Genomic DNA, 70,084 nt, shown 5'->3' on the forward strand with positions numbered 1-70,084 from the left:
AAAATTAGAAATGTCATCCAAGCAACACAGTGGTACTTTTGATTTGGGGGGTGGGGATTCTGTCTATATAGCTGTAATATGACTTGTTCTGGAGGGAACTACATTCCCATTGAAACATTACACACACAGCTAGGAGGTCCTCTTGGGCCCATGATTGTCATAGAAGACAAAGGAAGCTTAGGTAATTACTATTGTGCTTAATCAGGGAGAAGTCGATGTAATAGTTATAACTGTATATACAGAAGGTTAGCTAGGCATTATTATACAAGTTCCAGCATCCTCTTGGTTAGATACTGCAAGAATAAGCAATCTGATTTGATGCCATATGATGGCTCATCATCATACTTATTCTTCCCTGGGCATATTTTACTACCAATTTTGTTTTACTTTTGACCCTCTAATTACTTCTTACATTGATTTTTTTTCCTTGCAGTTTTTTTTTTCATTCCCTATATTTTTTTCCCTACAGTCCCTGCAGTTTTCTTGGCAAGATTTTGGAAGTGGTTTGCCCTTGCCTCCTTTCTAGGGCTGAAAGAGAGTGACTGGCCAAGGTCCCCAAACTGGCTTCATGCCTAAGGCAGACTAGAACTCACAGTCTCCCAGTTTCTAGCTTGATGCCTTAATCACTACACCAAACTGGCTCTCCTTACACTGATTAGCCATATTAAAGGGAAAAAGACCCATACAATAGCATTTGAATATTAAAGTGCTAATTAAAATATTTAAAAACTCAACTTAGCTGTTCCCTAATCGCTGCCTAATAGCATTTTTCTCATCTGCAAATTTGCAGTAAAACACCTCTTATATTTTAAATTCACAGAAGTATATAATCTTATCCTTGTGTGTTAGCCAAAATTTAATTGAATACAGGAAGATGGGAAAGATATACGTGCTTTTTCCAATGACACAGCTATGTAATTGCAATTAACATGGATGGTACAAAGAATACAGAACAAAAGTTCTATACCACCCAAGGTGTAGAAAATTAGTTGCAATTTCACTTGTAGCCTGCAAGAGAAGAGCCAATAAGATATTACTAGAGATGCTTGCCTGGAAGCACACTAAACACTGTAAAGCTTAAGGGCTCTCATTCCTCCAACACAGTACAAACAAACAAACAAACAAAAAAGAGAGAGAAAGTGTGGGCAGTATCCCCACTGTGCCCTATTATGCACCTCAGTTGCTCATTCCCATCCACAAGCTAAGGGTCTAACAAGATGCTTAAATGAAACAGAAAACCTATGTATCCTGGAGGAGAAGGCGTTCAAGAGCTCATTGTCTATATGTCAGCTAATGTAGGAATAAGTCAGTGGGTGGGCCCAACATTGCTTACCCATTGCTTAACCACTGAAAATATGGCTTTTCTTAAAAGCGGGTGTCCTGGTAGAGGCATAGTGAATTGTCTGCAGCTGCATTTCTAGTCAGATTATAGTCTGTAATCCAGAATCAGGTTATTGCATTTGAGAATCTGAGCACTTTTATCAAGAAAGAAAGGGAATGTAATTTTTTTAAAAAAATCATAAATGTAAACATAAATCAGTTAGAAACTACAGAATTCAATTTCCAAAAAACAAGAATTAGACCTTCCTAACTAACCACTACATAATCTTTTGACAATCTCAACCCAGATTCCTCCCATGGACCAATGATTTTAAATATTTATTGTTTGTAGCATTCTGAGGCACAGTCTTCCTTCTCTGGCTTACAACCATTTCCAAATGCTAAGGTTTTTTAAAATGCAAGTAGTATGTTCATAGAATTCAGAACTCCTTGGTTAAATTCCATCTCACTAATCAGACTGAAAGATTCAGAATCCATTCACATAACTAACACTCATGGGGGAAAGTCAGGAAGAGCTCCTTTTTTTTTGTTTTTGTGATTTTAGATTTTTCACCATTCTGGTTTAACCTAAATTTTGAAGAACTTTCAAAAAGTGGCCCAACTCTAGTCTGCTTCATACATAAAACTATTCAAATGAGAGGCTGCAGGTATGATATAGCACAAAATGAGCAGGTCTAGCCAAATAGAACATTACTATTTGGATTCAACTTAAGACATATCTAGATCGTAAATTTCACTTCAAACAAATTATTAGAGGAGTTGGTATCCTGGGGAAAGAATCCCTGAAGGGAGAGGAGAGCACACAGAGATCATTCCAGAAGTCCATTCAGCTGTCTTTTTTTTTCCACCAAGGCCCTTATTGCCAACTATCCTGTCCAAAGGATCTTTGAAAAGAGGTGGAAAAAGGCACATGGCAATCACCACATAAGACTCTCCCTAGTAGTGCAGGGTCATTACCACCAATTGATTTTCAAGGGCCTACTGAGATCATGACATTTACTCCAGAAGAAAAACTTTCATCTGATGGTCCAAAATTCATGTTTTCAAAAGTCTGTATGGCATCCTGACATAGAATTCTTCATGCTGTTTTTATATGTCAAGTTTGTGCTGCTTGCTGGTAGAGAAACATATTCAGGTTTCTCATCCATTCTCGTTATGTTGTATTTGGCTAAAGCAACTATTGCCCAACTAAAGCAAACATAAGGGGCTCAGTAAACCAAATAAAATGTCAAATGTCCTAGGAAGATACCATCAGGAAAATGGACTGAACAGAAAAATCTACAGTGCAGCAAACAACTCCAGCAGGTTTTGGCAGTCTGATTCAGTTTTGGGATGAAGGAAAACCTTTACTAATATCAGTAAAACAAAAATGTCCCCTGAACTGAGGTTATACAGTGAAACACTTCCTCTTGGGACAACAGCATCTTGACTTGTAAATTTCAAGACTAAAAAAATGTCTTGCCTTCTCAAAAATTCTTATGAATGTGTTTCCACCATTCTGCTGCAAGGCACATATAGTTCTTAATCCATAGAAATTTATGTACAGAATTCACTCCCTTCTTAAGGTGCCAGCTAGGATCCCTCAATATGAACACCAGCTGGTGCAATACAGGTAGTCCTCTCTTAACAACCACTTGTTCAGCAACCATTCAAAGTTACAATAGCGCTGAACAAGGAGACTTACAACCAGTCTCGTAGTTGCAGCCATCGCAGCATCCCTGCAGTCATGTGATTGAGATTCAGGCACTTGGCAACTGGCTTGCAATTATGACAGTTGCAGTGTCCCGCAGTCATGTGATTGCCATTTGCAACCTTCACTGGCAGCTTCTGACAAGCAAAGTCAACAGGGAAGCTGGCAGGAGGTTGCAAATGGCAATCACATGACATTGCACTTAATGACCACACAGGATTCACTTAATGATGGCAACCGGAACTGCCATCATAAGTTGGCGTAGTCATGTGATGTCACATTTTACGACCATGTTGCTTGATGGAGCTGCTGGTCCCAATTACTGTTGTTAAGCGAGGACTATCTGTACTAAATTCTTCATGTTCCAAGGGCAGGAAATACCCCTTTGCTGAAAAGACTATGAAATAATATGTTCTCTGTGTGAGAGCCTTTGCCTCATATTAGCACCATGTAAGCATTTGTTTCTCAATAATCTCACTTCTTTCACTTCAGGATATAAACACTGTTCTTAGTTATACAAAATAATATGCAATGAACAGGACAGAATAAAGTTGCTTCCACTTTGAAAGGAATAGGAAACACTTTTGAAGACTGGTGGTTAAATACAGCACTCTTCCTGCAAAACCAGATATTTCCTAGCCTCCTTTATCCAAAGCTATACAGATTTGAACAAAGATGCTTAATATCCTTTCAGGGGTATGCGACATCAGAACCAGGGATATTTAAATGCAACAAACAAGGCCAGGGTGAGCTGGTTAGCTGAAGAACATGACATTATTTGTGACTTAATTTGCAACTAGCCCAGGACCAACAGAAAATAGTGATTAGGCAGACCACTCCAAATATTATCACTACAGTAACTGGAAAAAGTAAACAAATTCATCTCCTTCTGAGAAAGGCCATTCTCTCCTTCCTAGGTCAGAAGAGGCTGATTACTGGGCACAGCAAAGAATACAGAGGTAGATTACTAAGTGGCCTCCATTGAAAGAATGCAACTAGAATGCAAGATAAGTTCGGACAACAGAATGTCAAAATGACTAACCAGTTTTATTTACAACACCCCTTAAAGACAGACACAGTTCAAAGGGGGACATAACAAAGGGAAGAAACAGCCACCATGCCCTTGCCTACCAACTTTGGGTAGGGTCCCCAACACCAATGCCCGGGCTAGACACAAGCATGGGCACTTCTGCCACTTGCTAGTGAACAGCACACACTAAGGCTGTCCCCAGCCCTGCTGAGGCACGGGGGCTGGGCTCTGGGGCTAGCTCAGAAATGCCACCTCCCCCCTGGCTGGGGCTGCTAGTCAGCAGGGTATAAAAACAACAGAATCTGGTGCATCTTTTCAGCACATGGTAAGGGAGACCAGTCAGATTTATCCAGGTACAGCTGACTCGCAAAAGAGTCTGCCCTTGAGAAATTGTCCTGGGCTTGCAGTTTCTATTTTCTGTTCTTCTTCATCACTGTACCAATGGGCTGAGAAACACTGTTTCATTCTTCAGACCAAAAGCTCAAGTATTAGCAGTCTAAAATCTCCTGGTTTGTACTGACAGAATAGACTACATAACCACTGCTGCTTCTCTCCCATCAACCTCTCAGCTTTTCTCTAACAAGGGCTGGGTTCTGAGAGGGCTTTGGGGAGAGTCTAGGTCTGGTTGTTCCCAATGCTTCTGTCCTATTTCACACTTAGACAGACAGGACACATGCCAGCCATGTGGCTATCATGAGATTAAAATGTCGTTTACTAAGGAAAAAGAATTCCTGGGCCCAATTCTAGAATGAAGGCAGGCAGCCCAGGCCAGGGAATGCTGAGAAGAAGAGGCAGAAAGCCAATCCTTCCCAGGAAATTCAGAGCCAGCCCCAGGCACAATCCAGACCTAAGGAGGAAACCAACACAAAGTTATCAAATTCATGTACCAGTGGCCACATGCCAGCACTGGAGCTGGGCTGGCCCAAGCCACTTTAGGATTTCTTAGCATCCTGTGTGTTCCGTCGCTTTAGGTCACTCAAGTCAACGGGTTTGAATGCTGTCAAAAAAAAAAAGAAAGAAAGAAAGAAAGAAAGAAAATTTAGGATAAGACTTCTGATTCCCCACTTTATTTTCTTCAACTTTCCTAACACTCTCTCTCTCTCTCTCTTTCCCTCTCTCTCTTAAATTTATATGCTGCCCATCTCCCACACAGGGTAGCAAGAAGAAAATTGCTAGATTCCCCACCATCACCTAATTATTAATACTTTAAATTTTAACTCAGGCCATAAATAACTGAGATATCTAATTAAAAGATCTGTGATGCTCCCCTATAAGCTTTATTCAATATAATAAACCATCACTGTTTTCACAACAATGCTACCAACTATATACCTAAAGAGTCTAAAATTCTACCTAGGAACCATAATCTAAACTGTTCAACTAGAAAACCCCTAACGTAAAATCGAACAAGGTTAAATGCATTGTCTATATTTGCATTTATGCAATTGTCCAATTTATGGAAGTTAGAATTACAAATGGCTATTAGTCATAAGCAAGAACAAATAACATTCAGAGCCAGTAAAACTTCAGATAGAAAAATGCCATTCTTTATGCTTTTCCTCTGAACTTTCTAGGTGCATTCATCTGATCATCACTTTAAATAAAAAGTTGGACTAGAATCACAATACTGGGAGGGACTATTTAAGCCATCAAGTCTAACTTTCTGCTCTGTACAGGAATTTAAACTAAAACCTTCATGACCGGTATCTGGATAGAATCTGCCTTAACAAGAGTCACTATGCTATTATGGTCTATATTTTTAAACAGAGTTCTCCCCATTCCCCTGGAAACTTTGTACAGGATTTTGCTGATGGTGAAAAATACATGAATACATTTCGATGGAAGATAGCAGGATCCTATGAGGAAGAAAGGTAAACTGGCAATCTCCAAGTTCTGTCAAGAATATATTTTGTCTAGGGACTCATACATTTACATATAGCAGCCTATTTATTTATAGAACAAGAAATATCAAAATCTTGTATTCAGTAAATTGATTTCTTAAGAGCTTAAAGAATCTCCAATTTTTGCAATCTGAAGCATAAATATATTTGCACAGAACTGTAGTTCCCCACAAACCATAATTTATTTTTTAAAAACACTTCTACCCCACCATTCTATTACTAAGACATCCAAGCCAGCTAATAGTGAGACCAGATACTAGACTATATAATATGAAACTATGACAAAACAATGATCAGCAACAGGCAAATTAATTTTCAAATATCATCCTGAAGAAGAGTTTTCACCGTGTGCCAAAAAATGAAGTAAAGACAGGATGAAATTTCAAAATCTGGGACTAATTATTTAAAAGTTTGTGTTTTATGTAGCCATTTGCCTCATTACTGATGCTAATGTTAATAATGCTAATCACTAGAAGAACTTGGAGCTGGATATATTTTCCTCAGTGTTGAAGGAATACAGAGCATACAATTTATGGAAGAAAAGGGGCAATCTGAAACTGAAAAAGGTGCATGTCAAAGTGTCATGACTCTGGACTACCTAGGTCTTTGATGGACAACTGGAACACACAGAGTTAAACCCAGTTAATAGAAACCAATTAATATGATAAAATATTGAAATTATATGCTGGATGTCACTAAGGTTATCACTGAGAAAGAAAGTATCTGACAGCATGAAACTTACCTTTCAGACTGGGATTTGGTACCTTCTCCACGTACTCCTCTACAAGTCCCCGTTCACCACCCGCCATCTGCCTGCGGAGATCCCGCTCCACACATTGCCATGCTGCAGAAAAGGAGAATGTTAAGATAGGAGAAAATTTCACATGCAGACTAAGGAAGCCCATTCTCTCTGAATCAGCCACCTAAACACTAGCAATAGTTCTATGCTATAAGAAATGTTTAAAAAACAAAGAAGCAAAAAAAAAGTGTACTGTTTGCAATTAGAGGAGGACATGATATACAGAACTTGGAATGTTGATCTGTCAGTCCCAAGCACTAGATTTATGTCTAAATGTTTTGACTTTTAAAGACTCTCATTTTCAGTATTTTTTCTCCATTTACTCATGCCTACATTAAAAAAAAGCATAGATATGGGGGGGGGGGGAATGACACCAGTACTTGTCAATGGTATGTGGTAGATAAGTAATATACAGGTGGCATAATATGCCATGATCTGGCGGAAATGCAGCAAATGCTTCCCACTCTGCACCTTCATAGATGAAGCGCACATTCTCCTCATGTGCAGGAGTGAAGATCTCACTGCTGTTGCTTGGGGAGCGAGGACTGCTGTTTCTCTTGCCATTGTAAACTACTCTGGAAACAGGGGAGCTAGAAAAGAAGGAGATAGGCGACAAAATTCTGATCTTTGGCAAAAATAAAAAAACAGAAGGACATTGTAGCTTTAGCCACTTTTCCCCAAATTTGATTACTATTCCTATCAGTCCCAGCCAGCATGGCCAATAGTCAGGATTGACAAGAGTTGTAATTCAAACTTTAGGTTCCAAAAGTTAAGACCATCAAGCATGATTGTTCAGGTCTTTTCAAAGAAAAAAAATACCAGTGTAAGCAACATATTATTTTTTGTCTGTGTCAGTTACATGACACTTTATCATTTTCAAAGTGCTTTGGGAATACAGGATTACTGAATTCAAGTTAATAATCAATCCAAGATTCAAACAATTACCCATCATCACCAGATAACTACACAGAGCAACTCTGCTAAACAATTCTCATGCCTTCACCAACAAAAAATAGCAGGCTGAAAGTCCTAAAGAAGTAATAATATATTCTAGCAATCTATTTGGTACCAACACAAATTCAGTTTTCACAATACCGTCATTTTCTCACCTTGTCATGGCTGCCTCTTGCCCAGCCCTGGCCCAGGTATTGGAAGGATAGGTTGGTGACACTAAAAAAAAGACAAACTGCTAGAACAAAAGCTGAGCTGACTGTGGATGATGTCCCATTAGCCACACGTGAGGGAGCAAATTACTTTAGTAACTGAGCAGGGACAAAATCCATGCTCAGCCCTGTCATTCTAAGGCACACTGGATTTCAGGAGTTGCTTTATCTTACAGACCCAGAAGACCATTTCAGCCATTGCTTAATCACGTTAATATTCTTATACTATCACTGAAGCCCCTAATCGTGCCACAAGCTCTGAAGCCTTCCAGCTCCCCCACAATAATCTTCCCACTCCCTTTGGAATATTCCCACAAACACCTGTGTTCTGCTGCTCTCTTATCCCTGCACGACTATCCTTGGCCTCGCCCACCCGACCCCAGAAAAGCCCTAACCTCGGAAATGGGATGTCAACGCTACACGGAAGGGAAGGGAAGGGAAGGGAAGGGAAGGGAGGAAGCTCGGGAGCCCGACTTTCTTCCTCTCCCCGCCGTCCCCGAACTGCCAGCTCGACCTGGAGCTGGCCCGGCGCTGGGCCCGCTGGCCCAGAAGCGAATACCTGTGCGGGATCAGTTCAGCAGCGCTGCGGGGCCAGCACCGAGGACGGGGCGATCAGAGCGCCTCCCTCGCTCTTTCCTCCCACCCTCCCAGCTCCTTCACCTGGGCCCGGGAAGAACCCGGCCCTGACTTCGCTCGCTGCTGCCAGGCCCGGGCGGAAGAGAGCGCCTAGGCCGGGCTGCGCGTGCGCACTGAGGGCGAGTGGGTCCGGAGAGCCCCTGCCCCGCGTAGCCGCGGGAGAGGGTTTCCATGGAAACGGAGCGGCGGGGCAGGGCGCGGGGAGGGGTAGCCATGGAAACGGGAGTCCGGGGCAAGCTCTGGAGGAAGGAGAGCGGATCTTGAAATGAGGAGTCAGAGGGGGAGACAGGGGCTCACAGGGAGGGGCGCTTTGGCCTAAGTAGCAGCCCGGGTGCCCAGAGGCAAACCGTGGGGCGGGATGTCACCAGGCGGAGAGCCAGAGCGCAGTCCCCACCCAGGTTCAGGGCGGCGCTGCACACACACACCCACACACACCCCCACACGCACACTCAACTTTCTTGCTTTTCACTTCGTGTCCGTTTTGGGACCAAAGCGAGGTTCTTTTAGTCATCTTGATTTCCTATTTGTTAAAGACTTATGCCTTCAAGGGGTATCTATTCACTAGGGCCAGTCGGAATAAGGAAGCCTTCCACACGTTAACATGTCCCATCTTTTCAGTTTGTCTCTAGAGGAGTTTGTGGATGCAGGTAACATATCTAAACATAGCTTACTGCTTGCTTCCCCTGGTTTCTGGGTAGATGACCTAGCTGACCAAGGCATCAGGAGGATGAGAGGTGTGTGTCCACATGTACACACTCTCTCTCAGCCCAATCCACCTCACAGGGTTGTTGTGGGGAAAATAGGAAGCAAGAATATAAGTATGTTTGTTGCCTTGAGTTATATATAAAAGCCAGCAGCTGCAGGACAACTGGAAGAAAAGTTGTTTACCCATAGCAAATATACAGAGTGAAAACAAAGAAATAATGATCTGCTACTACAAATCAAGTCCAACGAGAAGAGGATATCTAAAAAGAATGCACCAATTCTGGAAAGAACAACATCCAGAATCAGAAATAACAGAACAGAGGCTAGCAGGTCAACGTTGATTTATAATACAAAATAAAGTATTGACAGAAGTGGAATTGGAAGAACTGCAAAGGTTTACCCAGGGCAAAGAAATCAAAGCCTTGCCAGAAGTAGCTCAGGCTGTAGAGGCAAACCAGGACCACCTGGCAGTAGAGGAAGCCAGCATAGCTATTGAATCACTTTCATTCCCAAACCAGGCACCCTCTCCTCTGCCTTCTCCTCAGAAAGAACAAAGCCCTCTAACTAAAAAACAAGAGGAATTGAAACGAAGAATCACTGAGTATCTAGAACAGCACTAAACAAACAAAATAAGATTGCCTGGATTGAAGCCTGTTACAAAGAAAAGCTAGCACAAGTATTAAAAGATCCCAATACTGTAATATCAAATATAAACACCAGTTCACTGCAAGAAACAAACCAACTAGGTACAGCATGGTTACAATTATAACTAAAAACTTTGGAGGCAAAATCAACAAACAAGAAAAAAAGCCAAGCAGCACACCACCAAAATGGAAGATTAGGTTGGAAAATAAGATCTGTGTGCTAAGATCAGATGCAAGCAAGCTAGAACAAATGAAAGAAAAGAACCTGAAGAACAGGAAGACCAAAGAATACCTGATCAAGAAATATCACCTAAAAACAAGGAAGATCAAAAAAGCACTGGAAATAATAAAGCAGCAAATAACAGCCGTAGCCAAAAAGATCAGCAGATACAAAGTTTGAATTGCACACTATAGGCAGAATCTCCAATTTCAGTGGAATCAGAAACACTTCTACCAATCCATCAATGGAGAGACTACAATGACCCAGTCAACAACTGACAAGAACAGAGCAGTTCTGGGTGCAGCTATGGGACAATACAAAGAAATACAACAAGAATGCAGCTTGGATAAAGGAGGTAGATAAGAATAAAAAAGCTGAAATGAAGGAACTGTAATAATAGCAAAAATGGTGTAGAAAAGGCAAGGAAGATCAAGAATTGGTCAGCACCAGGTGATGATGAACTGCATGGTTTTTGGTTGAAACATCTGACTGGTCTGCATCCACTCACTCCCAAGCAGTTTAACAACATACTGCAAGGAGATGAAATTGAAGACTGGTTAACATCTGACAAAACGTACCTGTCAGGCCTAGCCCAAAAACAACAGGGAAACAATCCAACCAAGTTCAGTTCTTTTATTGCTTACACCCTATAGACAGAATCTTGCCAGACTAAATCTACTACACTAACCTAATGGATATACCCTGGAAGATTCTAGGGAGAGGCTATCCTAAGTGTCTTCCTCTTCCCATGCTTCTGCTCTCTTGTCTCCCCCACTTTCCTCCTGGAATGCTCTCCTTCCTTCTTGAGAACCTGGTTCTGTACTGCATTCCATCATACCACCTGATAATGAAAGATCCAGCAAAAGGGGCAGCACCAGCCAACTACAGGCCAATTACCTGCTTACCAACAACTTTCAAATTGCTATCTGGTGTGGCAGCTGATGCAATCCAACAGCATCTAGTTGAAAACAACCTCCTTCCATCTGAGCAGAAAGGAAACTGCCCAAACAGCAGAGGAACAAAAGATCAGCTCCTAATTGACAAGATGATTTTGGAAAACTGCAAGAGAATGAAGACCAACTTGAATGTAGCCTGGCTTGATTATAAGAAGACATTTGACTCCCTGCAACATGATTGGATAATCAAGTGCCTAGAAATAACAGGAGTCAGTAGAAACATCAGAAGCTTTGTGCAAAGATCAATGCCACAATGGAAGACACAGCTGCTGGTCAATGGTGATAGACTGGGAGAGGTTAATATCAAGAGAGGAATCTTTCAGGGAGACTATCACCACTACTGTTTGTCATTGCATTGATTCCTCTGTCAATACTACTGAATAAGTCAGGGCATGGCTATCAGACATCAAAAACGTCTGCCAGGTTATCCCACCTCCTTTACATGGATGATCTGAAGCTGTATGGAAAAACACCATCTGAAATAGAATTGCTGCTCAACACTGCCTGAATATGCAGCCAAGATATTGCAATGGAGTTTGGACTGGACAAATGTGCCACCCTTACCATCAACAGGGGAAAAATAATGACAACTGAAGGAATCAAGATGCCCTACGGAAATAACATCAAGAATCTGGATGAATCACTACAGATACCTGGGCTTCCTTCAGGCTGACAACATCAAGCACACTGAAGTCAAGAAGGTTAGTAGTGAATATATCATGAGAGTGAAGAAGATCTTAAAATCCAAACTCAGTGGAGGAAATACCATCAAGGCAATTAACACCTGGGCAATTCCAATCACTAGATACACAGCTGGAATGGTGGACTGGACTCAAGCAAAACTAGAAGCCCTGGATAGGAAGACCAGAAAAATAATGACAATGAATCATGCCCTTCATCCACGCAGCGATGTTGACAGACTCTACTTGCCAAGGAGCATAGGTGGGTGTGGAATGTGGCAAGTACACCAGACAGTTAAAGAAGAAAAAAGGCCATTAGAAGAATATCTGAAGGACAGTGAAGAAGATGCACTGAAACTAGTACACCATGAAGGCTTACGGAATACTGAAGAGACCAAACTGGCCTACAAGAAAGACCAAATGAAGAATAGAAGAGACATGGCAAGTCAAAGTATTACATGGCCAATACACGAAAAAAAAAAACTAGCAGGCAAAGCAGATAACAACAAGACTTGGCAATGGCTAAGAGCAGGAAAATTGAAGAAAGAGACAGAGGGGCTAATTCTGACTGCACAAGACCAAGTCTTAAGAACAAATGCATACAAATCTAGAATTGAGAAGACAGCAACAGACAGCAAATGCCGCCTCTGCAAAGAAGCTGAAGAAACAGTAGGCTACCTAGTCAGCTGCTGCAAAAAGATGGCACAGACTGACTACAAACAACAGCATGACAAAGTAGCAACAATGGTGCATTGGGATATCTGCAAGAAATAATATTTGCCTGCAAGCAAGAACTGGTAGGACAACAAAACAGACAAAGTAATAGAAAATGAAGAAGTTAAAGTGCTCTGGGACTTTAGAATTCAAACAGACAAGCACCTGCCACATAACACCCCAGACTTAACAACTGTTGATAAGACAGACAAAAAAGTCTGAATAGTGGACATTGCAATACCTGGAGACAGCAGAATAGAAGAGAAAGAACTGGAGAAAATCACAAAATACAAAGACCTGCAAATAGAAATAGAATGTGGCAAAAGAAAGCAAAGAGAGTACCAATGGTAATAGGTGCCTTGGGTGCAATCCCAAAACATCTGGCGCACTATTTTGAAGACCATGGGCATTGACAAAATCACCATCAATCAATTGCAAAAGGCAGCTTTACTTGGAACAGCTTACACCCTGCAACAATACCTTTAACACCATCAAACAACATCTGCCTATCCCAGGTCCTTGGGAAGGACTCAATAGGTGGATAAAAATGCCAATTCCAGTCTAAACCTCTGGCTGACTATGCGACCAACAATAATAATATAATAGGAGCCTCCTCCACCAGGGGTTTAGGCTGCAGTGTCGCGCGGAATCCAGTGCTTGAGTTTCTGAGAAACTTACAACAATACCATAATTCTCACTCATGATCCTGCACAATATTTTGTGACTGACTAGGTCTAGATGGGATTCACAGAAAGAATCAAGAATAACCTTGTAACTGAGGGTTCAGTTAATTATTTGGAAGCTCTTCAGATTTGATCACCCTAATATACAGAAAATTTGAGATAACTCCAAGCAACATGCCAGACTATAGTCTAATACGTACTTTCATAAGCAAGGCTAGGCAAGTACTTGCAATAATGTTCAACATTTATATCAGTTACAACTTAGATAAGGTGGGGTGGGGTCTTGTTTTTGCTTAATTTTCTATTTTTCTTAGGAACAACAAATATATGTATGGGACATACAAGCTTCACCTTCTTGGAGAATCCTACTCAGCATTTCCACAAGATCAGCTTATTAGGCCTTGCCATTTATCAACATCATTGTTTAAAACTGCTTCTAAATAAACAGCAATTCTCAAAATTAAAAACTGCACTCATTATGTTTAGATAGTGTGATGAGACTGTTCTGAACTCTAGAGATGCATGTTATGAGTAAGAAAATGTGCCTGAATCAGCGCCATAGTGACAGTTACATTTTGCAAGAAGGTTAGAACAGCAGTTAGCCGAACTGCTCTAAGTTTTGTCAAAACATGCTGACCTACATGGCACAAATGATTCACAACTGATTTTCACAATGAGACAAACTGCCCAATTAAAAAGAAGCAGTTTTTAGCACTCAGTAGGCATGTTCTGAGGGAGGACCAACCTCAAAACATTGTTTTCCAAGGTATGTCATATCTAATTTCTTCTAGGTCTAATTCTGGACCAGGTCATTACCAAGCTAAAACAAGTTATTTGGAATAGAATAATATATAACATGCCCTCTTAATCCACTACCAAGTGTATTTGCAGAACCAACATTTCAGCACCTAAAATCTACCAGAACTAAGAAGCCCAATTGTATCATATTCCTGTGCATTATATATCATAGGAAAAACATAGGAATATTTTGAATTACCACATGAGCCCTATATCTTTCCTCTATCACTAATCTTTATATTAGAATGACATATTCATTCTACCTTCCCTTAAGCTTTCAGAGCAGAGAAATACAGTTATTATATTATGCCATGCCCTCATATATGGGGTTGGGGGGATTTCTGTTTGACAGAGTGTGGCGTTTTCAGTTATGTTAACCACCAAGACAGATACTATATGACCAGTTTTATCCTATTTGGGATTCTTCAGCGGTGGGCAGCCATATATTATTCCATGGAATTCAAACCCTCTATTAGGAATTGAACTCACAGACCTTTACACTTTAGTTGACTACTGTATATCCAACCCATTTGTTTTAGGAGCTATCCAAGCTCTGGCACTCAGTGGTTACAGGAAGGGATATATAGGATCTATCAGAATAATATATGCGGTCCATCTTCTCTTAAGCTGTTACATTATGCCATGCCCCCAAGTACAGAGTTTATGCGACTTCTTGCATTCTTTACCCTCCCCCTCCCCTTGAAAAAGGTAACCTCTTACAGTATCTTACATATTGTTGATGCTATACAAATATCCAAGCAGCATTATTTCACGTGAAAATTTTAGTTAACTGGATGAAATGTAAAAACACTATTTTCAGATATTACAGGCAGTTCCAGAGGTTTAACTATAGTAGGATGCGTATAATTCTAGCTTGGGTGAAGTTTCATTTCCATTTTTTTGTTTTGCTTTTCAGACATTCTGTTTCTTTGGACACTGGAATTAATTGGCCTATTCCAGATCTGAATGCTCTTCTCTCCATATGCATTTTGATTCTATTAAAGAAGAGTTCAATTGCTTCATAAGGTGCAAAACCCAAATGATTCAACAGAAGCCTGGCTATCAATGTGAGAAGAGAAGGAAGAAAAAAACCCCCAGGATTTGAGAATTCCTTTATTGAAAAAATAAAAAGCTGTTTCAGAATCACATAAAAAATACAGTATAAAAGCAAATCTAGAATCGGCAACACATTAAAAATAGGACTTTATACACTATGTTTTAGAATAATCCATATGTACATAAAGATGTCCGTTTGAAGGTAGATATTTTCATGATTATTTTGCAAGGATTCTTCAGGAAAATAACTTGAATGTTGCTGAGGTCACTGTTCAAAATTAGTAATTGTAAAATGAGAATTGGAAGATGCATGATTACAGAAATTGGTGTCCGGTCCAATCCAGATCACAAACATATATGTGAACTGCCTACACAATCACACCATCAGAGCCAGTATATACCACCTATTGTACTGGACAATGGACCACAATAAAGAATGTTCCATTTCTTTTTGGACGGACTATCCCAAGCATATCTCTGAGAAATCTCAAAATAGTCAATCTCATATATATGTATTGCAGCTATAGTACGGCCTCCTTTAGGAGACTTTACACCCCCTTACCAAGTTCATAGGGGCAACTTTGCTAGTTTTTTTCCCTTCATGCAACAGATTTTGCTGCCTGCCATGGAGATTGGACTTCACATGGAAAAGAGTTAAGAGATACAATCTTAGTCTACACGGGCTGCTTTGAAGAGCTCCACAAGATCCTTGTATTCTGGGTCAATAAGGTCAGATGGCTTCTCTCCCTCATTATTGGTGGCATCACACTGGGCCCCAAGAGAGATGAGGTACCTGGAGGATCAGAGAAAGAGAAAATCATGAAATAGAGCAGAGAGTGAAAGGGTCTGGTTTAACCTATATTTGTAAAAAAAACTTCAGTTCATTCAAGTAGTTCACTGTATAATATGGTTTAGATATCCTTTAGTCAGTTCTAATCATTGCAATAGGAATTTGCATTACAATCAACTCTGTTCTCAAATTCCCTTAAGGCAAGTTTACCCCTTTATACCATTCACACATGGAGAATACAGTGGTACACAGAAGCCTAGAGCTATTTCTGCTGCAGCAGAAGAATCAAAGTTGCAGCCCAAATCAAATAAATTGGTTTACCCACGTGCATTGTTCAGTTCATATGTACCAATTTCCCCTATACATTATATTCAAGGTGTTATAGAGGACTTTAAGATGTTACGAAGTGGCCTTTAGACTTGAAGGATTTTCTGTTTCCATAAAGACAACCTTTTAAATATATAGATTCCATTTAATTTTTTTTGCTTGGCATTTCGGCAATACCAGAGTTAGTTAATCTGCCAACAATGTACTATCAGCACTGCTGGTGTCTGAGGATTAGCACTGTTTATAAGAGAGGATTCATCCATCTCCCAGAATGAGCCAGCAGGCCCTTATTTCTTGTCACTTCAAAGCTCACTATCCAGTAATCGCTTTCCTCTTCTTGTTTTCCTTGGCCATGCAGTCAGCAATTCCTGCTTATCAAGAGAGTGGCACAGCTGGCCAAGAGAGAATGAAGTAAACAGTCTAGCATTTCTGACCTTGCAATGTCAGCATAGCCGTCGCTACAGGCCATATGCAGAGGTGTCCAGCCATCATCATCTTTCTGATTGATGTCAGCACCATATTTTATCAAGAGCTTGACACAGTCAAGGTTCCCAGCAAGCACAGCTTCATGGAGGGCAGCCATACCTAATTGGAAAAAGTGATACATCAAACTCTAGCCTGTGAAGCCCTCAGATGGGGGTACCATAAATTGAGAGGGGCCCTATCAGGTTTTTCTTCTCAGTGCAAGAGAAATCCTTGAAGTAAAGAAAGGTAACTAGAATTACTTAGTAACATGCATCCACACAGAACCATTGATGTTTTTAAGTCTGTTCACTTGGGGAAAAAAGGGAGGAGAATTTCAGCTCAAGATTCCTTGGGTATGTTTTGTAAGCCTCTTTGGGAATTATCTGATTTATAAAAAGAGTGAATGAAGGCCAGCATAATGATCCTCAGTGGGACTCCTATAGTCTCCTACAGTGCTGGGCTAGAATGACCTAAATCAGCTTTCTCCAACTTGGCACCTTCCGCATGAATTAGGGCTGCAGCCTTTGGCATTCCCAGCATGACCAAAGCCTACTGGGAAATTCTGGGAGTTACAGTCCCAACATAACCTGAAATGTACCCAACTAGGAAGATTAGACTAAACAATGCCCATCATTAAGATTAAGATCACCCTAACATAATCTGCTTGGATTCTACAAGCTGTAATTGTCATCATTTCTATGCTTATCAAACCCTCTCTTGCTATTTTTTTTCTTGTATTGCTTTCCATGCCCTGATAATAACCAGAGGTAATGCCTCAAAGAGACACTAAATCAACCTTAGAGTTGGGCATAAGCCTCCAAAGTATTTCTGAGAAGCAGATACTATGTTTTATTGCTCATCCTGCCAAGAGCCCATCTTTGAATGTGTTTTTCCTATGCTGAATCAAAATACTGCGCACATTAAGCAAGTGTTAAACTCTAAGTTGGAGAAAGTACTGTACATGCTTATAGAATTTTAGGTTTATATCCCTCTTGAATTAATGATTCTACCAAAATAATGTGGATTGTATGGCAGCTGAGAGACAGGAAGGAAGCTCCCTGTTGTTTCCTTAAATTACACTGAAAACACAGCCTAATTTGCAACCCCTATTTTCCCCTGGGATCAAAGGGTTTCCTACTCAGCCACCCTCCAACTGGGCCTTCCCTATCCTACATACCAGAGGGATAGATGGTATCCAAGGAGACTTTCCTGGCCCGGATGAAACGTCCCACTTGCTCCAAGTCACCTTGTCGAATGTGGTCCTGGAAAACAACATCATTGGGGAAACGCACAGTCTTGAGGTTTCTTGCGTACCGCCTGTACCTAGGGAGTGAGCCTGGGTAGTAGTATTTCATGGTCACAGAAGGCAAAGGAAGCCCAACAGACAGATGAGGCAACGAAAATGAGGAAGAGTCTTGGAGAGCAGAAGAGGCACACAGCTACCCCACAAATGTTGAGGCACCAAACTTCGATAATGTCTTGAGATCCAAAGGAGTATCTCCTCCCAAAAGCTTGCAATGAAAAGGTGAAGAGAAACCCAGCGATGATTTTCAGTTCCTTTCAGGACTTTTCTTGGACAGCACTACATGTGGGTGAAGATCTGCCGAGGACTGATGATTTCCTGCAGAGTTTCTTGTTATATAGCTTCCCTCTGGCTATTTTGAGGGCACTCAGCTCATACTTTTTGCCATGAGATCTTGTAACTGAGATGCTTTGGCCTCCAGCCTCCCCCTTTTGAGCATAAATTAGAATCTCAGCTTACAGCCCACCTGTTGATGAGCAGTAGTCAGCAGGTCCAGCTTGGACTGCAATCGACAACCAGCAGCCTCATACTTTGCAAGCCACCATTTGCAAAACTCTACGTTACTTTCTGGAACTTGTTGGCAGCCACTTATACGTTTCCCAAAACCAAGGGCACAGCTATCATTATGAGGAAAGATTCAAAAACAACTATTTTAGGAGTGAAAAGCTTCTACAGTGAAGAATTTGATTATATGAAGAGCAATCAAGATTTTGCTATCTTTAAGGCAGCTGGGCATTTTCTTCAAGTTCATGGTTTCAGTTTGCTCCTTGTAATTTGGAAATCCAAAAAATATTTGCCAAAGACATGGTCAGAAAGTGGTCAAGGGGGACCATTCAAGGCATCATCCTAGCTCATGTCAGTGATCAATTCTTTCACTGCTGTTAAATGCTGTAGCACATAAATTCTGAAGAGTCTTGTGTATTTAAAAACTCACCTGTGTATGAATGGGAATGAACCTTATCCAATTTAAGCATTTATACAGCTCTTGTATGAAATAAAAAGGAAAATGATACCAAACTTTGGGAATTCCTGGCCTACAACAGGGAGAGAGAGAGTATGAAAGACCATAGCTATTTTATAACCTTTATTCCATTCACCCCACTTCGCATAACTATAGCTGCTTGACTGTGCTATAACTATTGAACTGGAAGAGTAACTGAATCTAAGCTCCACTATATGACTGCAAATTTCGAGAGTTGCAAGGTATTTATTTGGAGGAAGAATTGGAACTGGGAATAATGGGCATCTGGAGTAACAGCTCATCTGCAGCTTCTCTGCCTGTTCCATACATCCAGAGGGAGCCTGGTTGTGTAAGTGATCTGGAGAAGTTGTGTTGCCAAAATAGAGCATCAGGAATAAAAGAAGAGGAAAGCCCTCCAATTTTGATGAGTGGTATGAGAATACATGTGACTTCATGGAAGACTCCACTAAGTGGGTTCTTTTATCAGTTTCCAAAAGATGTAAAGAAAAGTTCTAATGGTACAGTAGTTGCTTTCCCCTCTAGTATTGAATTCTTCTAGTCTACAGCTTGCATCAGTTATACCTAAATTCTCCCTTACCACCTCAGTTATTACATCTACATTTTAAGTTAGGATCCACACCGAAGACTCTGTTGATCTTGCTACACATCTAGGAGTTCCAACCAAGGGCCTATTTGCAACTCTGGAGATATTTAACAACCAAAGTTACGATGGTGCTGAAAAAGGGACATACGACTGGTACTCATGCTTATGACCATCACAGCATCCTGCAGCCACGTGATCAAAATTCGGGTGCTTGGCAACCGGCATGCATTTACAACAGTTGCAGAGTCCCAGGGGGTCACATGATCACCATTTGCAACCCTTTCCAGGGGGCTTCTGACGATCAGTCAATGGGGGAATCTGGATTTAACTACTATGGCGATTCACTTAATGATTGTGGCAAAAAAGGTCGTAATATCAGGTGTGACTAACTTAAAGTTCGCATCGCTTAGCAACAGAAGTTCTAGTCCCAATTGTGGTCATAAGTCGAGGACTACCTGTATTATTTTTAGTACATCCAAGGAGTTAAATTTTTGGATTACTAATTTTACCACTTTGATTCAAAAGAAATCTGTATTTTAAAAAACAAATTCAAAATAAATTGGTCAAAATCAAACTTAGCTAGTCAAAAGGACAGAGGTTTTCAATATACCGAAAATGATACATCCATCTCGTGACCTTAAATGATTAGGTTTTAAAAGCAACTAGTTTTTTTCCCACTGAAACTTTCAAACCTGCATATCTAATTTTAAAATAGCATAACAGTGCCATTCATTTCAGCTTCTTCCTCACATAACATAACTGAACCTCTGTAGGCATCAAATCACATTCAACTCTTGGAGTCTTTGTTGACATTTTTATAGCAGACTGTTAGTTTTAGAAGTAATCAATGGAGAATAGTCCCACAATTCCCATGACATCTCTCCTCACTTTAACTGTTGGAAACCACCCCAACTCATCACCTCTCCAGCAGAAAGACTTGATGAGATGCACATTAGTTTTCATCCTTCTCTTGAAAAAAATAAGAAGCCAAGCTACTTCTGTAAAAGGAACTGTATGTCATCAGCTTTCCTTGGGTATCTCAGCAGCACTAGAGGGTAAACAAGTGCAGCAACAAGAGGCTCTGATACTTCCCACAGCTCTCAGCTGTGAATTCATCTGGGTTTTGCAGGATGAAGGTATCCCCGCTTGCAACCACTGGAGCAAGGAATCTGGCATCTGTTCTAACTTTTGATACCACAAAACGTCAGACTATTAAAATTAGAAAGTGTTGCTGGGCCACAGACTATTGCCTTCCCCACCTTGGACTGATATTGACTATTCTAATGAGTTCTAGTCCTAAACACTGGAGGCTAGGGACGTGTCTCACTTGTTTTGTCAAGTTAAAAACCTGGGCACCAATAACATGCAAGACAGGAAGCTGACTTGTGGGTCTTTAGCTAAAGGTAAACAATCCTCAACCTGTGCTTGGCATAAGCAGTGGGAATGGAAGACTAAAACATTTGGAGGACAGCAAGTTGCTTACTCTTGCTGTCATTGCCACTGAAGTATAACTCTCATCAGCCCCAACCATCACATCCAATTAAAAGGAATGCTTAGTTCAAGTTCAGCAATAGTAGGAGGGCCATAAGCTCCACACCCTAATCTAAGCTCTTTCTCAAAGCCTTCCTCTCAGGCCCCATGCTACCAAAGAGCCAAGAGTTGCAGGTTGTCCAACTGTTGGTATGAGATGTCCCCTGCACATTAGGTACTGTCTGGCCCTTATTGCTAAACAACATGGATCTGCAGGAAAGAGCTACTCTCTCCTATAATCTTCATAGAAGGAAAATGAGCTTGAACAGCCATGCAACCACCACCGTTTCCATCTTACATACTTATACTGTATAAGTAGAAAGTCACAGCGTAGATCCACTTAAAATTACAAAGGTTCCATGATTGCAGAGAGAGGCTTGACACGGCAGTCAAGCACCAAAACAGTAAATATGCGTAATGGAGGGCTATTGCTGGGGGGATTCTGACAGGTTTATGCATACGGGCATGAACAGTTTTGATACTAAAATGCTATTTAAAATAAACTGAGCAACAGGAACTGCTTCAGAAATTACCTGACATCCTCCTCTCCTGCCACAACTGAAAAGAAATTGTCAGCAAGTTCTCCTGTTCTTCAACAACATGGAGCAACTTGTTTACCTGGGGCTGCAAGCAAGAAGGCATGTTCATTCTCATCATATGACAGAATGACATAGTTGCTTACAAAAATATTGTTCAATTGAGGTGGCCAACAGCCCAGGACCTCATCCATAAAGCAGGTAATAGTTGCACATTACATACTTCTCTGGATGTTTCGTTGAATTAGAAGGAATTCAAAGCTTGATGACCTTTAGAAGCAATTTGTACTTTGATAATCCTAAACGTAATAGCTCTGTCCTTTTGGTGCGGCAAGGATTTCTCCCTCTGACACACAAGAGCTATCCTTTGAGTGATACTTAGAACAAATCCAAAATTATATCTGGATCACCTTATCACAAATTTTCTTCAGTAATTCCTTTCCTAAGGAAAGCCCTGCTCTTATTTGAAATAAAGGTGTTGGGATAATTTACAGGAGTAAACAATCTACTCTGATTCAGAAAATACAGACAAAAATAAAGATAGGCTGTAGCCAACTGAGAAAGCTACCAAATACATAGGGGTTAAAATTCTGTCCAAGAAAGATCTAAGTTCAGACCAACTAATTCCAAGAAGCTTCTATTACATTCACGACCACGTGGAGTTATTTCTCCCCCCATTAAGAAAAATCAGTTTCAAATGTATCACAATAAAAGTGGGTCATTAAGAAATACCTTTTCAAGTGAGGGCTCTAAATACATGAAAGCCAGAGGATGCAGAATGGTCCTTCTATAAGACTATATAAGTCTATATAACCCTTCAATAAGACTTCTATAAGACTATATAACCCTGCCATAATTTGATGGATTCCTTCAAGCCACTACCATATACCACTTCTGGAACAGATATACCAAAGTACAACTGAGGAATAACAGCATCCACTTATTTTAAAAAAAGTTATTGCCATTTACATGCTCTTAGAAATACAAACCTCAATGATGGCATTTTTAGGATTACATTTTTTTCAGCGCATAATTTTGAGCTACCCAATTTGGCTTATGTTGACTTCATCAAGTACTGTACTAAAAATTCATCCCTAGCTTCATTCATATAAACAGCTGCTCTGTTGTCCTGTTTTCTATCCAGAAATAAAACCTAGAGGCACAGATTTTTTAAAAGAACTTTTACGCTTTCTCACTGGTTGGCTTTGTCGTCCTTTTCAGAACTAGTAATTCAAATTATTGCCACAGAGGTAACAGGGGCCTGAGTAAATGCATATCTTCCTTTTAATCTTCCCCCAATACCTTCTAAGATGCGAAGATGGTAAATCCCTCCCATTTATTTTCCTTTCAGCTTTTGAAGTAGAGTATTGTAGATCACCCACAATTACAGTGAGCAGAAGAAAAACAGACACAAGAAAACAGGTCTTGCTAGTCCTGGTCCCCCACAGTCACTACACCATCAGATAAGCTATTTCCCCAGATTCTCAGCGCTCCATGCAACAAGCAAACTTCTTGCAAAAATATTCACTAAAACAAAAACCTGAAGGACAATATCTGATGAAATCTCTAAAGTGAGAATAATCTTTCCAGCAGCCAGATTCCCCCTACTCCTACCCCTTCCCAGAATATTAAAGCAGAAATGTTCAACTCACAGGGAGCTAACACACCAGAACATTCCTATCCTGTACGAAATTCAAAATATTGGTCACGACAAAGAGAATCCGCAGTGTCTACATACTAAGCTCCATCCTCAGCTCTATGCTCATTATAAACTACAGTCTCCCATAAAAAAATAATGGAAGTAATTTTGTTTATATCTCCAAGGAGTGCTTTGCCACTAAAGGAATCCTTTACCGCCCAAAATTTGCTAGCAGCATTTTCAGAAGAACACAGGTATTTCTCTTGGCATTTTTAGTGCATTTTTTAAAATTTGAGTTTCCAAACTAAGAGGGGATATAGTTAAAATGGGATTTAGTTTGAACCAGCCTAATTATCCTTTCTTTCGCCTTAAACAGACCGCAAGAACTCTTCGATGCAAGCAGAACAATGAAGCAGCAAGGACAGCAGTAAAGGGAGAATTGAGTATGTTGCCTCTAGAATGCAGAATGTGAATACCCCCCTATACTGTACAGACAATTCTGTAAGCATAAAACACAGTAAAATTTAGCAGCATACTTACATACTGTCTTTGTGTTAAAGTACTCACAATGATTTACATTTTGTAACAGTGGTTTACAGCACAAACAGAAAAAAAACAGGGAGAAGGAAAACAAAACATTCAGAGACTACAACTTCCACCATCAGGGAAAGCACTCACAAGAGAACTAAAATGATACAGCCCACCATACTACTTTATTACTATGATATTATAGACCAAGCTTAGTGATGGAATTATAGCACGCAGTAAGTGGGATGGATAGAAAGTCAGAATTGATGCCCCTTTCATTCTATACTTTTATACGTTAGTTGAAACATAGCATGTAGTTTAATTTTAATCTGGACAACTAGTTTTATAGAATCCATCACAAAACAGAAGATAGTCCAAGCATTCTAGAACACTTTCTCGGCAAAATGTTTAAATGTACAGATCACGCCTAATAGGCACAAACCCAGCTATTTAGGAGGGAGTCCACAAACCATAATTAATTAATCTATGGCTTAGCATGGGCAACTTGTGGCTCCCTAAACCCTTTCAGAGCAACCTAGTTAATTTGGTGGAGTGACAGCGTAAAGCAATCAGCATGGTTTCCTGCTGCTGAGGACACCATCTTTGTATTTCTTCATAAATATTTTCCAAGCATTAATATTTTCCAAGCATTGACACTTTATCAGAGTTTGATTCAGATACCACATTGCTTTAGAGCCCACACTGCTCAGATAACAAGCATTTAAAAAAAAAGTACTTTGAATGTATTTGCTTAAATTTGAGTATTTGTACATAGGAGAGCTCCTTTATGGAAATGACGTTTCTGTACTCCTTATAATCTAGGACTGATTCTGGCTTGGTGGAGACTATGGTGCAAAGTTCTAGCAAAAATTCCTTAATTCAGCCTTTCCAGCCTGCCTCATGTGCAGATAACCCAAAATTTAAAGAAAACAGCAAGATTCAGAAGAGTATTAAAATTAACTTTTATTTGGCCAATGAGTTCCATTCCTTTGAGCATCATGGATGCTTAAACCAAATTCTGTTGAAACACATCATCCTCTTTGCAATGCAGCACTCCATGGCTCTCAAGTATCCCCACAAAACTCCTAGTTATCAAGTGTCCTTTTTGTTGTATTCAGGGAAGTTATTTCCCAACAGCCCCCAGGAAACCCATTTGCAAAAAAAATGTGTAGATAGCAAGGCTTATGTTTCATTGCAGGGGAGGTGGCAACTCAAGTTAGATTTTGCCTTAGGCAAGGAGGCAACTGGACTCTCATTCTACAGCAACAGTTTCCTACCCTTCCGGATCTTTGGGTGAGAGAGATCAATTGTACAGTATAAAGAGGACGTGAGACTATGCAGTGAGTTAAGAGGACCTTTTATACCTCACTCATTACCTTTTCCACTGGCATCAGTGGTCAGCCTAGTGATTTCTTCCACACTGGAATGGTCTGGGGTGAGGAAAAAACAGTAAAGCACAAAGAAAAAATGCTGGGACAATTACCAAGAGCCTGCTGGGTCAACAGCAGCTTATATCATTTAGACACCTTGTGATTAAGGTTTAAGGATGCCTTACTGATGGAATTCTCAAGTTAGTTAGGCAACAGGACTTATTACCATTTCAATCTGCTTCTACCCAGGCCACAATACTCTAAGGAAATGTACATCAAAGTTTGCAAATGAAAGAAAAATGAAGAGAAGAGAAAAGAAGAGAAGAGAAGAGAAAAGAAGAGAAAAGAAGAGAAAAGAAGAGAAAAGAAGAGAAAAGAAGAGAAAAGAAAAGAAAAGAAAAGAAAAGAGAAAAAGACCCAGCAGAGTTTACCAACTAGTCAGATTCCTCCTCAGCACAGAATAAAACTAGATTTGTTTGACAGGTTAGGGGAAAGAGTTAATTTCCCTGGACTCTCAACCAGCTTCAGTCTTCTGGTTAGAGTTTGCTTGCTGACTTGCTTGACTGCTTGAGTTGGCAGCCACAGCAGAGTGTCTGGGGATATGCAGATTGGACTCCTGTTTACAGTTCATCTTTTTGAGCTGCAGTTTCTTCTTCCTCGTCAACATCTGGCTCCTCTTCTGTGTCCTCTAGGTCGTCCAGATCCTGTTTCAATGAAGAAAGGACTAGTTAACTGTTTGTAAATTCTTGTGTCTCACAGCTCGCAGTTAGCCTCTACAGACCAATGCAGAGCTAGGGTGCTGTGAGAGCAGCTGCTATGGCCCTTACCAGGATGGTAACTCAAGAGCTGCCTTTATGTTTAAAATGTAACTAACTGAATGAATCTTCCCCTAACACATGCAAGACCAGGAAAATCCCATGCATTCCAAGAAGCCACACAAGACCAAAAAACGGGTAGAGAAATGCCAAAAGCACATTGTCCACAAGCATTTCCATACAGCAGGTAGAAGGGATTTCCAAGCAGTGGGGCAACATTAGGTTTCCCACATCTTCTATAAAGTTAAAATCTTTTTAATGAATAAAAATAACAAAGGGGTAACTTTATTACATATAGTTTAATTTCTCAATTTTAAAGCACCTGAAGCACCTTAATTTTTCAATTTTAAAGCACTTCAGGTACCTAACATAACCAAATTGCTGTCCCACAGATATTATGTAAGGTTCTGCTAAACCATGCTACTCAAAAGTAATAGAAGTCTTTTATGGAATAATCAATAGTTAAAACTCCTAGATAATATACAAAGAACCAGTCTGGTGTAGTGGTTAAGGCACCAGGCTAGAAACTGGGAGATTACAAGTTCTAGTCCTGCCTTAGGCACAAAGCCAGCTGGGTGACCTTGGGCCAGTCCCTCTCTCTCAGCTCTACGAAGGAGGCAATGGCAAACCACTTTTGCAATCTTGCCAAGAAAACTGCAAGGACCTGTCCAGGCAGTCACCAGGAGTTAACACTGACCCGAAGGAACAAAAGAGAAAACCCAAAACCCTGTTCACAGGATATGTTCAAAGACCTATATTAATTTTAAACTCCTGTTTACTTCTTAAGGGTTTTCTCAAAGAAAATATTTTGCAAAAAACCCAGTACAGGTAGTCCTTGTTTAACAACCACAATTGGGATTGGCAACTTGGTTGTTAAGTGAAGCAGTTGCTAAGTGAAACCATGACTGTGCTTATGATCTTACTTCAGTTTTCTTTTGTTTTACAGACCTGCAAAGGTTGTAAATGCGAGGATTGGTCACAAAGTTACTTTTTCATCACCTTTGTAACTGCGAATGGCCACTAAATGAGGCAGTCACTAAACAAAGAGTACCTGTACACATAATCCTGCCAGGATATACCCAATCCAGCATTTCTGGAAGTCCAATGCTTAGCTCATGGATTACCACTTGAAGGAAGGAAAGCATATGCTGCTCATTACCTCCTCCAATTCAATCATGTTCTCCTCCTTGTAGACATTGTTATCATGAGTTCCAGATTCAAGGTTCAGAACCATGAACAGGCTTCAATTTTTGATTTTTTTCTACAATTCTGGGAGAGTTCCATCAATCAGAATCCAGTACAATGGTAGCTCAGAAAAAGGAGCAAATGCACACTTACATTTAAAGAACAGGTCCTTTGAATATGCCTGAATCACAAAACTGATTCTGTACTAGAAAGAACCAAGATCATGGTCCTTTTACACATGGAATTATTTCTAATTCTGATCCTACTCTAATCCTTTGTTTAGTCATGCAACTCAGAAAAAAACCTGGTAGTCAGTACTTTTTGATCTATTCTAAACCACTGATCATCACCATCTTGGACTTAATAATCCAGTAACACTTCTAATTATTATTTTAGTTCATCCAAGTCTCATAAAACACAGGTTAAGAATGATCTGTCTTCAGAAATGTTGGTATCTATCAGACTGAATGAAACAAAAATGTATAGTTTTCTGAAATTCACTGGGTCAGTTAAGAGTAAGCTAAATTGAAATGAAACAAGCCAGCAGTATTTTGCTTCATCTTAGCTATATGTTAATGCCAGGTATAATGCTCCAAAATCATGCAGCAATCAAAAAAGAGCTGAATTGAGTATCTGAACATCCACTCTTAACACATAATGGATGGTGCAGAGAACACAGCAGCTCAAAAAAGCAGATAACAAACCAAATCAGGAGTTTCTATATGCACAAAGCATGGTGAAGAATGTGCTCTAACACCTGGCATCAACAATAGCTACAGATATATACATCTTCAGCCCTAGTAACCAACTTGAAGTCACCACATAGAATCTACTACATACAGAAATTCTACAAGAACATCAGATAAGCCAAAATTCTTACTGGCTAATATAAATGGCATATCCACAGCAATTTTAATTTTGGCCTTTTCTATTTACCCTTTAAAAAGAAGCTCAAAAGTATAGTAGTATACAGAGCTAGTAGCATCTCTGTCAATGAACAAGCAGAGAATAGTTACACATGCTAAAAGCAGCAACTCTGACTGAAACAAGAGGACGTGCACACCTGCTGATGGGCTTTGGATTGCCCACTGAAGATTCATCTCACGACAACTATGGGTTGTTGGGCCAAGGCTGAGGGGAATGCAAACAATGTTTTTTCAGCATTTTTTTGTGTTTATCTGAGCATGGAAATGTTTTTATAGGCTCCTGCATTTTACATAGCCTGCTCGGTCCACATGGAATTGCAGATATTCTGAACACCCCTACTACCACCCCAGCTCATTCTGGATATTACCAGCTGTGTTTTGTTTAGAGGTTGCTATGTAACTAACATTCTCTGCTGCCACAATAAGCCATAAGTAACTTCACAGGACAAAACTACCACTTCCTCAGGGATCTGACTTATGTCCAGGAGCTAACTATATATCAGAACAGAGTATAACCCAAGATACTCACATTCTCATCTACACCACCATCTTTTCCACCGCTTTCCAGGAACTTCTTAAAACCCTCCAACGTCCTCTCTCCATTGTAATCTACAACCTAGAAACCAAGAAATAAGAGAATTAGTACGTGGAGGCAAATCCACGTCTTGGTAGATGAAGGATTCACTTCTGAACAGCCAAAAAAAGAGAATAGGGGTTTGAAAATTCACCTTCACCCATATGAGTCGAAGAGGAGCCAGCCACTAGACTCCCATGAATGCTGTGAGGAAAAAATAGAGCACCATCCTCTCTTAAACAATTTCCCTACACATCAAGACACAGATATACCCAAGCCATCCAAGCATACCCTAAAAACAGGCTAGGGGAACTATTTTCCCCTCTGTCAAGATTCAGTGTACAACTGCACTCACCGTTCTGTCAGGGCCAGCAGGGAAATACTTGAGGGTAGGGAAACTGTGGACCTTCACAGCCTCAACTTCATTGGCTGTGGAGTCCATCTTAGCAATAATGATGTTTTCATGGTCCTTATAAGTTTCTCCAAGTTTATCCCAAATGGGAGCCAACTGTTTGCAGTGGCCACACCAAGGAGCATCTGCAAGCCAAAAGATGATAAATTATTTTAACAGCTGTCCAGAATGCACAGCTGCCTCCCCGCTTTTTTTATTTGGCCACTGAGAAACTTTCCTCTGATTAATCATATATAATTTAGGACAAGATAAACATGTATGCATGCACATACACTGCTATCATCAAAATACTTACAGAATTCCACGAACACATTCTTATTTTCATCAAAAGCAACCTCCTCAAAGTTCTTTCCAACCAGAACTTTGACAGGCTGCTTGTCCCAGTCATCAGAAATCTCTTGGCTCATCAGATGGGGCTGAAATACACATGTAAAAGCAACAACATGAGAGCAACCGCATGGAATGTGCCGACAGGAAATCCCTACACCCACTGTTACAAGTGCAAAGCAACTGACAGACTATAAAAAGGCAGATTAATATAGATTTGCTCCTTCAAGGTCACACCCCCATCCCATGACCCAGACACATCTGAGTTCTCGCGTGAAGGATGCAAATAATTCTACACAGAGCAGGTCTATGTATATTAAACTGTTACTGCCCAATCAACGCTCTGAAGTTATAAAAGAGGAGGAATACATAGCACATAGATATAAAGGAAAGAAAATGAAGTGATTACGATGCCCTAGTTAGTTTCAACATTTTTACGAGGCTTTTCTACATTACACTTCAAAGAGACTCATACCCCAGCCCTCCTCAGTGTTTGGACCCCAGTTCCCATTTTTCCCGATTTCTGTCCACATTGGCTAGGGCTAATGGAAGATACAGACCAAAGGCAACTATGTTGGAAAGGTTGCTTAAAATGACCATGTCAAAATTCTCAAGCAATATATTTAAAATAGTCTTAAACATGATTTTTAATTGTTCCATGTGTTGCTTGATCTTAACCCTCCCCAATTTTAACTGCCTAATTGTAGATATACCTTCAATTTATCTCCAGTATCTAAACTTATTTCATATAGGTAGAAAACAATTTTATTTTTGCTTTCTACTCCAAAGCTAGCCTTCTAGCCTAATAATTATCCCAGTATCTTAAGATCTCATCTATTTTGAAGCCTACTGCCAGAAGTCTCAATAGCATACCCAAGACAAAAGATGTTTTATATTCTATTAATATAGTCATTTTATAACCCATATCCTGTTCAACATTTCTGTCAAGTTATTTAAATTTCATATTTTAAGCCTTCCTTCCCTATCATAAATTGGGCTTTATCAATTAAGAAAAATGTTCTTAAACTTTTAGCCTTGTTGACAATTCCTAACATTTTTTTCCAAACAATCAGATCCATTAGATCATGAAGAACATGGCTTGATTGGTGGAGGGAACGGAAAATGGAAGTAAAAAGACAGGACAATGAGACACAGCAAAGGAGGGATTCAAGAGAAGCCTTGAATGACAAGTATAAGAAAAAACACTAGCTGGGTCTTGATAACAGGTTTCCTTTCCAGACTGAAATAGAAATCTTCCAAGGATTCATGCAGCGTGAGGCCAAGGCCACGCTTCCTCTTTTGTCATGCCGAAAAGATCAATTCTTGGATCCGCACCACTCATTCTAAAGCAGCTCCCAAATTCATGCAGCTTACTTTACTAGCACAGTAGAGCCATTTAAATCCTGACACCTTGCTCCACTGACTCTGCCCTTTGGATTTCTCAGCATGAAGCTCCACATAGTGTAAGGTCAAACTACACTGCAATGTGAATTAAAAAGACTTTGTGCCATATTACAGTTCTCAAATTCCATGCCATTTGTGCTACGAGGATCTTGCATGGGTACCTGCTCCAAAAACCACATTTAAAATAAACCTATTACCTTAACTTTGCCCTCCAAGAACTTGTGGCAGAAGTCCCTGATATTCTCTGGAGTCAGCTCATCTGATTCTGGTTTGTACTTGGTCATTTCTTCCTCCAGAGTAATAAGACGTACAGCAGGGCATTCCTCCTTTTTGAGGCCAAAGAACTCCAAGATCCTCTGGTTGTCACTATGGTCACTGTCAATGTAAATGAACAAGATCTTGGGGAGGAGGGGGGAAAAACAGGACAATGAATGCATTAGACAAATGTACTTGGGACAGCAGAAAACTCTGAATTAAGATTTCCCCCCACTATCTATCCCATCTCCCTAAGCCCCTTTGCACTTCATGTACAATTCTAAACATTACAATCCTAAACCTGGAATAAGCAACCTTGTAACCTCTAGTCATTTTGGAGTAGAAGTCCCACAAATGGCTTGCCGCTGGCCATGCTAGTGATGAAAACTGTAAAGTAAGTAGCGACACTAGACTGCCTACACCTACACAACACATGGAAGATGGAACTCTCAGATGATCATTAAAGTAATGTTACAACACTTTGCAACAAAGCAGAATGCACTACTTTCTACAGCGGCAAAATTCCTCTGGAATGATTTCCTTGCATGATGTTGGGGCTAACAACTCCTTGTTTTAAGTACTTTTAAAACTCTTTTTTGTTGGCTTTCTCCAGTTACAACTCCTGTTAAAATGGTTCTTTATAATGAATTGCATTTAATTCATTACAATGTATTTATATTACTGTCATAAATTCTTTGAGATTTATATAAACAAGAAGATGTTTTGTGAATCAACATTTAAAGAACAGAAATAAAAATGAGAAGCAATAGTTCACATGCCAATTGTAACTATGATTTTTCAAGTGTCAAGGGACTCAAGGAAACCCCAACAACAAAATATAGACTTTAGGAAAACCATATTCTTTCTTGGTTCTACTTACCTATAACTGAGAGAGTTCTTATGATTTTAATGCTTGGTAATGTGCAACCATATGAGGAATGGAATGTATAATACAATGTACAAATGTTTTCTTATGAGCAAGTAATTTCTTAGTTACTTCCTTTTATTTACCTTTCCTTTGAAGTCTTCAGCTGCTGTTTTGAAGTTATCCAGTTTATTCTGGTATTTCTCAACACTCTTAGGCAAGAATAACAGGATGTGTGTCTTAATCTCTCCTCCAAAAATTTTGGGTGCAGTCTGGGGGGAAAACAGTTGCATTACTGAAGACAATTACATTACAAGGAATCCCAAGATTAATTTTCCTGACCATTTCACCTCCTCCTTCCAGCCTTTTGGATTCACTGCAGTTTGTCCTGCCACAGACCCAAGCTACAGGCCAACTCACAAACATTATATATCACTTAGATCATGTATAACCTGAGATCTACTTCTTTACCTGTTCGGTAAATTCAATCACCAGGGGCAGCTGGTTTGATTTGATGAAATTCAGTAGGTTGTCTTTTGTTATTTCCCCATCAAAATTGTTACGACCTTCATCAAACTGGAAAAATACAGAAGGATACAGCTTACATCCAGAAAATCGACAAAATGCATACTCAGTTACGCAAGCTCTTAGTAAAACAATATAATAAAGCAGGAGCAGGTCTGCCTATCTGTCATAGTGCTACAGGAGTATACACTGTCTTACTTCCTGCAGTATCCACTTCCCAAAGAACCTCAGCATTCACTGAGGTTTCTAGTCTACGTGACAGTGTAATCAAATGCTACCTGTGGAAGGTGGGAGAAGGCCAAAGGCCTGAGGAAGGGACAAGGACAGCAGAATTGCGTGTGATTCCTTGTTCTGTGCCTCAGCCAAATTATGCAGGAAACACAGTTAAATATGAAGGCATCCAATAATTCGTTTTTCACAGGCAGAGGATTATTTTAAAATTGCAAAGATATTGTAAGGCTCCAACCCCCATAACTCATTTACAAATCTACGGGAGCACATTTCACATTGTAAGCAAGGCACAAAATTCTCAGTGCCCAGGATAGAAACTAAACCACAGTTCTCATCTTACCACCCAACTGGATTCAAGCAGCAAGCAAAAGAAAGCTTGGCACGTATTAGGAGATCAGATTCTCAATGTAATATTTCTGCAAAAGGACATCATTATTCCTGAAACTCTTTAGAAAATAACTGAGAAATTGTTTTAAATCTCAGCACCTTAGATGTTCAATACTCCTGTTTTAGAGAGTGAAATTACAGGGCTTGCTCGAATTGGGGAGACGTATCCAATCAACAGAGCTGTTAAAAAAGGCAGAATTGCGCACTATTAAGCCCCTAAACAGAGAGTAGTTTATTTAGAGGCAATGTACCCCTGCAGGGCTATTGTTAGCTACAAAGGAACAGATGCATAGTTCAAGCACCAGGAAGGGTCTTCTTGCAGAGTAACATCCACTATTGCCCTTTTTTTTCATAACCTTTCCTGGCACTACCGAGGGGAAAGGAAGCAAATAGAGGACTATAGCCTTATTCGGGGTTGGATGTTTTCCCTTCAAAGGCTGGAAGATTCTGCTTTTATTTTCCTTCCAGTCACTTTTGTATACCACAATTTATTTATATGAACCACTGGCCACACCTGTGAATTGCAGCCCAACACAATGGAAGAGGACCAGGCTAGAGAAGGGTGGAGCATTTTATAGATAATTTAAAAATCAGTTACGTTGACTTTAAAGATGTGAATGGGGAATTATTTCATTTTGGTTCCTACTAGTCTCTACTAGGCCTGATTCTCTGACCCTCTGCTAGTCCTACTGATAACCTCTTAAGAAATCAAGAACTGATGAGGAGATCAAAATTAACTCTTGAAAACATACAGCTTTCAGCTGCTAAGATGAATACAACAGCCTGAGATTTGCACACAAGACAACCTTCCAATTTTTCATTTTCACATATTTATGCTCATAAGCTGGGGCAATTTTATAGAAGGCACTGCAACAGAACCAAACAGCAAGACTTAAGGCAGCCTAAGACATTCAATATACGGATAGTCCTCGGCTTAACAACCATTCATTCAGTGACCGTTCAAAGTTATGACAGCACTGAACGAAGGGACTTAAGATTGGTGCCCGAAGTTACGGCCGTTCTGGTGCCTGTGGTCATGTGATCAAAATTTGGGCGCTTGGCAGCCTGCCTGCACTTACGACTGAAAGGGTGCTTCAACTCCCCCCACCCATCTCCCCACAATCTATACCCCTTTAGCCCCCTGCACTCCACGGCCCCTGCCGCCCTAGCTGACCTTCGCCATCTTCTTGCTCCTGCTGCTGACCAAGCATGCCTGGCTGGCCCTTCACAAGGCAGCTGCTGGCCACATGAGGCTTTCTTCCCAAGGATGCACACAGCAGTTTCCTTGCAAGGCCTGGGGAAGATGGTCTCACGTGGCCAGCAGCTGCCTTGTGAAGGGCCAGGGTGGGCATGCCTCGTCAGCTGGGGTGGCAGAGTACAGGGCGGCAGGGGACTCAGAATTCAGAGTGGCAAGGGCAACTGTGGCTGGTACTGGGGCTTTTTGCTGGGGCTGGGCTTTGCACAGTGCAAAGGGGCTTCCAGGCGAGCTGCAGCTCTGGGGCTTTTTGCAGCCCCAGACCCGTGGTGTGCCAGGAAGCCCAAGCTGCAGCCTATTCTTTCTCCAACCTTCCTGAGGTCGTGCTGCACTGCAGCACCCCCAATTTGTGCGTGGCCTATGCCGGCCCTCCCAGGTCACCCCCACAGCACCCCCATGCTCCTTACCTGAGACTCCTACCTCTTCCTGATTAATGACCCACACAGCAACTGGAACTGCCCAGATTGCCATTGCTAAGCGATATGGTCATGCTAAGCGATACGGTCATGTGGTGACATCGCACTTTATGACTGCATCGCTTAGCGACATAAATTCCAGTCCCAATTGTGGCTGTAAGTCGAGGACTACCTGTGACCAACTTTTATTTAGCCTTATGTCATCAGAGAAAGGCAAACATCTATAATGAAGCCTCCATGTTATATTGGAGGGAAAAGGGGAAGATTGAGAAGAAACACTAATCTAAGTAGTTCCAAGCCCAGATTTGATCTCATGCTTAGACCATGAACAGACATATTACCTGAATAGTTTCAAAGCAGGTAAGCCTACTGTGGAATGATACTTACTGCTACTAGGATACGTAACTATATTTCCTGGCCCAAGCCAAGGTACTTGTTCTTATTTGTCTAGAGCAAAATCATACTTTCACAGGATTAGCAGGCACAAAGGCTGGAATATCACAAAATGCTGCCTCTCCTATGCTTTTAAGGTGAAGCTGCTACATGCAATCCAACTGGGTTGGCCAATCATAAGTTACAGAAATACAACTTCCTAGTAGGCTGGCCAACCATAAACATAACTTCTCCCCTTCTTTGTATTCTATGCTTAGTGCTTAAAAGCACTGTTAAACTTCAAACGATGTATGAGGTATCACAAATGTGACATTGGATAAGCATGTCGGGCATTTGAAATGAAAAACATGTCTGAACCATTGGATTTTGTCCACATTTTATATGTCTGTATTTCTCTTTGTTTTATACATTTTGCTCCTACAGGTGGTCTGATTAATAACATTAATTTGGACCAGAAACTGTCATTAAGCGATGCGGGTTTAAGTCAGAAAAACAGGTGACTTTACCACTTAGCTACGGCAGTTCTGGCAGTCCTGGTTGCTTTTGTTAAACTAGGACTGTGTGGGTCATTAAGCGAGGACCTCATGTGACCATGAATTCTCACTTCCTGCTGGCCTCCCCACTGATTTTACTTGTGGGAAGCCAGCAGGAAAGATAGCAAATCGTGATCACGTGACCACGGAACACTGTGACAGCCATAAATACAAGGTTCAGTCAGAACTACCACTCGCTTAGAACCGTTGTATGTTTGAATGGTCACTGAATGAGTGGTCATTAAACGAGGACCACCTATAGGAGCAAAAGCAGATGGGGGATATTTTAATCAGCCACCAAAACCCCAAGCCTGTTTTTGTGCAGACATATGTCCTAGCTCTAGCCATGCTCTTAAAGTAGAAGTTCAAATCAGCAGTAGAAAGCATTTCTGCCTTAAAAGGTGAAATAGATGTTAAAAAATCATTGGCAAACAATCAAGTACAAAAGCTTTTGGGAACCAAGAGAGGCCCATCCTCACAGTTCTGGCATGCTTGAATAACACAAAATGATATTACCATCAAGTGAGATGCTACTACAGGTGATCCTCCCACTTAACCACAATTGGGACTGGAATTTAGGTTGCTAAGCAATGCGGTGGTTAAGCGAATGATCATGTGACCGCTTTACTTAGCGATCACAATCCTGCTAGTCCTGTTGCTGTCATTAGGTGAGGGTGCACAGGAGTGCAGTGTGGGTCAGGTGCACGGGGGCCACTTGGATTTTCAGCCTAGGAGTCAAGAGGCTTCTGAAGCCTCTCCACCCTGGGGCTGAAAATCCTGTTTGGATTTTGGCACAGAGCTTTTTCAGCCTGCCCCAGAGAGTGGCTTGGAATTGCCGAGTGCCCTGCAATCATGGGATCGCCATTTTCAATCTTCCCTGCTGGCTTCCCCAGAAAGACAATGGGGAAGCCAGCAGGGAAGGTTGCAGGCCACCACTGCCTACCGAGAAGACTCCCTCTCGACTCTGGGGGCTGGCTGAAAAAGCTCCGTGCCAAAATCCTGCTTGGATTTCAGTATGGAGCTTTTTCAGCCAGGGATGAGAGGGAGCACTGTGAAGAAGGGGGGGGAAAAGGCTGCTTTCGGCTCTTTCCCCTCTTCGCATCACAAAGCCCTCTTTGGAACTCCTGGTGGGGGCGGGGCTGGCTTTGTCCCCGGAAGAAGGGGAAAAGAAGGCTGCTTTTCGCTCTTTTTCCCTTCTTCCCGGCGCAAATCCAGCCCCATGGGGCCCGGCAGCTAGGCCAGGCACTCCTTGCCAGCAGCAAGAGCAAGAAGACAGCAGCAAAGGTCAGCTGGGGTGATGAAGCACAGGGCAGCAGGGGGCCAAAGGGCAGAGATGGGGGGAAATTGGCGGGTGGGGGGGAGCTGAAGCACCCCTGTAGTTGTAAGCATGGGTGGGCTGCCAAGAGCCCAAATTTTGATCACGTGACCATGGGGGGGGGGGAGCCTGCAACCATTGTAATTTTAGGCACAGGTTATAAGTCCATTTTTTTAGCACTGTCATAATTTCCAATGGTCACTGAATGAATGGTCATTAAGTGAGGACTATCTGTACTCTCAAATTTATTCTTTCTAAGCCTACTGGACTTACTTTTAAGATTGTGCTGATAAATTTGTTTGTTCATCATAAATGGGACAGATAAGGACTTTGCTATGTTCACTGCCCCTAGAGTATTTCTTAATAACAAGCAAGCAATGTAGGAGAAGTTTTGGAAAACAAAAAACCTCAGCACAGAATATTAGCACTGATGGATTCTGAAGCAATGATTAGTTTAAGTGGTTACCAATGGCCTCCTCCAAATCAAGTGGCTTTACTGCAACACATAAACCTTGGATGAAACTTACTAAAATAGAAAAAAACATTAACTTTGCAAAGTGCCGCCAAGCAGACTAACATACACCAAACAATCAGGATTTCTTTCCTTTCCTCACAGCCACTCACCTTCTTAAAAAGAGCAACTCCATCTTTTTTGAGCTGGTATTTGGCAAAGATATCATTCCTGGAAGTGATCCCAAAAGGAACATCATCAATGGACTCTGCTGCCAACAAAAACTGTTTGGCAACATCAGATTCTACATCCTACATGTAAAACAAACAAACAAGAAAAAAAACCCACATCATTTTTATTCTTATTTCGATTTGTATGGTCACCCATCATGCCATGATTTGGTGTACACTGCAAATCCTATCATCTCAAAATTACAAGTAACCAAAACAGAACTAAACAGGCACCAAATTTTTCCCCTATTAGGGAAAATAGACAGGCTACAAGAAAAATTAGCTCAAGAAGAAATAACCACAGATCTGCATATGCAGACTGCACATGCAGTCAATCTTTGGCAACAAGGCCAAATTTCAGGTCGTTTACTGTCTAATACCTCTGCAATTGATTAGCTTGTATTTCTGTTTGTCATTCTCTTCCTCCATCCCAGGAATGCTGCCACTGTCTTTAAAAAATCCCTCACCCTGATTTATGAATGAAAAAATACCTTAAAGAATCCAATCACAGCAACTTCATTGGATTCCACTAGTTCCTCAGCAGCAGCTACATCTGCCAGGGTAGTGGCTGCTGGACCTGTGCGTTTCTTTAACCAATTTATGATGTCATCTGCTTCTCTGCCAGCTACATTAGAGGAAAAAATTACTTATCAGACATCTTACCCTTCTTTTGTCTTTCAAGACTAAATAGAGAATAAAGCCCCACTCCCGAGACTAACAAGGCAGAGTTCTACTTGCGTGCGTCTATATCTTCACTGTAATCTCCACTTATCCTGAACCAAATCGTCACAGCTCCAAAACAGAAACTTTAAAGGTTCTATACTATGGTACTGCAATATAACTGATTATAGTTGTTACAAGTGACAGAATCTTTATTACTGAAACATTTTAGGCATTTAATGCTACGGAAACTTTTTTAAAGAAAGGTAAGAATTAGAGAGGCAGTACTGAGAATACGCTTCATCGATTCTCTCCACTCAACAGAAACAGTACAGTAGTACCTAAAGATTGGCAAGAATCCATAGACCTTTATCCTCACATGCATGCATACATACGTACATAAAAAGCTAGAGGCTGCACACTGTCCAGCTGCTGAGGCAGAGTTGTCCACCTACTAGGTACCATCATTTGGTGCTACCTTATCTTGGTTGCTATGGGCACCCTATTTGGGGGTGGGAGTATTCTTCCTCATTGATATGACCAAGTCTTTGAAAACTCTATGAATTTCTTTTTTGAAGTACTGGAATACACTGAAAAACCATATGCCCAATCTAGATAGGAATTTCTGCCCACTTTCAGGAGGGGGAAAAAAAAAACTCCATCCACCCAGGGGATACCATCTAGTCACTGGTCTGCAGATAACACTTGGCAGCTCAACCTTCGCCCTCCCCTCCCCATGTGGCTTCTGGCCACTGAAGAAGTGCTGTCATTCTTGGTCAAGGGCCACATTCTATGTACAGTCTGACCTAAAGCCAAAATTGGGTGGAACTACTACTTCCTTATCTTCCACAGCATTTTCTGTCTATTCTCCCTTAACAACCTATTCTTACATTCTGTTCACTTCATCTGTGTGTCCAACTCAAGCATCAGCTACACATCCCTTCTCCAAAAAGCACAAGGCTGGAGATTTCACATGGATAACAGAGGTCATCTGTGTACTCTGCATCAGAAACAAAAACCTACGCAGAAAATGCAGATCAGAAGAAAACGATGTTCTCTATCATTAGAGCCCAGGAGATTTAGCTACAGGAAGGCAGATTCCAGTGTAATGTTAGGAAAAACATACAACCATTAAGAGTAATACGCAAACAGGTTACCTGGAGAAAGTGTGTTCTCCAGCACTGGCTGTGTTTAAGCAAAGACTGGACAGCCCTCTACTGGGATTACCTTAGTTTGTATTCCTGCAATGAGGACTGAGTGGCTAAAGTGGCCCTTCCCAAATGTCGTGATTCTGAGATTCTAGGGATTTTTCCTACCAATGTATGGGTATAAAATCCATAAAGCCAACACTATTTCAGTTGGTGCATTTAGTGCAATCCTGCAGACAAAATCAGGTGCACATACACATGAATCTATAGCTAAGTTCATAAAATATAAGCCAACAATATGATTGGTGTTGTCTTACTGTCTCATGGTGCAACTCACAGTGATGTGCGAACCCTATCTCTGTGCATTACAGTAGCAGCAAATAAGGTTTTCCCAGATCATTTGCTCAAGCTACAGTTTCAATTCAGAGCCAAACTATGATAGGTTTTGAGACTAATTGGGAGCCTCTCCAAATGGTGAGAAAGAGGTGCCTTGTTCTCAACTTCATAGAAGGAACAGCAATTATATCCAGTCTTGCTGCATTTCACAAGCTCTCAAATCATTTCCACCATTCCAGTTCCAAGCTGACAAAGGAAGTTCAAAGCCAAGGGGCAAAACAAGTCCCAATTATTGCCATAGTTAGAGTTATGAAATCTGTTTTGTCTTGTGCTTCCAATGCTCCTAGAACAGCTCAGAAAAACGGTGACCAAACTCCCTACAGCCTTCCTCTCCCTCTTACAGTTGCATTGTGTGCTGCTGTATTACAGACACAGTAATGATTCATAACCACCTGTGTTCCACAAGAGCTGACACATTCATTTACCCAGCATGCAACACCTGTGAAAATGTCAACACAGAAATATTTTATTTTAAACATTTCTATACTGACATTATTTTAAACAATATTGCTTGCTATTTCTAGTGGTTTAATCTTGTTCGTGTATGATAGGATTGTAAGTCACTCAGAGTTGGTTGGCAATTGGAACAGCATAAAAACCTAGTAAAATGAATACAATGTGCTGCCAACAAGCCCCAAAACTCAAAATCTGTATTTTGTTTCAGAGGCCAAATATCTTGATAGCAATTTCTTAGAAACCTGTGACTGAAATTCTCTTTGATTAGCTATTACTTCAACACTTCACAACAGTAACTGTAACAGAGAACATGTTACAGATATGTAACCATCACATTCAACATAGAGTGACTTGTCAATTCTATTTTCTTAAGTGTAATTACATATAAAGGACTATGCTTTGTTTAATTACATAAAGCCAAATACAAAACACTTTATAAGCACAGACTTTTAATTATGCTGCCAATAGCCAGTCACAGAGCAAAAGTATTAGGAGGCCCAATACAGCTGCATAAATATCCCACAGCAATCTACAAAAGATAGTAATTATAAATGCTAATTATAGCAAAGAAGCTGACTAATTGGCAAAAATATTCAACAGCTTAACGTGCAAGGACAAAAGGCATAAAAGTTATCAGTAGCATGCCTTTGATGGGGCTTTCTCATCAAAGTCTGATATGGAAGAAGAAAGTAAAAGCCAATATTTTAACACCGTTTGAAACTACAGCAGTGTAATGCTTCAGATTCAAAAACAAAAAGGATCTTTGGAATAAATAGAATATCTATTTATAACTCTTTACACCAGATGTTTCTTTTCCCAGGACTGAACTCATGATCCTGGGAAAGGATGCACTCTACTTTAAAGAACTAAAAACGTTTACTCCATATGCACCCTTGTGCACTCTGAAACAGTACTTTCCTTCAATTCTGAAGCACTCCACAGCCCTTCTGACGCAATAAATGTTTATTAGTAGTTCTCCTGTACAAAACCCTGTTAGCCTTTGTTTCTATCGTCCAGCATCAGTCCTCTAAGGAAGTTGATTAGAATTCTTTAACAGCTTCATGATGCTCTCACCTGTGTATTCTTTGGGGGAAGATTTATCTCCATTCTTGAAGAATTTGATAGTAGGATAACCTCGAACACCAAACTGTTGGGCAAGTTCTGATTCTTCTGTAGCATCTACCTTAGCCAATCGGATTTCAGAGTTTTCAGATTTCAACTTTGCTGCTGCTTTCACATATTCAGGTGCCAGAGCCTTACAGTGACCACACCATGGTGCATCTGTAGGGAAAAAAAATTGAACAACTAGAAAACACAGCATCAAACCAATTATTGTGTAGTTTTCCATATTTTCTAACAATACCTTCTACTCCTAAGAATGCACTGCAAAACATTTCCCAAGAATTAGTATCCAGAATTATGAGAACTTTATTCAAAAAGCTTCACCTTTAATTTATACACTGCCTATAAACTTGTATATCACCATGAATTTCCATAACAGAAGCTGCATTACCCCTTTACAGGAAAATTATACTGTTGCGGTATCTTAGAAACAAATACCTTAATAAATAAATGTTTGAAGTACACCATTCATCTTCAGAGTGCCACAATAGACTCTCAATGAATACATAATATGCTTGATACTACAGCTCTCACGTTATAAGCAATCTCCGCTAAAGTGAAAAGCACACTGTGCCAAAATTAAATTAATCCAAAAAATCTTGAAGATGAGAAGATTGTTCCTTCAGATTCTGCAACAAACATTTGATAAACTAGGCTTTCCACACTACAGTGAACCGTGAACTTAAAAGTTAATGCTAAGCAAAAAGCAGGCTACTTTACTCCCCTTTCAAAGGGTAACAGCAGAAATTGCAACTATTTTATGAACTGGGAAATTAGCATGGCTGCATTAGGAATTACGCCATCCCTCCCACTCACCCCCCCCTCACATGTGGAGAGTCACGTCTCACAAATTAAGATGTGTGCCTAGAAGAGCAAGAAAGGGCAGTTTTCTTAGAGCTAAGGTGGCATTTTATTTATTTATTTATTTATTTATTTTCAAATTTGTATGCTGCCCATCTCCCCCAATGGGTGACTCTGGGCGGCTCACAATAATAAAAAAGAAAAAACACAGGACTCTCCAAACATGGACATAATCTATAAATATTTAAAAAACATATATAAAAATGACCTAAAAACCTCCTATAATTTGGCCCTAAAAAACCTGTAAGATGCTTTGCTACCTTTCTAGATTCTTTAAGCCAGAATCTACAAGCCTCTTTACATAAACGCATTCCTTGCTGTACCATAGTTCGCTTTACTGCTAGGTCTTCAATTTCCTATCCGTGGACAGCATAAAGGCCTTCCAGGGAGCGCACAACTACCACGGCACATCTGACACTTTTCGTGCGCCTCCCAAGGCACCTTCATCCAACGCTCTTACTTAAGCGGCACACCCCTCTTTCGCGATTCCTCATACTTTGCGCAGGCCTTGCAACCTCTCCGGCCTGGAAAGCCGGTCTGAACTTACGTTTCCCCGCATAGCGTGTTAGTCGCCCACAGCCAAGATCTTAAAACCGTTGCCGAGACACTGCAGACTAAACACTCCGCCGGCGCCTGGGCAGTACGAGGCCAAAACCGGCGCAGATTCTACTGCAGCAGGTCGTGGCGGGAAGGAGATGCGCTCGGTGTCGGAAGCGGAGACCCGCGGAAAGCCGCAGGGGCCTAGTCCAGGACAGGCAGGGTCGGCCAAGCCCCCCCCCCGCAAAGCCGCGGAAGGATCGCCAAGGAAGCCAGCGTCGCCACCCCCGTCCCCTCTCCACTCACAGAACTCCACCAGGATATTCGGGTATTGCTCCAGCGCTTGTTCGAAGTTGGCCGCCTTCAGCACCAACACGCCCTCCTCTTCCTCGATGTCTGCGGCAAGACAGACCTGACCCAGCCACAGCAAGCACAGCAGCGGAGCGAAAAGACGGACGAGCTTCATGGCGGCGCGGTCGACGACAGCGGGATCTCCAAGAGAAGAGACCGAACAACAAGAAAGCGCCGCGAAAGAGAGCCGTCTGACCCCGCCTTCCATTTATAAACCCGCCCTTGCCCCGCCGAGGCTACAGCCTATTGGTCACTTCCGGCCTCCTCCAAGTCTCTTCTCATTGAACTGGCGCCGAGCCTCGGGCCGCCCTCATTTGTTGATTGGTCGCTAAAAAACCTAGCGTCATCTTTCCTTCCACCTCCGAACAACCCGGAGAGTTTTCTGCGTTCCGTCAACTGGGATTGGCTCGGCAGACTCCTTTGTTGGCTGCGATTGGATAATATCGCTGCTCTCGTGCCATTTGTTCAAACGCTTTTGATTGGTTGCTTAGTGAAGCTTTAAACAGAGTCTTCCCCTTCCTCCATTACATTTCACCTCTCGCCTTTGGAACGTGGCACGTAGGGGGCCCGCCCGGTTTGTAAGGCGCATGCGTATTGGAGAGCCTTCGTTCGTGTTTGATTCTGACTGGGCCGCGTTTTTAATAGGACCCGGAAAAACGGGCAACAAGTATTTCCGGGTCTGAGGAAATCGAATACTTGTAGGCGTTTTCTGCCTGAGACGTTGCTCGGAAGGCGGGGGAGAAAAGAGGAAAGGAATTGGCTGGATGGTGGGAAATATGAACTATATGGGTGAATTTGTGTGTTATGTCAAATTGCCTATAAAGAATGGGTGAGATGATGTACTGGGCTGGTTGGAAAATTACGGGTGGGGGGCCGAGGATGATTCATATTGCAATTGCATGAGATAAGGGAGTGTAGGCCGAAGTTAAAGTGGTCTTTTCTCTGCTTCTGAGGTAAAAAGTATTCAAAAGTCTTGCCGTGCAGGAAAAGAAAAATATTGGAGTATTAACTGTTACTGGGTGGCTTAAAAAGGATTAGTGTTTGGAGAACACTAATCCTTTTTAAGCCACCCAGTAACAGTTAATACTCCAATATTTTTGGATATGTATTTTTAAAACACATACACAACAAAACTGTACAGTACAAAATGAGTATAAAACTAATAAAAGGAATAAGTAGAATACAACATTGACAGTTTCTGTGAAAATCGGAGAACTTTTCAAATCAGTATAACCCTTTTCTATCTTGCATAAAAATAAAAGTGATGAATATCTATGTGAGGCTGGGGTGTTGTGTTTTATTTGTGGCATATGTTAAGAAATACTGATAATGTCATAATAGGCCTAAGTCTACATATAAATGCAAATACTGCCTTGAATGGAGTTTAGCTCCTGCCTTAATTTGGCATTGCCTTCTTCAAGAATGTTCTTCCCAGTCTAGCTAAAGCCCTGGAATCTCCTGATTGTTTTCATTCCATATACAAATGTGCCCCTGTGTTGTAGTATGCTTAACTTTGTCACATTTTGCACATGTTGGCTAAGTTCATATATGCTAAACACAGATGATTTGTTGGCATCCAAATGTAAAAAAAATATAGTTTTGTGAATAAGCCATAATTGTTTGTTTCATATTTAGTGTTAAGCCATATGAGTTGGTTCATACAGCATGCTAATCCAAAAAAACAAACAGTTTTATAGTTTATTCCAGTGTGAATTCAGCCACTAAGTTACCAAACAGGTGGATTTTAGTTTTTTGTCTCATGAGAATGGTTCTGTTTGGGATAACCACAAATGCCTCATGAACATTCTGACTTTTCAAATTATGTTCCTCTAAATAAAGTTATATGTGCCAGACACAAGCTATATAGGATAGTTCTGTACTTATGTGGTTCATGAGATGGTGAAATTAATAGCTGTTTGTAGTATTGCGATAACCTGGTTTAATAAAATGTGGTTTTTTTAAGCAAACAGTTTAAACACAACGGTCAACTGACAACTCTAAAGACTGCAACACCTGCAGATGTGAAACATTTATGTAATATTTTAGAACACAAATGCTTTTAAATTTGGCCATCTAGGTTAATTTTTATCTTTTGTAAGGTACTATTTTGTCTGTAAAAATATTTCCTTTAATTTATAAAAATCAATTTCTCTTTCATGAAATATATTCTTTAGTATTACAAACTTCTCTATTGATTTTGTCAGAAAACGACAGACACGGGTTCGGTTATCCAGTAGACAGAAGTTTTTATTGGGCACGTTTGCAAAGGTGGGTCCCTCCCGCAGCAATGGAGGAACCCCGAAGCAAGGTCTGACAGGTTTTTATACCCCCTATCTGTCCTCCCCCTCCTGCGAGGGCTTGGCTCACAATCTCACCTTTTTTACTGCCCCGGAGCGCCGCTAATTAACCGCAAAACCGCAGACATTCCACTTTCCGAATCCAATCAGCGCAATACACATTCCAATCCCCACTTGACCCGACAGCCGCCCCCTGCCGTTTCTCTTCACTCTGGTGCGATCGTGCCTCTTGCCTGCAGTCTTTCCTCCCTCCTGCCGTCCCTCTCCACTCTGGTGCGAGTGTGCCTTCTGCCCATCCTCCCTCCTGCCACCCCCCCAAGGCTGCCCCATGGTGCACAGCGCTCTCCCCTAGCAAACATGGTTCGTTTGAGGCCCTCACTTCTCCCTGCCTTCTCACAATCCCCCCTTTTTCTTTTCACGCCTCTGTTGGGCCTCAAACCTGGCTAACAGGATTGCTCCCTCGTCCCGGACCCGGGGCTTCACACACTGGGACAGGTAATTCCCACAAGCAGGGAGACATTGCATTAAGCAACATACTAGGACCAGTAAGGCAATGAAACCAATGGCTAGTACAAAAAGTTGTTTTAACCAAGCAAAGTTAGGTAACCAACTAGTGAGCCACGACCAATTCCATCCCTCTGGATCCTCGGATATGCGAGAGGCTAAGGTCTTCAACTTGGCTAGTTTTGCTTCAACATAATTCTTATTGTTGGTTAGGTTAAAGCAACAAAGACCTTGAAAAGATTCACAGCCTTGTCCTGCCCTTAATAGGAGATAGTCTATAGCTATCCGATTTTGAATGACCACCCTCCTGATCTCAGTGACTTCTTCAGTGAGGGCTGCAATGAGAGAGGATGTAAGGTTGACACTTTTAGCCAGGAGGCAGGCCACCTTCCTTAGGTCCAGGTAAGTTCTTCCGCTTAGTGCAGGAACCCCTACTAAGGAGAGGGCCAGAGCCATGGCTTCTGTTTCGGACAAGAGTGTCACATCACTCTCACAATCAGATGGCAGCTCCCTTTTTCTTTTTCTTTTGATGGGTGCGCTTGTATTGGAGGCAGGGCATATAGAGAGGTCAGGCGCCCTATGGCACAAGGGCCCCTGAACTATAGGCTGGAACATAGGTGTAAGCTTCATGTCCACATAACAAAAAGAAACCTTTAGGTAGGTATAGAGGGGTTGAGGCGTAAGGGATATTATAGACCCCTCCACAAGTGAAAGCAGGACCTTTTGAGGGCAATGGGGGGTACGGTTCTGGGTATTGTTGAAATATACACATTGAGTTGCATTGGTTATCCCCAAGAGATTTAGAGCCATTTGCCTTTGATTAGTCCAGGGTCTTGGTATGGGAGAAGACCCAAAATGATAGAACATCCCCCCCCTCCCACGGGGATCATCCCCAGTGATCAAAGCTGTCTGTGCCAATTCTACGCCTTTATGTTGGTCATCTCCTCCCCTGCCTTAGTTCAGTTCCTTTTAAGTTTTACTTTGAGTCTGTCTCCCGGTTGGGCAGTCCATGGTCGGGGGTCGGGAGCTTGCTTAACCCGATGGTAGTGGGTCCAACCCCCTGTCAGGTCCGAACCGCTGATTCAGTTGTCAGGAGAACTTGGTATGGTCCCTCCCAAGATGATTTCAGCTTCTCATCCTTCCACGTCTTTATCAGGACCCAATCCTCTGGCTTGTGGGGGTGTTGGTCTTTCAGCAAGGGGGCCGTTGAGCGAGGAGTCCCTGTTTTCTTAGAGACAAGAGAGATTGTGACAGTACCAAGAGATACTTTCTCAGGAAGGCATCCTTTAGCTCGGGGATAGGCTCTCCCATTGGAGCCAGGAAAGGTCTTCCCATCATCAGCTTGAATGGGGAGACCCCCACATCCTTGCGAGGGGCTGTCCGCATTCGAAGCAGGGCAACCGGAAGTGTCTTTGTCCAAGGTAGCCCTGTTTCCAATCCCAGTTTGGTGAGATGTTGCTTCAACACCCCGTTGGCCCTTCCCACAGCTTTACAGTGTCTACCAAAGCCTGCACCCCCGTGAGACCCTTCGTGCAGTTTCTCCACCATCCCCCTCATGTCAGCACGGCTCACTACTGGGGTCCCCTCAATTGTAACCCAATGACCTGCTTCCTCCCTGCAACCTTCCCTTTCCAGCAGCTGTGAGTAAACCCCGTTCCAGCCAAATTTTCCCGAAAATGTGCACTACTCCCCAGGCATATCGCGAGTCTGTGTAGACGGTGAGGGACACTCCCTTTCCCAACTCTAGTGCCCGTTTCAAAGCGTGCACTTCACACAGCTGAGCCGACCAATCCCCTGGTAGTGCCCCCTTCTCTATTGTCTCTCCCTCCGCCGCCACTATCGCATATCCTGACTTCCTTTGTCCCTGCTCTACTCGACTAGACCCATCCACAAACCAGACCTCACCCTCCTCCAGCGGGACCTCCTGCAGGTCCTCCCGGGTCTTTGTTTGCAGCTGCAACAGGGTGGAGCACTCGTGCTCTGCCGGCTCCCATTCTTTCCACTCCCCCGCAAGAAACTCCGCTGGGTTCAAATTCCTGTCTGTTCCTACCACCACATCAGGACTTATCCGGAGAACTGTCTCATATTTCAACATCCTCCCTTCTGTCATCCAAGCAGCCGCCTGCTGACTAAGCACACTTAAGATCTGATGGGGTGAATGGACAATCACGGGGCTCCCAAAAGTGAGTTTTTCCCTTCTGTCACTAGTACAGCAGCGGCAGCCACTGCCTGCACACAAGTCGGCCATCCCCTCACCACCGGTTCTAGGGCTTTGCTCAGGAAGGCCACTGGTTGATATTTCCCAGCCCGTCTCTGAGTCAGCACTCCAATGGCAGTTCCCCCATGGGCTGTAACGTATAGGTGAAAGGGGGCAAGTTCGGTAGAGCCGGGGCCGTCACCAGGCTCCTTCGTAATTCCCCCCCACTTCTCTGTGTCCCTGTCTGTCCATTCTACCCTGTCAGATGATCCTTTCAACTTCTCATACAGAAACTGAGCCTTGCTCATGTACTCATCTATCCATAGCCTGCAATATCCTACTAGACCCAGAAACCGCCGCACCTCTGTTTTAGTATGAGGGGGCTTCAACTGCATTATCCCCTGTATGGGAGAAGGATCAATCAACTTCTCGCCCTTCCGGAGTACATGTCCTAAATACTTGACCTCCCTTTCCACAAATTGGACCTTCCCTTTTGACACCTTCAATCCTTCTTCAGCCAACCAGTTCAATAAAGCCACTGAGTCTTCTCTCACCTTTACTTCCTTCTCTCCAGACACCAACAAATCATCCACATACTGCAGCACCCGAGAACCCCCAGGGGCCCGGAACCCCTGGAGTTTCTCTTCCAATGCCTGTCCAAACAAGAGGGGCTCTCGGTGTACCTCTGGGGCAGCACCGTCCATCTCAGTTGTTGCTTCAGCCCGCGCCTCCCATCCCGGGACAGCGGGTATTGGGCTTGCCGCAAACCCGTCACCCCTGGTTTCAAGGGGATGCTAATTGGGGCTATGCGAAACCGCCCCGCCCCCTTCTCCTGCCCATACCTCAGGGTTCACAACCTCCACGTCCGCCTCCCGCAACAAACACATCCTTTCTGCCTGTTCCACATTCCACAACTCCACTCCTAGACTACCCATGAGATCCCTTCCCAGCAAGTTCACTCTCGCCTGTGGGATCAGTAACACATCTGCAGTTACCTCCTTCCCATTCCACTCCAGTCTCACTTCCTCCAGTACGTCTGCCTTGACCAGAGAGCCTCCCACCCCCATCACCGATACCGATGCGCCCCGGGATTTCGCAATCCCTGGGATGTTCGAGAGGCTCTGGTGTCCACGAGGAACTGCCGTTCCTCGCCAGTGGGACCCACCGTGATGTTTACCAAGGGTTCCCCGTGGGTCCCGGTTGGGGAACCATGACCCCACTAATCGTACAGGGGGAAACTCCTCTCATGTTCTCCCGATGTTCAGCATTATTGGGATCCCAATTTGGGTCTGCCAGAGGGAATTTAGTATCTGCGGCCAGGGCATTTGGGACATTTGCATTCCTTTGCTCCCAAGCCCCGAGCGCAGCTCGCCAAATCTGGCCCCTCTCTTCTGGCGTATAGAGGTGGGCTAAAATGTAATTCAGTTCCCCCAGGAGTATTCCACCGGGCCGAGAAAAAGTTCCAATTGTTCGGCGGCGGTATGGGCGTTCTCTTGCATACGAGGGAGGGTCCTTATTAATTCCCTCAACTCACTGGGTTTGATGGGAATCGTTACGTAACTGGTGACGGCCACCCCCTGTGCGTTCGTTCCGTTCGGGACTTCCCGGACGGGGAAGGCACTGGCCGACCTTAGAATAAAGGGCAAGTTCTGAATGTCTTGGTTCAGCTGGTCCAGCTCTTTCCGCAGCCCGGGATAGGGTGGGGGCGCCGGAGGGGAGCGATAGGAAGAGGAGGAGGAGGAGGAGGTAGCGGCCCCCATTGAGGTCTAGTCAGCCAGAGGTCCTCCTCATCCTCCTGTTCTTTTTGGACAAAAATTTTGGCTAACTTGGGTCGAGGCCCCTCCCAATGAACATGGAACCAGACTTCCACATAGGGTTCCTGTGTTAACATTTTATGCTCCACAATGTAGTTTTTTAGTTGGGTCACCCAGTAATTACTGGGGATTCCAATGGTAGGGGAATTCGGGGTCCACTAGTGGATATTTTCGCCATTCTTTAGTGCACAAAGTTATCATGGTCGGTTTTTCCAGACCCCTGGTGAATGGACACAACCAGGGTGTCTCCCACTGTTGCAACAATTGTCCTAATGGAGAATCCGTGGGGATTCCCCCTACTGCGTTTTTCCCATTGGCCCCTGGCCTTACACTCTTACTCTGCGCCTTACCCATCCTTCCTGACTACGTTTCCCACCTTACAGAAGGTCCCGGACTCTTCTGTCCCCTTGCGGCGTCCAACGCCTCGTAACCACGCTAATCTCCCCGAGATTATGGGTAGGCTGTACTCACCAGACCTCCCGGAGGTCTCCTCGTCGGCCGACTTCCTCTTTACTTCTGTCTGACTGGCGATTGGAGTCCCGTCCTGGACCCGACTCCGGGGAAAACGGGAGACACCTCAACGGGGTGTTACGGCCGATTACTCACCGGTTCCCCACAGTCCGGTCCACGTCGAGGACTCCTGCCTGGCTCGCCAATTTTGTCAGAAAACGACAGACACGGGTTCGGTTATCCAGTAGACAGAAGTTTTTATTGGGCACGTTTGCAAAGGTGGGTCCCTCCCGCAGCAATGGAGGAACCCCGAAGCAAGGTCTGACAGGTTTTTATACCCCCTATCTGTCCTCCCCCTCCTGCGAGGGCTTGGCTCACAATCTCACCTTTTTTACTGCCCCGGAGCGCCGCTAATTAACCGCAAAACCGCAGACATTCCACTTTCCGAATCCAATCAGCGCAATACACATTCCAATCCCCACTTGACCCGACAGCCGCCCCCTGCCGTTTCTCTTCACTCTGGTGCGATCGTGCCTCTTGCCTGCAGTCTTTCCTCCCTCCTGCCGTCCCTCTCCACTCTGGTGCGAGTGTGCCTTCTGCCCATCCTCCCTCCTGCCACCCCCCCAAGGCTGCCCCATGGTGCACAGCGCTCTCCCCTAGCAAACATGGTTCGTTTGAGGCCCTCACTTCTCCCTGCCTTCTCACAAATTGTAAATTAACATGTTATAGTAATCTGATTTGTACTATTATTAGTACAGAAATATGTACAGTAGTATGTGAAGAACTATCAATAGCAAGCGTAATTGAATTCAGTTATTTGAATCTTGCTGTTCTATGGCTTATTTAAATCTATAATTTGTAACTGGAATCATTAATTTGACAATGAAAGGCCCTTTGAAGACAAAACTATGAGAAACTCTTGAGCAACCTGAAACAATTCTAGGTGCAGAATAACAATTATGAGGGAAAGCTGTGATATTAGCCATGTTAATTTACACATCGATCCACTGATTCCAGTACTGTACAGTTTAATCATAAGTGAATGCACCTATATTCTTTACAACTAAATATAAGAAAATGGATAGTCCAGTTAAGTCTGTGAGTTTTCACTCAATCAGGAGATCCTATAATAAGAAAGAGAGTCTTACTGTGTTTTAGTAAAATACAGGTACTTTATAGTTGGGAAATTGTGCACTGTCGTATTTTTAAGAAGGAGTTCAAGGATGACTGTCTTAAGTATTACTTTTTAGTTTCTCAAATTCATGTGTAAACTCACCTCACAGCCTGGCTGTTGTAAGCAAACAATATTATGCAGACCATGGTGGCTCTTTATAATTTCTTTCACCATCAGCCCATCAATTAATGAAATTACACTGTTAGACAAAATAATGAAAGTGCAAGAAATTGCCTTTTCCCATAAGCACAATATAGCTAGCCTTTTCTTAAAGCAAAAGTGATTAAAGCCATCCTGAATCAAATCTGAGTCTAAAACTGAACTAGTAAGTGGAGCATGCAAAGTTACTAGTGAAAGTAAAAAATGTGATGGCCTAATGAACTCAGGAAGTGAACTCAGGAAGTGTGTTCTGTTCCATTGAAGAAGCTCTTTTAGTTGCTAAAGTTTTTGATGACTTTTATTTTTTCTTCTGCTTAAAGACTGTAACAGAAATACATGGTGTTGGACATAATTGCATAAATGCCAAACTAGTCTGGTAGTACCTATGGGTAAGGTATTTAACCATTTGGTCTGATGTCACTCAACTCAGAGAACTGAAGTCAGTGCCAGTATCTGCAAGAAGCAGCTATTTTGGCTGGTGCCCCAGTAGCCTAATATCAACAATTATAACTGCATGATAAAATAAATTAAAACTGGCCCATTTAGGATCAAAGGCCCTGCAGGTGGGTTGGAGGAAAGCAGCCTTTCCTCCCCTCCATGTATTTATGGGGAGCGACAATTTTAAAAAATTGCAGATGAAGCAGCACAATTTTGCATTTACTTTAGCTTCCTCAAATTTCAAATTAATGTTCCTGGGATTTTTTTTACATAAAGAGCCCCCAAGTTATTTTAGGTAAACTTCCTAGAAACTTTGGGTTAACATTGGTTAAGGCAACTAACTTATATTTAATTCAACATATTGTGCTAATTTAACATAGTGCTAATGTGGCCATTGTCTTTAAATGATTGTAAGTTTTCAATAAACATTTCCATAGAAAGCTTTGAGTTTGAACATAAGGTTCATATCATATTAACAGAATCTTACAGTAATAAATATTGGAAAGGTCATGAAACAGAATGTTTTATCATATTTGGTGGCCGTGTTAAAAACCTCAAAGTACCAGAAAGACAGACATAGTGTAACACAGAAAATCTTGGAATTTAAATTTTAAATGAAACAACTTTTCCTATTACGTATAATCTAGGAAAAAATCAACCAAAAAAATCATAATTTAATGAAATATATGTTTACGTATGTGAGAATAAATTTTGCTCAACACTGGAAGAAAGATACAATTCTAACAATATCAGATTAGGAACTTAAACTTGGAGAATACACAGCAATGGCAAAAGTAACAGTATATATACACAATAGAAGTTTAAATTTAAACAAGAACTATTCCCATACATACAACATATCATGCAGTATGGCAAATATAATCACTTATGGTCTGGCTTCTAAGGGGACCTAAATGTCTACAAATATTGCAAATTAGCAGATGTATAAAAAAAGAGGAGTCAGAAACCCAATAATCCTTTTTTATTTTCTTTTTTCTTTTTTTCCCTCTACTTTTGGGGTACTTTAATTCTTGTTAAATTTGCTCCATTTATCTAATTTTTCCTTTCACTAATGTGTGTGTGTATGCGTGTGTATAAAAAAAATCCCCTCTCACCCCTATGGGTTGTTTGCGTCTTCCTCAATCTTGGGTCCTCTACCAGAGGCCTGGGAGTTTGAGGGTTCTGTGCAGTATCTTAGCTGTTCCTGGCATGCACTCTTCTGGACAGAGAGCTCAGATGTTGTTCCTGGGATCTGGAGCCACTCTCCCAACTTAGGAGTAACAGCCCCGAGTGCTCCTACCACCACCTGGTTACACTTGCCAGACCCAGCCGGCCCTCCTTCTGGCTGGTGTATAGTCTCTGGATGTTGGACTTGGGGTGGAAACCTCCATACATTGTGAGGAGTTTCCGGATCTTCACATTGGCAGCCTCAGTGTCCTCCTTTGGCCAGCTCACTATACCAGCAGGGTATCTGATGACTGGCAGGGCATATGTGTTGATGTTGTGGATCTTGTTCTTTCTATTGAGCTGGCTCTTCAGGACCCATCTTATCCTTTGGTGGTACTTGGATGCTGCTGTCTTCCTTGCCTCCTTCTAATGGTTCCCATGTGACTGTGGGATACCAAGGTACTTGTAGCTGGTCTCAATGTCTGCTATGTGGTCCGCTGGTAGTTCCACCCCATCAGCCTTAACTACTTTCCCTCTTTTTACTACCATCTGGCTACACTTCTCCAGTCCAAATGACATCCCAACGTCCTCACTGTAGATCCATATCAGGTGGGATCAGCAAACTGATGTCTTGTTCACTCTTAGTATACAATACAATGGAGACCTTAATATTAAGTAATAAGTTTAAGATCAAAACCTCTATTATACAACAAATACTTTGATGTGAGTCATAGTGGTTCTTTTTTCAATATTATACTCAACTTTGGATAAAACAGCCAAATAATTTTATGCTTCTTATACTGACATCTTGAATTGTAACTAATATTGATAGAATTTTTTTTCTCTTCTCTCTTCTCAGTACTCTAAGCTATCTGAATAATAGAATGTTAATAATCTTTAATCATATAAACATCACTGTATTGAAACAATACATGTATTACGATTTATAACAACATAAAAAGGAAAAACATTTTAACAGCAAAACTGAAGAGGAGGGGGAGAAACAATTGGTGAAAACAATGCCATTTATGTGCTCAATATAGGAAAGTAGCATGGGGTGACTTTTTTTTGGTTTTGGTTCCTTGTGTAATTTTTTTTCTTATTCTCCAGCTGAGACAAGCAGGTAAATTGTTAACTATAAACCGTGCTATGGCATAGCCTTGATCCTTCTTGGAGGATATTAACTGATACATCCCCAGCATCATTTGGGCAGCCTTATAAATCTAAAATATAAATAAATAAATTAGAAATAAATGCTGGGGAACAAAATTTTACAGCCACAGAGATCTTTGGAATGAAGTTTTAGATCCCTACCACTGAAGTTTTCTGCAGTCATACTAGGAACTTTTAACAAAATTCCTTCAGCTGTATTGTTCTTTTGTTAGTGTCTTCCTTCCTTCCTTCCTTCCTTCCTTCCTTCCTTCCTTCCTTCCTTCCTTCCTTCCTTCCTTCCGTTCCAATTATTTATCACTATTGGGTTAAAATTATGAGGATTCTTTTAAGTTTTGTTTACCAAAAATACTAATTTAGATTAAGTCTTTGAAAAATGATCAAGGAGAGCCACATCACCGATTTTGTAGATATTTTGCAAATAAAGTTACATGGGCAGTTAAGTCCTAATTTGGTTAACATATTTATATCTTTGTTGCTAAATCACCAAGATACTTAATTTTCCATAAAATATGTAACAATTCCAAATAGTTACATTTTGTACTGACCAAGTGCTGATAGCATATCTGTCCTTTTAAAGGTAGAACTGCTCTTTTAAAATATTTTATAGTAATTGTAATAATATATTAGTTAAGATTATTGAAATGGAATTTTGTAGCTGAAGCATCACTTTGTCAGATATGAGAACTGCTGTTTGATAAAAAAAAAAAGATATGTTAAGATGGGAGAAACTACAACTGTCATTGCTGGGGAGAATTTCTGTGATAAAAATTAATGTCTTGCCTAGAATGATGTTTTTATTTCAGACAATATCTTTGATAACTGATGCACCATTTAAACAGTGGCAAAAGGATATATCTAAATTTGTGTGGCAAGGGAACAAAAGACAAGTTAAATATAAGGTATTACAAGATGCAAAGGAAAGAGGAGGATTGAGTTTACCTGATTTGAAATTGTATTTTGCAGTTTGCTGTTTGGTTTGGATGAAAGAGTGGGTATTGCTGAGAAATAGAAGACTTTTAGTTAGAAAAGGACATGGCCTGAGATTTGGGTAGCAAATCATATACTTTATCGTATTTGTAGTATGATAAAGTCAAGGTAAATGTAGATTTTAAAAATAATTATGTTAAATGTGCCATACTGAGAATATAGAATAGATACAAATCCAGGTTGTGCCCGAAAACACCTTGGTGGCTCTCAGCACAAGAAGCATTTTATAAACGAGAAATAATAGGCAAACAAAAATGGCTAACATATCGTGAGATACGAGAACTTTGTCAAGGGGAATACAAAATAAAATCAAGAGAACAATTGGTGGCAGAGGGATGTGGTTTTCTTATTTACAGTCATCAGAAAGATTTAAAGTAGACAAAAGAGCTTATGGAATTGAACATTGTAAGACTGATTTTGAAATAGAATTGTATGCAAATGATGAACATGTGATTGCTAAAATGTATAAACTTTTACTAAAATTTGAAACAAGAAGAACATGTGAAAGAATGTATGATAAAATGAGCTAAACATTTTGGTCACAATCTACAGATGGAACAATGGGAAAATACGTGGTTGAAAGGTTTGAAATATATACTATGTTATAATCTTAAAGAAAACTTTTATAAAACAATGTACCATTGGTATATGAAACCAGAGAAATTGTCTAGAATGTATAAAGGCACTTCAAATTTATGTTGAAAATGTGAACAACAAGAAGGGTCATTTTATCATGCTTGGTGGACATATAAAAAAGCTAGAAAATTTTGGATTCAAATATATACACTTGATGCAGAGGATTTTAAAGATTAATATACAATTGAGACCAGAATTCTTCCTCTTGGGACTGATGGACAGTTAGAAAAAAGTAATGGAACTTTGTTTTTATATATGATAACCGCAGTGAGATTTTTGTTTTGTATGCACAAAGATGAAAAGATTTGGCAATGCCTACTAATGAGAGGAAAAGCAATACCAGACATTTGCAATTACAGTAGCATTGCAACAACACATAATTAAACAGATTAGTATAATACACCACAACACTGCATTATAAGATATGAATGAAAGAGTATTTTAGCAGAAACTTCATAATACCTTTTCTATTCCTATTAAAAATATTATTCCATTAGATATTGCAACTCATATACTGTACTGAAAAGGCTAGAAGGACCCCAAATACTTTCATTATGATTTTCATAACTGGAGTATCAGTAACTAACCACATGAGTATGACAAGATCTGCTGGAAGGCCCTCTACTTACTAAATATTCTGGATCTTGTAATGAGCCTTCATAGTACTAGCAGCTGGCAATGAAATATCTTTCCTCTGATGTTCATTGGTATCAACATTGGCTAGTTTTAGGCACTAAGTGAAAACAATTCTTTTTCACATAAGTTTAGATGAAGACAGGATACGTACTTCAGCAGAATGGTTGGAGCTGGATTTTTGCACTGGCTGATTGCAAAATCCAATAAAAGTCCTAACAGTTATGATTGCTGTACAGTGTAACTACTCTGAGCATATTTTATGAGAAATAAAATAATTATACACTACTGTTCCAAACACACTGATAAAACATAAAATGGGAATGGCCAAGGTGCCATAAAAAGGGCCATTTTGCTTGAAAAATAGTCTAACTTTATTTTAGTTAAGAGCTCTAGGTTCTGGAAAGAGATCTTTTGCTTAGTCATATGGTATTTTAAGTGTATAGATAAATCCTAAGATATGTTCACACAAGCTAAACTAAGTGAAAGATAAACCACCACTCTGTGGTGAATAGTATAGCAAGTTTTGTTATAGAGTGAATTGGAATTAAATTTGCTTGCTTTGAACTGCATGATGTTAAATTCCTCCATTGCTTTAATGCATTTCTAACGTGATCCACAGATACGGGTGTACTTTATGGAACTGAGCGATTCTATTCCATTTAATTCCATTCCATTAGTTAACATATGGAACAATGGCAGTGAAAGTGGAGGGAAACCTGCTGGACTTGGTACTACTAGAACACATCATCACAAACAGTAAATTTACCAGATGCCCTTTCTGTAGATAACAGTCAAAGGGAATTCAGCTCAAAGTCCTATTTTTATGTCTAGGGCACAATGGATCAGCCTAACAAACACAATGCTTTAGCAACTATCCTTCTGACTTTGCTTTATAATGAAGTAAAGCTAAAACATGGGCAAGCCCAGGCTTAGAAGTTATTAATTAACGCGAAAAGTGCTGTCTGAGCCTCAAAAAGCCAGCGCAACGATATGAATAAGATTAGAGTCTAACTAAGAATATCATCAGAGCGGACATTTAGAAGAGATAGACACACAACTTGTGACCCGCTAAGCAGCTGCTGGTGCCCTAACCCAATTGACCTGGGCCACAAGATCCCATGTTTGATTAGGAGCTTGGTTCATTTGGGGCTTGTTTAGAGTGCTGCTCTTGATAAGATAAACGTGCAGATTGTTTTACTGTACTGTACTTTAATATGGTTTCCCTAATGGTGACGATCAACCCCAGGATTAGGAAGATTATTCAGCTTCAACAAATTAATCAGAATTCTTCTTCTTTGGGGCAGACAAATCAACTGATCAGCAAGCATTTGCAAAGGAAACACATTCTCCTTCCAAGAGGGCCATCACCGCCGCCTCCATTCCCAGAACTTGTTTCCTAGTTGTGAAAATCTAAACCAGTAATTCCTCATGTTGCTACTTCCTCCTTTCTGGGTGGACGTGCTCGAACTTGTTAGGTTAGAGCTTGAAGTCAGGGGAAAAAAACCACATCAGAAAGTCTGAGTTGGCTCCCTGCAATTGGTCAAAGTGTCCTTGCCTTTTCTTAGATCTGGGCTGTGGCAGGAAGAGGGCAGGAAGAAAACTGGGTTTCCTGGCTGGATTGCTCCTGGGAGCAAAGCGGATCCCATAAAGGGAAGCCCAGAATAGATAAAATTGGACCATCAGCCTAGCTGGAGGGACATCTTTTTTTTAATAACTTTATTAAATTTTAAAAACAGAAAGATAAAAATTAACAAGAAGTAATAATCAAGAAAAAGAATAGAAGAAAAGAAAGAATAAAGAGAAAGAAGGAAAGCAGAAGTGCAGAAAAAGAAAGACAAAAAAAGAATGACTTCCGACTTCTTTTACACCAGATATAAGTAAAACATACATTAAACTCTTACTCTAAGATTACAATTTAACATCCATTTTTTCTATAATCTATTAATTTTACGAATCATCAGATCCATATATCATAATTTCATTTTTTTCCTTTTCCCTCAAAAAGTCCAAAAGGGGCTTCCAGTTAGCGTTATAATTAGTCAATGTCTTTTCTCTAATCAAAGCTGTCAATTTCACCATCTCAGCTAACTCCATCAACTTTACCATCCATTCTTTCATCGTAGCTAATATTGAGTCTTTCCACCTTTGACCATATAAATGTCTCGCTGCAGTTATCATATATAAAAACAAAGATCCATGAGATCTTTCCAATTGTTTATCCAGAGGGACATAACTGTTCTTAAACAGACAAAACAGTAGCCTTTGCTTGGGTAGATCCTTCCTCACCACACTTTGCTATCTGCAAAAACTCATCAGGGTTCATCCCCGCCAGCCTAGGTTGTTTTACACGCTTCCATTGCAGACTGTTTCTGCTTCATTTTAAAACAGGAACTGTAAACACACACACACATACAAAAAGGAAGTGGAAACCAGCTGGCCATCACAAAGCTGTTAAAATACTGTCAAATATGCCTGTCCCCTAGCAAACTGAGGTTTTCCTCAATTTTCTCATCCTGTACGGTTGGCTAGGTAAGTAGAGAACCATGGTTCGTGCCATGGTTGGGCTGCAAAAATGTGGGTGACCATGAGTTAGCTAAAAAGAGGGAAGAGTTTTCTGTATCTCTCTGCTGCCATCTTGTTGTTATCCAGATTTTTTCAATCAAGGTATGACAAGCTGAGTGTAACACATAGATGTGAATCTTTAGACAGAGAACAGGGAGACTGTGGTCATATGACATATTACCCATGGTTAGCTGAATCATTGTTTAATAAATTTTCCCCAATTGCCTCAGTTCATAAAATACATCATACAGGTAGCCCTTGCTTAATGATGGTAACTGAGACTGGAATTTCCATTGCTAAGTGATGCAGTCGTAAAGTGCAACATGACATGATTGCATCACTTAGCAGTGGCAATCCCGGCAATCCCCGTTGCTGTCATTAAATGAGGATTGGGGTTGTTAAACAAGGACCTCATGTGACTGGGATTTGCGACTTCCTGCCAGCTTCCATCAAGCAAAGTCAGTGGGGAATCTGGCAGGAAGTCGCAAGTCCCAGTTACGACAAGCCATTCCTTAGGCAGCTCGCTAGCAGGCGGGTGAGTGCTATGAAATATGGCTGGGTGGGGGAAAGAGGTGCTGTGGCATCGCCTGAGTGTGGCAAGGCCGGAGGATGCGCAGTGCGAGTGCAGCAAGGATTGGGGGTGGGCACCACAGCTTTCTCCTTGGGAAAAGAAGTGGCAGGAGTGGGAGCAACTTGCCAGAGCAACTTGCAACCTTCCCTGCCGGCTTTCCGGTTGACTTCCCTTGCGGGAAGCTGGCAGGGAAGGTCACAAATGGCAATCCCGTGACCGCAGGATGCTCCAACCGTCGTAAGTGCAAGCCAGTTACCAAGCACCCAAATCGTGATCACGTAATCACAGGGACACTGTGATGACCTCAACTTCAAGGACTGGTCATAAATCCCCTTCATGCACCACCATCGTAATTTCGAATGGTTGGGTCCCGTAGTACGCTAAGTCACAAACTAGCCAAACACATTAAAGCAATGTTGTGTGAAACCAGCCAGTTCCTGACCTAGAAACTTATCTATGTTTCTTAGGCTTGCTCTGTCAAAACTAACAGGTGACGTTTTTCCCATCAGTTCAGCTTCAGCCAGGAAAAATGTATATGCTTGATTTCTGGATCAGGCTGTTCCTAAAAGCACAGAAGCAGCACCATCTGAGACTTGCTTGTGAAAATGCAAATAAATTAACATTTAATAAACAATTAGGGAGAATTAATTATGAACATAAAACTTCAGCTGATCTGGAAAAGCTATGCAGGGTCAGACCTGGTTAGTCCTTGGATGGAAGACCATCAGGAAATGGGAAAAAAATAATCTGGAAGAAAGCAGATGTCAAACCATTTCTGTCCGATTGCCAAGAAATCCACATCAGCATGTCCCTGAAGTCCTAAGGAATCAAGACCAACAGAAGTGACCGTACTTTTACGTTTAAATACATTTCTTATGCTGTGTTTGCACCACACACTTACGCATAATTAGCTGAACTCAAGGTTACTGAATTAACTCAGTTTCTGTGTTCACACAACTCACTGAAAATAAACTATAGTAACTACAGGGACTGGATTTGTATAAGATAGTCATCTAACATGCAGTTGGTTAGTTCGTGGTTCAGTCTGTCATGCGAACAGAGCCACGCTGTGTTTTCCTGTACTGGTGCACTCCTCATTTGCATACTCCAAAGTCAGCTCTCTTAAGTTTAATGGGGCTTACTCTCAGCAAATCATGCACAACTGCTGGATGCAACCTGATGCAACTTTGTGCTTTAATCCGAAAAAGAAAAAAGAAAAAACCCAGCAACCACGAAGCACAAGCAATCCTACTGCTTTGGTAAACCTCCTCTGCCCTCTCTTGGCTAGACCAGGAAATTGTACCAGTTCGATCACTGCGGAGAAGCACAAAGCGGTCGCAGCAGCTGAATCAAATCTGAGCTGTCAGCTGCAAGGAGCTTGCTTCACGTGTTCTGCACCACCAGCCATATTTCCTTTGCAGGACCCTCTGGCCTCCAGGGACCATGGGGCATCTGTCAGTGCACCTTTCAAAAATAAATAATAAAAATAATCTAAATGAAAGATAGTGAAAAGTAGCCTCACCTGGTTTTAGAGGATAAAACCCCAGCAACCCAAAGTAGCCCTTGAGCCAAAACAAGTTTCACACTAGGAAGCGTGCTTTGACCTGCAGAGCCTGTTCACCATTGAACCAGGACATTATTGTGTATTATCACTACCTTAAGATAGCCAGTACAAATATTTCCCCTTCTGTATGTGCAGGTATTAGGCTAGTCGTAGTAATAGGGCTGCAGAACAAAACAGCTGGTCAAGATTCATGCCTGACTCCTTTTGAGAGCCACGGGGGTTATTTTACTTTTCATAACGGTTGCATTGTTAGCTACATATCTGATATTTTTAAAACTGCACGCAACAAGTCAGGAGAGAAGAAGAAAATGGATGGGGCAAGCAATGATGAGAAGAAACAGTCGGCTCAGCCGGAATAACACATTGCACTACGTAGCTGGTTTGCAGGATTGTATTGCTACCTAAAATGAAAGTAGAGAATTTTGCCCCTTTGGTTTGGTATCATCCCTGCCAATCCCACATTACTGAGGGCTGCATGAGATGGGTCAGAAGATGAGCACTAAAGATACTCCAAAGTGGCACTTAAAATAACTTATACCAGCTACCCAAAGTAGTTTAGTGTAACCTCAGATTACACCTCTGCTCTTTTTGCTTCCATGGCAAAATTCAGTATACTACCACTATCCTTATTTTCCCAGATTCTCTTTTCTGGTTTCTTTTCCTGGCAAACAGTTTTCAGTAGTTTGTATTCCAGGGCTAAAACAAATGTTATCTTCATTCGTGTTGCTGTTCTTCACACGCAGGCTCCCTGGATTTCTTCAGGGTGTGTCTCTTCAAGGTGTGCATAGTTTATTTATTTTTATTTATTTTATTTATTGGATTTCTCCCCTGCCCACCTCCCCCACAATAGGGGACTCAACACCCCAATAGTTGCATCAACACCCTTTCAGATGGGCCTGAGAACCAGCGCCCCTGGACTCAAGATGTGCTCTTCTGGACCAGCCACTTCTCCTCTGGTACGACTTGTCCACATAGCAAGTGCTGCTGAGCATTCTTAAAGGGCCCTGTGGTGCTTCTAGGAAGTGCACAACTCATGCTAAGCATTCAGAAGGGGGGAGGAGGGATCATGGGGTGGAAGGGACCTTAAAGGGCAGGAATCCTCAGGCCATCCCAGACAAATGGCTGCCCAACTTTTGTTTGAAACCCTGGAGGGATTGAGCATCCACAACTCCAGGAGGCAGGCTGTTCCACAGCTCTCGTGGCCAGGAAATTCCTCCTTATTTTGAGTTTAAGTCTCTCTCTGTGAAGCTTCCACCTACTGGCTCTTGTCCTGCCCTTGGGCACTGTGGAGAATACAGTATATCCACATCCTCTTGCCTGTGGAACAGTCCTTCAAGGACTGGAAGACCACTATCATGTCTCCTCTTAGCCTTCTCTTCTTTAGGTTAAACATACCCAGTTCTTGCAATCATTCTTCGTAAGATTTAGCCTCTAAACTTCTCACCATCTTTGTTGCTGTTCCCTGCATTTTTTCCAGTTCCTCAATGTTTCCTTGTATACTGTAGTGGTGACCAGGACTGGACAGAGTATTTCAGATGCAAACTGAACGGTGCAGCTACAGCAGAACTGTCTCTTCCTATGTGCCTCTACTGTGCATCTTTGGTGCTGGATGGGGTGGCACTGCTCCAGACAGACCCCGTGCGCAATCTGGGGGTCCTCCTAGACTCATGACTCCTGCTCAAAGAGCAGGTGGCAGTCAGGGCTGGGAGGGCCTTTGCACAACTTCATATTGTGCACCGGTTGTGCCCGTTTCTAGATCGAGGGGCTCTCCTCATGGTCACTCATACCCTAGTCACCTTCTGGTTGAACTGTTGTAACCACACTGGTCTCTTCAGTTGTCTTCCATTTTTCTTTCTCTTTGGTTTGATATTGTTAATGTTTGGGCCTTAATATTATCATTTTTCAGAATTTTCTAACCCTTCTGAACTGTTTTTCCCCTCAGGATTTCCATCCATGGAATCCTTCCTACTTTGTTCCTTAGGTAATTGCACTCACCTCTCTTGAAATTTAGAACACTAATCTGACTTCCTTCGGTTCTCCCAATCTGCAATATGGTGAATTCTAGAATGGTCGCTTCCACTTCCTCAACGGTTTCTTCCTTGTCAGTACTGTAACTCCAGTGCAGCTGGTTCCTAGTTCCCTCCTCCACCTTTTGGATTATTAGGTTTTCTGCAAGGCATGCCAAGAGTTGGATTTCCCACTTGCCCCAGGGTTTGATTCCCAGTTGATGTCAGGACAGTTGAAATCCTCATTATCACAAGGGCATTTTTCCTTATGTTTCTGATTTGTGAAGATTTTATCTATTTCTATATCTAACACAAGGTTGGGTAACCTGTAGTACAGACCCACAATAGTGTCATTATTGTTTCTTTTTCACTTAATATTCACCCAGATGCTTTCATCAGGGTTTCCCCCCATGGTGTTGTAGAAATGGGCATGGGAGCTGAATCTGATCGTGAATCTGAGTATGTGGAAGTTGAACCTGCATATGAAGACATGTGTGGTGGGCTGGCATATGAGAATGTGTGCATCTGTGATAGAAACTGTACTCAGTGTTCTTTTTGAGAGTGATGTATTCCTTCCCAATGACATGCCTATGCAATTTCTAAAGATAGTTATGTGCTTTATGGTTTCCTTGTAACCCTCTTGCTTGTTTTTGTAGTCTTTAAGCTTTAAATATAACTATATTATTTCGTGATTTCATTGTATCCTTGAAGATAAAAATAATTGTATGATTTGTGATTTCCTTGATCCTATAGCAGAGATGGAAGAGACCAGCTGTGGTCAGTCTGATAAGGGGTCATGGCTTGGGCAACTGACAGAACATACAAGATCTATAAGCCTGTAATGTTATTCTCCTGATAGGATAAGGGGAAGGGGGTTGGGGTTAAGATAAATTTAAGATAGATAATGAGTAATAATTAATGTATAGCAGGAAGATGTTGTGAAGGACACAAAAACCATTTTTGGTTTAAGTCACAGTGACCTGGTGAAACAGATGTTTGTAAGAAGTTAACCGGTTTCTTTGTTTAAACTGTCACGTGCATCCTGCAGAAAAAAAGTATATAAGCTATGTAAAATCTGTAATCAAGACTCCCTCCATTAGCTGGGAGTCTCCAGTTTGTTTAGAGCTGTAAAATAAAGTGAATAGAAAAAGTCTGATTTTCGTCTTGGTGTTCTATTCACCTCGCACCAAGTCCCAAACCTGGTAATTAGGGTCGATTGGCTGGACCCAAACAGTGTCATTGAATTTCCATTGAAGTGTAGTCATTTTTTAATGTATAATGCAATCCCTCCTTCCCTTTTGTTGAGCCTGTTTCTTTTGAACAAATTATATCCTTCCAGTACTATATTCCAATAATGAGTTCCATCCTACCAGGTTTCAATAATAGCAATAAAATCAAATTTTCCCCACTACTTCAGGTTCTCCCCGTTTGTTCCCCATACTCTGTGCATGGGGGTACAAGCATCTGAGCCCTTTAGTAATGCTCTTCTTAAATTTCCCTGCTACATCTCCTAGAGTACTCCTGATCACCCCTTCCTTTTTACCACTTCCTTTCTTGTTGTCAGGTTTATTGCCTTCAGGCTTACGCCTCGAGTGTAGTTCTGGGTATTGATCTCCCTCTGCCTCCAGATGTCCTGACAAGATGTCTTCCAAAGACATTCTTCCCAGTCTATCTCTTGCTAGAAGCCCTTCCTGTAGATGGGCCTGACCATTGTTCAGGAATCCAAAATGCCTTGATAACAACACCCCTTGAACCAGCAGTTTACCTCCAGAATCTTCTATTCCTTTAGGCCACGAGTTTCAGTTTGAATCATGGACAAAAATACCACCTGTACTCCAAATCTTTGGCCTTTCTGCCTAGCTCCTCACAATCTCTCAATATTTGTTCTGGGCTCTCTCTGGCAGTGTAATCTGTTCCAACATGAAACAGAAGAAAGGGACAACGGTCAGTAGGTTTGATTGGTCAGATTAGCCTGTCTGTCACATCCTGGATCTTTGCATCAGGAAGACAGGACACTTCCTTTAACATAACAGGAGGAAGGGAATTTGTTACTAACATTCCCTGGGGCATAATCTAGCACAGGACCAGCTGTTGTTACACTCTTTATCTTTTGTAGTGAGAACAGGAATAGTACTAATACAGGAAAATGTATTAGAAAGTTCAGAAGCTACAGCAGGAATGCAAACTAGGTAGATAGGTGGATTCCTGCAGCAGTGGGAGAAGCAACTTACTGCTTCCTCAACAGACCTAAGACTAAAAAGGTCATCTTTCTACCAATTTTTTCCTTGGAGATCATGTTTATAGTTTGGAGATGTGAGAAACTGTCCACACAGGTGTCTCTATGTCCTGTAGGAAACATAAAGCTGCTTATTACCCTGAAAAACTTTCCCTGCGCTACTGGTGTTTGCACTGATTGGGGTGGAGCATGAAGGTGAGGCAGACAAGTCATGAGGGTATCTTGTACACACAGTTTCTCTACAGATTAGTGACAAGGAGGGGCAGCTGGCACTCCTTCTGGCTTTTCTTAACCCTTTTAAGGCTATGGTGTTGAGCCAAGGAATGAAGGCAACTTCAGTTAGACGTTATTTGCATTTCACCGAGTGTAATACTCCTGATGATCCTCCAACTCTCTTCAGTAAATTTAGAAGGTGTATGGGAATCTGGAAAAAAAAAAAACCCCACTTCTACAATATTAAACTTTTACCCTTTAGCACCAGAACCAAACATGCACACAGAGAAATGGACAAATGTTATCAATGTACCCAAGTTGTAGCATTATGAAACTGGAAAAGATTATGCTGTGACCTGACTATCCATAATTTAATATACAGTGGTACCTCGGTTCACGAACACTTCTGTTCACGAACAATTTGGTTCACGAACAGCTCCGTTTGCAAAATTTTGCCTCCGTTTGTGAACGCCGGATCGGGTGACGAACAGGATTTGCGGCCATTTTCCCTCCCGTGACACGTGGTCACGGCTTCCTGTAGGGAGGGGGACTCTCCCTCCAAGCAATATCCGCCTCCCCACCCGCCTTCCTGTCCTCCATGCCAGAAGTTGCGTCGAGCAAGGTTAGCTTCCTCTCTCTTCGTGCTGTACTTTGTGTCATATTTTTGCGGTTTAAAAAAAACAAACACATGGTTCAGAACAGATTAACCGTAATTACATTGAACCTTATGGGGAAATTTGATTCGGGACGCGATCAAAAATCGGTTGGCGACCAAATTCGGAGGGGTCAGAACGGATTAACCATATTTACATTGAACCTTATGGGAAAATTTGATTCGGTTCACGACCAATTCGGTTCGCGACCAGAGTCACGGAACGAATTAAGTTCGTGAACCGAGGTACCACTGTATCTTATTTCTTCTTAAGAGCCAGTTTGGCGTAATGGTTAAGGCACCAGGCTAGAAACTGGGAGACCGTGAGTTCTAGTCCTGCCTTAGGCACAAAGCCAGCTGGGTGACCTTGGGCCAGTCACTCTTTCTCAGCCCTAGGAAGCAAACAATGGCAAACCATCTTGCCAAGAAAACTGCAGGGACTTGTCCAGGCAGTCACCAGGAGTTAACACTGACCTGAAGGCACACACCCAAACAAAAAATTTGGGTTTCAGCCAAAAAAGCCATAATTTTCCCATACTCTTTGAGTTCTCACCTGCAAAGAAAGTTGCTCTAATTCAATTAACAATGTTTTTCTTTCTGTCCATGATCTGTCCTTAACCCCAGTCAATCACATCAAACTTCTATATAGCGGTATATAGTTCTTGAGAAGGTATCTGTGAGAGATGGGGGAAGGCTGGGGGAGTAATAGAAGAAACATTCAACATAAACAACCAAGAGAGGGAGGGAATTCCATTGGTAGCTTGTCTCACAAACTGCAAGTCAGTCTTGGTGGCAAGAAACCTGGGAAGAAAATTATTCAAAACCTGAGAGGCTATGTCATAATGAATTTGCTAATAAATGAGGGTTGGAAATTCCTAGTTTCCAAGATGCTGTATTTGCCCTATGCAAAAAAGACACTTTACTGAAATCTGTATAATGATTGCTTCCTTGGTCTTGCCTTTTGTATGGGGCTTGGTATGGGGCTTGGCATTTTCTTAGGTACTTTAGGATAATTCAGGTTATCTTCCAAGGCTGAAGATGGAGCTCCAAATAAATCTGTTACCTGAAAACTCTTCTTTCCTCCCTTGACAGCTTCCAAAGCTGTTTACTTTTGGGAAACTTCAAAGTCAGAAAAAAAGTTTGGAAACATAAAAATGCAAAACAAAAAACAAAACAACAAAAAAAGGAAAAAACTAAGATACAACAATAATTACAGATATATAAAAGTTAACTAAGTTTTTAAACAATTTCAACCTTGATCAAACGGATTTGTGAAGCCTTAAAGACCACTTGGAAATTACAACTGGTCCAGAATGCAGCAACAAATGTAGTTCAGGGCATCCTGCAGTTTGCCCATTTTACACCTCTGTTGTGCAAGTTGCACTAGCTCCCAGACTCTTTCTGGTGCAATTCAGGCTGCTGTTTTTCACCTTTAAAGCCCTGAATGGCATGAGCCCAGGTTATCTGCAGGTTAACTACCTCTCCCTGAGGGTATCTGCCTGTCCCATCAAGCTGGATAGGGTGGGTATACTCCAGGTCCCTTCCCTTAAAGATTGTCATCTGGTGGGACCTTGGAGTTATGCCTTCTCTGTAACTGCCCTGGCTCTTTGGAACAGCCTCACACCTGAGATCTTGAGGGCTCCTACGCAGTGTTCTGGAATGCTGAGATGACCTGACTCTTCCCCCAGGCATTGGGCTAGGATGGAGATGAACCAGTGTATGTAGAGTTGATGAGATGTTATGGGTGGGAAGTGTGATGTTCCTTTGTAAGGATGGCATGATAGTTTTATGGGTTTTGTTGTGACCCACCTAGGTTTACTGTGTATGAAATAGGCAGCTATATAAGACAAGAGAGAGAGAGAGAGAGAGAGATCTGGTCTTTGAGATTCCTATTCTCTGGGGATGCAGCTTCCTGAAATGGCCCATTGTTAGAGACTGTAACTACATGACAAACTCTGTCGGAGGTGTGGAACTACTGTTTCAAAAGTCTCCCAACTTACTTAAAGATGGAGCTCTTACAGTATACTAAGGAGAGCCTGGGAGGATAGAGTCCCCTGCAGGGAGCACCAGGCACTGATACTAAGCTTGCTTTTGCTCCACTGTTGCTTGACTACCCAACAAGTTTAGAGGTGAAAGTCCATTCCAGACAGCACATACAGGGCAGGAAGACAAGAACGTAGCAGATTGTGCAAAACCTGTAGCATACAGGGCATACCTGAATACTGGGCCTTAGCACTCCAGAAACTGAAGTGGCAGTCACTCACATTTGACCCTGATTGTTAAGGAATACACGGTTTCATGAGTGAGTGGGCAATGTGAGCATTTTCCCTACCCATTCTGTGGCTGTTTGCACACCTGACAGAGTTACCCACACTAACTGAGCCTATGATTTGCTCCATTAACTCAATTTTCTGGCTTCACACAATCCACTGAATTATAAATTGATCACAGTGGCTTGGTTTACACAATACTAAATTAAAATGTAGTTATTCAGTTCATAATTCAGCGTATTACACAAACACAGGCTGTGTGGCTTAGCATGTAATGTGACCGCAAAGAGCTATCTGGGTCTGGGTCTCTCTCCTGTCATCTGGTGATTGCCCAAGTTTTTGCAGCCCTTCTCTGGTAGCCCTCATGTTCAGACAGCAATAGAAGATTTGCCCACGGGATGTGTTTCACATGCAGAAGGGTAGGCAGCATCTACACGAAGTCTCAGAATGAGTCTGAGAGCTGCACAGATACATCCCAAAGCGTTCTTCCTCACAACCTACTAACCATAGGCTGGTGATGCTTCACTAAATGGATTCTTGGGATCTAAACAGACAGTGTTGTGTTCAACTCACCCCCGCCCCACAAAAAAGGCAGGCTGAGATGATCTTTTTCTGTTCCAGTTTTAAAGTGGTCTTTTCCCAGTTCTTCTGCCATCCAGTCTGCCCAAAGCACATCACACTGAGGCAAGGCTGGCTCCACGCCTCTTGGCTGCAAGTAGGCCTCCCCCGAGTTCCTGGCCACTGATTTTCAGGCCATTTCACCTCTCCCAATGCCATCTCTTCCACTCCTCTTGCCAACTCATGGGTGACAGAAGAAGTGGGAAGAGCAAGAGAAGATGCAGGTCCCACTTCCTTCCCCAGAAAACAGGGGGAGCAGATCTTCTGTCACTTTTCTCCCTCAGTGGGATCACAAAACTGGCAGCACAGGATGCTTCCCCTGCTTCTCTGCACCCCTCTTCTCCTGCCACCCACCAGTGGCAGAAAGAGAAGGGGAGAAACAGGGGAAGTGGTTTTCTTGGTGCCAGTTCTGCTAGCCCCACCAAGTGGCTGAAGAGCTGCTCTCCTCCGCTTCTCTCCCCACCATTTGGGAAGCTGTCTTTGCTGTAGAGACTGGCTTACTTTTGAATAATGGGTTTCACCTGCACCATGTGTAAAGTGTTGCTGCAGTTTGATGACCTCCCTGTCACTTACAGCCACGTGTCTGTAAATGAACAAAGGGAGGCAGCTATGTGATATATGGAAAAAGTTTGTTGTCAGCTAAAGAGTAAAGCTCTACATA

The 70,084-nt window shown here is 41.7% G+C and overlaps 3 protein-coding genes across 4 annotated transcripts; all 3 read right to left on the reverse strand.

Moving 5' to 3' along the window:
• Nucleotides 1-4,059: 4,059 nt before the first annotated feature.
• On the reverse strand, nt 4,060-8,702 carry MCRIP1 (MAPK regulated corepressor interacting protein 1). Of its 2 annotated transcripts, none has more exons than XM_088138425.1 (5): nt 8,585-8,702; nt 7,871-7,931; nt 7,233-7,351; nt 6,705-6,806; nt 4,060-5,058 (listed from the first exon to the last, which is right to left on the reverse strand). In XM_088138425.1, exons 2-5 carry the CDS (start codon nt 7,876-7,878, stop codon nt 4,994-4,996), a joined length of 294 nt encoding a protein of 97 aa, XP_087994551.1. In that variant the 5' UTR covers nt 7,879-7,931; nt 8,585-8,702; the 3' UTR covers nt 4,060-4,993. The 2 variants fall into 2 exon arrangements, with proteins under 2 accessions (XP_087994551.1, XP_007436272.1); XM_007436210.4 differs by having other exon boundaries at nt 8,484-8,663.
• A 6,319-nt stretch (nt 8,703-15,021) lies between these two features.
• Nucleotides 15,022-24,493, reverse strand: PPP1R27 (protein phosphatase 1 regulatory subunit 27). Its single transcript, XM_088138426.1, has 3 exons — nt 17,776-24,493; nt 16,568-16,718; nt 15,022-15,809 (listed from the first exon to the last, which is right to left on the reverse strand). The coding sequence occupies exons 1-3, from the start codon at nt 17,951-17,953 to the stop codon at nt 15,686-15,688; spliced, it is 453 nt and encodes a 150-aa protein (XP_087994552.1). The 5' UTR covers nt 17,954-24,493; the 3' UTR covers nt 15,022-15,685.
• A 144-nt stretch (nt 24,494-24,637) lies between these two features.
• On the reverse strand, nt 24,638-43,296 carry P4HB (prolyl 4-hydroxylase subunit beta). The gene is made up of 11 exons (XM_007436212.4): nt 43,055-43,296; nt 41,303-41,509; nt 38,060-38,193; nt 37,512-37,649; nt 32,304-32,408; nt 31,979-32,104; nt 30,910-31,110; nt 29,277-29,397; nt 28,925-29,106; nt 28,525-28,611; nt 24,638-25,773 (listed from the first exon to the last, which is right to left on the reverse strand). Exons 1-11 carry the CDS (start codon nt 43,212-43,214, stop codon nt 25,690-25,692), a joined length of 1,545 nt encoding a protein of 514 aa, XP_007436274.2. The 5' UTR covers nt 43,215-43,296; the 3' UTR covers nt 24,638-25,689.
• Between the last annotated feature and the right edge of the window lie 26,788 nt (nt 43,297-70,084).

Source organism: Python bivittatus, unplaced genomic scaffold (assembly GCF_059951505.1).
Source record: "Python bivittatus isolate LINGU-HERP-01145 unplaced genomic scaffold, Pbiv_v1 ctg000220_np1212, whole genome shotgun sequence".
NCBI classification, from domain to species: domain Eukaryota; kingdom Metazoa; phylum Chordata; class Lepidosauria; order Squamata; family Pythonidae; genus Python; species Python bivittatus.

Coding starts and splice junctions, on each gene's coding strand:
- P4HB (XM_007436212.4), bottom strand. CDS start 43,214: ATGAAGCTCGTCCGTCTTTTCGCTCCGCTGCTGTGCTTGCTGTGGCTG. Junction 37,650..38,059: donor CTGTGATTGGATTCTTTAAG/GTATTTTTTCAT, acceptor TTTTACATGTAG/GATGTAGAATCTGATGTTGC. Junction 32,105..32,303: donor TGATTGAATTTACCGAACAG/GTAAAGAAGTAG, acceptor TTTTCCCCCCAG/ACTGCACCCAAAATTTTTGG.
- MCRIP1 (XM_088138425.1), bottom strand. Junction 6,807..7,232: donor TGTGCGCTTCATCTATGAAG/GTGCAGAGTGGG, acceptor CCTTTTCTGCAG/CATGGCAATGTGTGGAGCGG. Junction 5,059..6,704: donor ACCAAATCCCAGTCTGAAAG/GTAAGTTTCATG, acceptor TTTTTTTGACAG/CATTCAAACCCGTTGACTTG.
- PPP1R27 (XM_088138426.1), bottom strand. CDS start 17,953: ATGAAATACTACTACCCAGGCTCACTCCCTAGGTACAGGCGGTACGCA. Junction 16,719..17,775: donor GGATACCATCTATCCCTCTG/GTATGTAGGATA, acceptor TTTTCCAATTAG/GTATGGCTGCCCTCCATGAA. Junction 15,810..16,567: donor GGCTATGCTGACATTGCAAG/GTCAGAAATGCT, acceptor CTGATCCTCCAG/GTACCTCATCTCTCTTGGGG.